At 43.2% G+C, this 60,948-nt stretch overlaps 4 protein-coding genes across 4 annotated transcripts; 3 read left to right on the top strand and 1 right to left on the bottom strand.

Moving 5' to 3' along the window:
• The first annotated feature begins 330 nt into the window (after positions 1–330).
• On the top strand, positions 331–10,209 carry LOC146388010 (mpv17-like protein). The gene is made up of 4 exons (XM_084925090.1): positions 331–1,065; positions 1,545–1,615; positions 2,841–2,870; positions 3,099–10,209. Exons 1-4 carry the CDS (start codon positions 759–761, stop codon positions 3,312–3,314), a joined length of 624 nt encoding a protein of 207 aa, XP_084781216.1. The 5' UTR covers positions 331–758; the 3' UTR covers positions 3,315–10,209.
• Positions 10,210–10,286: 77 nt separating this feature from the next.
• LOC146388009 (nuclear distribution protein nudE homolog 1-B-like) lies at positions 10,287–24,701 on the top strand. Its single transcript, XM_084925087.1, has 9 exons — positions 10,287–10,806; positions 11,463–11,586; positions 12,782–12,935; positions 15,570–15,718; positions 19,103–19,239; positions 19,327–19,593; positions 20,289–20,374; positions 20,745–20,890; positions 21,209–24,701. Exons 2-9 carry the CDS (start codon positions 11,501–11,503, stop codon positions 21,255–21,257), a joined length of 1,074 nt encoding a protein of 357 aa, XP_084781213.1. The 5' UTR covers positions 10,287–10,806; positions 11,463–11,500; the 3' UTR covers positions 21,258–24,701.
• A 13-nt stretch (positions 24,702–24,714) lies between these two features.
• On the bottom strand, positions 24,715–53,073 carry LOC146388008 (uncharacterized). Its single transcript, XM_084925091.1, has 42 exons — positions 52,816–53,073; positions 52,007–52,177; positions 50,356–50,512; positions 47,840–47,867; positions 46,608–46,707; positions 46,080–46,106; positions 45,848–45,940; positions 45,695–45,758; positions 45,517–45,615; positions 44,357–44,500; positions 43,938–44,033; positions 43,730–43,848; positions 43,491–43,643; positions 42,131–42,304; positions 40,445–40,618; positions 40,009–40,123; positions 39,729–39,922; positions 39,518–39,639; positions 37,870–37,939; positions 37,607–37,767; positions 37,012–37,120; positions 36,745–36,876; positions 36,455–36,661; positions 36,088–36,225; positions 35,876–35,999; positions 35,321–35,492; positions 34,679–34,891; positions 34,059–34,203; positions 33,695–33,901; positions 32,674–32,778; positions 32,438–32,590; positions 32,073–32,321; positions 31,654–31,866; positions 31,352–31,564; positions 30,773–30,934; positions 30,421–30,549; positions 29,981–30,069; positions 29,596–29,719; positions 29,259–29,467; positions 29,058–29,166; positions 28,801–28,973; positions 24,715–27,139 (listed from the first exon to the last, which is right to left on the bottom strand). Exons 1-42 carry the CDS (start codon positions 52,969–52,971, stop codon positions 26,914–26,916), a joined length of 6,018 nt encoding a protein of 2,005 aa, XP_084781217.1. The 5' UTR covers positions 52,972–53,073; the 3' UTR covers positions 24,715–26,913.
• Positions 53,074–57,369: 4,296 nt separating this feature from the next.
• Positions 57,370–58,950, top strand: hoatz (HOATZ cilia and flagella associated protein). The gene is made up of 2 exons (XM_084925086.1): positions 57,370–57,957; positions 58,394–58,950. Exon 1 carries the CDS (start codon positions 57,461–57,463, stop codon positions 57,926–57,928), a length of 468 nt encoding a protein of 155 aa, XP_084781212.1. The 5' UTR covers positions 57,370–57,460; the 3' UTR covers positions 57,929–57,957; positions 58,394–58,950.
• Positions 58,951–60,948: the final 1,998 nt, after the last annotated feature.

Here is a 60,948-nt window from a genome sequence, read left to right as displayed (position 1 = left end):
TTAAAATATCCTTTTTCAAGTGATATGTTATATTTCTTCTGCATTCTTGGCCTGATCTCTCTTGAAAAATACATTTTTAATGTCAGTGAGAGTTTTGCATTCATAAATAAAGGATATATAAAAGTCGCTTTGCCAAAAACTGATTGCAACTTCACACCTGTTTCTGACTGAAAATGGTTTGATACCATTCACGACAGATAGGTTTGTTTTATTATACGTTTCACAGACGATAGCCCAACAAGTCATTTAAACCAGTTAAATATCGACAATCCTTTTTTTTTTCCTTTTTGGTAAATTACCGTAAATCACTTTTTGACAGGTGCCTCAGCGCAGAGCTGCTGCTGTGTTGGTGACGCAGTTGGACGGGATGTACGCCCGAGCAGATTAGCGCTTGACCTGCAGGATTTGTTGCTGGAGACGCACCTGATTCACGGGAAGTAGAAAGAATGATCTGGATTTAAATTTACCGTGACCAAAGCGAAGCCATGGCAGGTTTTATGCATTGTATTTTTCGGGGAGTTTTTTGGGCATTTCTCATCTGAGATCTGATGATGTGCGATATTCCTGCTGCCAGCGGAAACGTGTAATCCCTCCCAGATTACGGCGCACTGATGGATTGCGTCCTGTCGTCCAGTCGGCTGGCACTAGGGCCTAGCCAAACGAATCCAACCGGTATGCCTGCATCCTGACTGCTGAGGTGAAACCACTCAGGGCAGGTCATTCTGTAGGCACCTGCGTCCCCATCGTTGCCAAAGACGATGAGGAGAGCTGTACTCAAAGAAGCCGCCAAGCGATTCCCCTGGCTGGCTAATGTCACCTTGTACGGATGCTTATTCGCCGGTGGTGACCTAGTGCACCAGCTCATCGCTCAGAAGGAGCACATGGACTGGAAACACACTCGCAATGTCGCCATCGTGGCAATCAGCTTCCAGGGAAACTTTAACTACTTCTGGCTACGCGCCCTGGAGAGGCGCTTCCCTGGAAAGTCCGCCGGGATGGTTTTCCGCAAACTGCTGCTGGACCAAAGCTTCGCGTCGCCTTTGGCCACCAGTGTCTTCTACACCGGTAAGATGGGCAGCTTTCATTTTATCCACGTTAAGAGTTACAGAACTGAGAGTTTGCTTCATGTTAAAGCAAAGCGCGTGAGTACACCCCCCCCCCCCCCCCCCCCCTCAATGCGCTTTTGTTTGAAGCCAGCACATATTATCTTTGGTTGGAACATCAAATATGAGAGTTATTGATTATTTTTCCAACTATAAATGTCAACGAGCCATCGGAGCCAGAGCGCAGACGCAGATGACGCTGATAATGAGTGATCATTGGACAATCGGGACAAACCATTACTATAAAATCTAAAGAGTGTCAGTTTGTCAATGAGACTCTAACATCTTAAATGAGTGTGAAGGTGAAGTGGTTTCCGGTCAAGGTTGTCTCTCAGTCAAATACTAAAGTGTTCAAGGTGAGGTCTTGTTCCATAGTTTTTAAATTTGTGCGTAAAGACGCACGTCCCAAGCCGTGCCGTAAACCTGCTCTCTGTTTCGCAGGGGTGAGCTTCTTGGAGGGAAAGGAGGACGTCTTTGAGGACTGGAGGGAGAAGTTCTTCAACACCTGGAAGGTGAGAAGCGCTTCAGCAGGAAAGTCGCCTTTCTTTCACACACGGTAGCTTCTGCCGCTGCCAGCTCACAACCGGATTAACCTAGATTACGCCACCGGCACTTCTGCTTTTGCGCAGTGGGCTCGGCGCCCGGAGGAGAGCACGCGGGGTAATTCAGCCAGAGGATAAAAATGTCAGTGGGTTTCAGGACGTTCAGGAGCTGACGTCCTGCCAAGTGTGACTCATAGTGTCATGTTGCTGTGATTACAGTAAAACAGCTTCGGGTTGCTTTATTTGTACTTGCAGTCGTGAGTCATCCATCCTGACATGCAGACAACAGTTATGCATAATACAATATCTTGAAAAACAGTGACTAAACACACACACACGCACGCACACACACACACACACACACACACACACACACACACACACACACACACACACTAAACAACAAAAGTGAGCACCATTAGAAATCAGTCCATCAGAGGGACAGCTCAGAGTTCGAGAGGCTGAGGTGGTCTGAGTATGTGCAAAGGTGGGAGGGTGGATCTACTGGACAAAGTATGATGGAGCTGCCAGGCAGGAGGAGAAGAGGAAGACCTCAGAGGAGGTTGATGGATCTAGGGAAGGAGGAGATGCAGAGGATCAGTGTGACAGAGGAGGATGCTGCTGCTGCACTTCCCCATCTGTTAACTTGTAACCCACACCTAAACCTAACTTCTCTTTCATGTAATGTTTTCTAACCCCAGTCTTTTAGCTTCAGTGCTGAGCTCTAACCATGTTTGGTGGCCATGCTTTACTGTTTTTCTCAGATTGGCGTGGCTCCCTTCTATCTCTGTCTTATTCAGATCTTTTCTGCTTTATCACCTTTGTGTAAATTATACTCTAAGGAGTATAATAATTTGCACACACTAATTGAAGTGCAGTTGTGCAGGCATTGCTGCTGACTCTCCATTTCAAGCTGCGTTAAGTGAGTGGATTGAAACTGCGAGTGAGATATGTCCTCTTTTCTAACCTTAGAAGGATCCACAGTGACCTGATAGAGATTAATGTTTTAAATAGTGAAGCAACAGATGTTGCTGCGTGCAGTTTGGCAGCTCTGTGTGCGATGTTTTAATGAACGGAAGTATCCCAATCACAGTACCTTCACCTCAGTTCTACACTCATCCCTGACCTCTCCCTGGGATCCTCTCAGGTGTGCATGGAGATGGAAACTGTGATTGTGTCTTGTTTTCTCTTTCAGACTGGACTCATGTACTGGCCATTCATGCAGGTGAGCCTGTTTTCATTTTTATTTGTTTAAAGTCAGAAAAAATAAAAATCTCAAAAGAGTGAAACTAAAAATCAGAGATTTTGCTGCTGTGCTGTCTGATATTATTTACTGGTAAATGTTCACATGAAGTGTGTAGATTCAGAATCACAGTGTGCACCCCAGTGACAGGAAAACCTCTCAGAAGACCCTTTTCCATGATGGTCCTCTTCTCTGCTTCTACTTTTCTAGTTCCTCAACTTCGTCCTGATGCCGTTGTACATGCGGACTGCCTTCATGGGCTGCTGCGCCTTCCTCTGGGCCACCTTCCTGTGCTTCTCTCGGCAGAACGGCGATGGCACGGCCGGTGTGGCTTTCGCGTTCATCATGGACCCACGTAAAACTCTGGAGGAGATGCGTGAGGCCCGGCTGGCCCGGAAGAAGCAAAAGACCCAACGGGAAAACTAAAGCGAGGAGGAAGGAGTGGAAGAGGATGCCGCTTCAGTCATTCAGGTTGTTGAGCTGTGGAGGAAAGACCGAGAGTTCATTACCTCCACTTAAACCAGCACGATGAGAGCTGAGGAGCGAATGAAAGCAAAATCACTGAATACTCTCACTGTCTGTCACAAGGTTTGACTGATGTGGATTTTGAAGGCGAGTTTTTAAATTAAGGGCATTGATTGACAGGCAGGAGTCTGTCAAGGAAGTTTATGAGTCCAGCATGTTTTATTGATTCTTTTTATGGCGATGAACGTTTTTAGGATTTATGAAAATATGATGTTGTTTGCGTACCAATTTAAAGGCTGTCACAGCTACAGGAGAATCTTCTAAAGCTACACATTAATGCAGTACTCCAGCTGGTACCCAGAACTCTTTAGTCAGTTTTGGTTAGATCAATCTGGTAACATCCACAAGGGTCAGCCTCAGGGTTCAGTAAACGTCCGTCCTTTTTCATGCATTTTTAATCTTTTTGGAGCAACCAAAGGTAAAAGTCCTGCAGTTCTGCTCACTTTTCTTCAAACCCTCTCCCTTATTTTGCATCTTTATATAAAGCAATGGTAAATCATACGATTTAACTGTGCACAAGCGACAACATGAAGCTTGTCCTTCATTTCTCGTTGCAAAGGTTCATTCGGCGTGAAAACTTGTTATTATATTTACTTCGAGTACACTGTGAGTCAAGGTCAAGGTCATTAAACTGGTTCCTGCTCAGGGAAGCATGAAGGCTCATTTAAACTCATTAGATCAGGTTATTTAATGTGTAGCTGAGACTTTTTTGGGGTCAAATGAGGCTGCTGGTCGTCACCATTCAACCTCAGGGAGCTTAGAAATACACCAAGAAGCTGCTGAGATGCACTATATTGCCAAAAGTATTTGCTCTTCTTCCTTCCTTTGAACATTCATCCACAAGCACCTTTGTGAGGTCAGACACTGATGTTGGATGAGAAGGCCTGGCTCACAGACTCGGCTCTAAGTCACCCTAAATGTCTCTTATCAGGTTGAGGTCAGGACTCTGCAGGCCAGTCAAGTTCTTCCACACCAAACTGACTCATTCACGTCTTTATGGACCCTGCTTTGTGCACTGGTGTGCAGTCATGTTGGAACAGGAAGGAGCCATCCCCAAACTGTTCCCACAACATTGGGAACATGAAAATGTCCAAAATGTCTTGGTATGCTGAAGCATGAAGAATTCCTTCCATTGGAACTGAGGGCCAAGCTCAGCTCCTGAAAACAACCCCACACCATAATCCCCGCTCCACCAAACTTTACACTTGGCACAATACAGTGAGAGAAGTACTGTTGTCCTGGCAACCACCAAACCCAGACTCGTCCATCAGATTGCCAGATGGAGAAGTTTGATTCATCACTTCAGAGAACACATCTCTGCTGCTCTAGATGCTTTACACGCTGCATCTGACCCTTTGCATTGCACTTGGTGATGTAAGGCTTGGTTGCCATGGAAACCTATTCTCTCGACACTGTTCTTGAGTTAATCTAAAGGTCACATGAAGTTTGGAGGTCTACAGCGATCAACCTCTGCTCACTATGCACCTCTGCATCCGCTGACCTGTGATTTCAGGTCGGTCTACCTCTTTGTAGGTGAGTCGCTGTCTTTCTCACTCACTTCCACGTTTTATTTTTTTTTTATAAAACCACTAACAGCTGACTGTGGAATATTTAGTAGCGAGGATATTTCATGCCTGGTCTTGTTGCACAGGTGGCATCCTATCACGGTACCACGGTGAAATTCACCGAGCTCCTGAGAGCGACTCATCCTCTCACTAATGCTTGTAGAAGCAGTCTGCATGTCTAGGTGCTTGGCTGTACACACCTGTGCTCATGGAAGTGATGGAAAGCCTGAATTCAATGATTTGGATGGGTGAGTGAACACTTTTGGCAATATAGTCTATTTTTGCTCTGGACCAAAGTGAAGCAAACAGCGATGAATCAGCACTAAAGCAGCTGCAGGGCTAAAGCTGAACAGCAGATGTTTGCAGCTGTGGTGACGTCTCGACTTCAAACATCGCAGGTTTCACTTGAAATAAACGGGGACGTTTTATCTGACATATCGAGCCACGGCTACTGGTTCCTGATCTGATCTGAGCCTGCAGCGCAGCGGAGCTCCTGAGATCAGTTTCAAGGGCTGATATTTCTGCTTTATACCAGTCGTGCCTTTTTCTGTTGACAACAAGTCTGCAGATGTGTTTGGCTGACTGGTGACTGCCATCAGTTACAATCAATACTACGAAAGATGTGTGTTGCTGTATATTTATGTGTGTATGTACAATTAAAAACATAGTTGCGCTGGGATGCACTGACGTATCTGCAGGATAAAAACTCAGAGAGGTTCACTCTGTGTGATTGTGCTCAGTAAATGTCAAAGTAATCAAAGTTGAGAATTTAAAAGAATACCCGTTAATGCCTCTAGATAAGTAGTATTAAAAATAAATATACATGAAGGATCAAGCAGGCAGGTGAGCAGTTAGACAGTTAAGATAGATGACTGTCAGTTACTTGCATCGGGTGGCTTAGAAATGTGGTGGGGACCATTTTAAAGGAGGCAGTTGAGATGGTTTGGGCATCCAGGTAGAATGTGTCCTGGGCACCTCCTTTTGGCCGATTTCAGGACACACCCAACTGGGATGAGACCCTGGCCTAGACCTAGACCTTCTTGGAGAGATTATATAGCTCATTTGGCCTAAGAACACCTGGCCTGGGCAGCCTGCTGCTAGTTGGACACAACTTTGGATTGGTGGGAGATCATAAATGGATTGATGCACAAGTAGAATTACAGATGTTTCCTCCTTACCTCCTCCCTTCCTGCCCCTACAAACGTGCAAACGTAACCTAAACCTCACGTTTATGTGGAGAAGAAGCGACTGACCTGATGTCCTGTTTCCTGAGATGCGGTGTTACCAGAAAACATTGCACAGCTGGACACGTATCAATACAGATACACAAGAAGAAGAGTTAGACCATTACTAGAAGGTTACTTTACTTTACTGAAGGCCTGGAGGGAACCCAGAGGGCTCATTATAGGTTATTAGAGCAGGATACGTATCAGTGCATCCCACTTCTTCTGTGTTTGGTAGTTTGACATGTGACGTTACAACATTTGAATCCTGTTCTGTTACTTGAACCATCCAATACAGGTGAGTGACAAATTAAAGGAAAAGTAAAGTGCTGAACCAAAATGTCCCACCTGTGGTCAGCTGGGTTGAGATCATGTGACTGTGACGGCCAGTGCTTGTGATGAATGTCATCTTCATCCCAACGCCCTGCTAGGCCCTGAAACAGCAGAGGGAAGTGTTCCTTCACAGGATGAAGCAGGAGGCAGCGAGCCTTCCCTCGCAGGTTTCACTGGTTTTTATTTAATTTGTCACTGTTCTGTATTTTGCCATCAGCCCAGAAACCTTACTGTGTTCACATCACTTACCTGAGTTACACGAGTTTAGATTTACTGATTCTGAAAGACTTTTGGTTTGGTGTTATCAGATGAGATCGTGTATCAAATGAAAAACAGCCCTTCAGTGGATAAACCTAGAAATCCTGTTTTCCATGTTTAGAACATTAAACCTCAACAAATGTTCATTTATTTTGCAAAGTGGTTTATAAAAGTTATCACTACGATCTTACAGCGACTAGTTTACAGCCAGCTATGATGACCTCAGCTGTTCTGTTGTTCCATCACTTTAATATTTTCACAACGAGGCCACGTCTTTGTGCGTCCTTTTGACACGTGTTCACAGAGTAAACCTGACACCAATAAACCGGTCAAACAGCTCTCTCCTGTTGTCTCGAGTGGACGGGATTATTGTCCTGATTCGAATGAGATGCGATGGGAAAATTGTGTCCCAGTTAAGCCATGAACAGTGAGGCTGTTGGACTGTTGAGCATTAAACAGGTTCCCGGAGCAGATAAAGATCACAGTTAGTGGCACTGTCACAGGGGTGGAGTAAATGTTGTTTCCACCCTCCTGAGACCCAGCCTGTTCACTTATGTCCTGTGTAATGGACATTTCTTTTTGGTCTCTATCTTTTGAGTTATTTGAGCTACCCCACTAAGTACTGATGTGCTAAAAAAGAGGACATTGTGGCCTTTCCAGTGATATTTCATGTGTTTTGGTGATCTTGTTTAGCTCCAAAAAGGCAGGAAATCACAAAAAAGTTAATCTGGAAGATACTTTTTTCCTCAGCGACTAGAATCTCACGAGGTTCTCACGAGGTTATGCACCAATTCTTCTAGAATTTATCGTCCAATAAGAGGTTTTACTTTTTATATAAGTTAAATGAAAAACAGTTAATACATTCTGATGAATTTTTCTGTGTTAGTCTCAGAATCATCCCACAGTTAACAGTTAAATATAGGAATCTTAAAGAGTCCCTGTCCATTTATACTGCAGCACCATGAGGAGGTGTTTCAGGCCAGTTTCTGGAATCTGATGCTCAAAGTCTTTTCCCAGCAGTGCTCAAAAATGAAAACTAAAATGATTAAATAAACACTTTAACTTAGTCTAAGTATTCTCTAAGATTTGACTCTTAAGTACATCACTCTAAGTTTATGTTTTTGTTTTGTTTTCCAATTTCTGGCAACTCGTTTGTCTAACCAGATCGAGCTATCCTGTAAAAATCGACAGACTGGCTTTAATTAAAACCTTTAATACAAACTCTTAAAAAGAGTCTTAAAACATTAGCTAACCTTAAATTAGGATTGATGCATTGTTTTGTTTTTAGTGTGCATAACAGGATAAGTCACTTAATGTACCGGTAAACAAGAGTGGAAGAGCTAAATATTATTTTAGCTAAATTATAGTGAAGAAATTCATGCTGACGTAAGAAAGCGTCATTATAAATGGGCTGGATATTTACTTTATAGCATGCACACAATATTTACGATTCAGAGACAGGGTTCTCTGTTTTACTCAAATTTCTGTGACCCATACACTGCAGAGACAACAGGAAAGCTGGATTTATTAAAGTTACTGATCACTGCAGAAGTCTCAAACGTGCTCGTCTAAACACATCATGGTGAAGTGAAGACTAAATCAAAGATCTGAGGTGAAACATCAACAGCCCAGTGAGTCTTTGTTCTCACCACAGAGGAAGTATTCTTAATTAAAAACAGTAAAATACAAATTATTACCTTTAAATGAGTTTAGTCAACTCTACTGCTCAGCACAGACAACTAATACTAATATAAGTAAGTAAACTCCAAAAACAAGTATGAATAAAATTAAAGTTAGATTTTACCAACACACAGTACTGACATCAGTCTTTTAATAGATTTCATTCTAAAAGCAAATAAAAATATTTCTTAAAACAGAGATGTATCAGTTTAACCAGACTGCCGCTAATGTCAGTGAAGGTCACATGTTCATGTTTATAATCTGCTGTCAGTGTGTGGACTCAAAACATGCAGCACAGATATGAAGCAAGGGTACAGTGTGTGTGTGTGTGTGTGTGTGTGTGTGTGTGTATAAAAGCTTTATGCTCCAGTGATGTGCGGGTGGATTAACCAGGATCAGATAGGCCTCCTTAATCCCTTTGCAAAAGGACAGAGTTGACCCAGTCATTCCGACCTCTGACCCCATCAACAGGAAGTGAAATTGTTACCCAATCAGAGTGAAGGACGCTGCTAAGTGCCCTTCTTTTCTAACCCTGGGAAACATAAGCGACAGACTGTGAGGGGGCGGCTGCAGAGGACTTAAATTTAAGCACAGATTTAGTAACTGATACGAAAAACACACAACGGTTAATATAAATAACCATTAATGATGTCATCTCAGTAAAAAAGTGATCACATGATGCAGCTTCTGTTGCCACCCAGTGTTGGAAAGTGATTTTGGTTTTTATAAAATTGTTTAAAAAAGCTGAAACTCACATTTGGGTTGGCAGAAATAAAAGTAACTTGAAGTAAGCAGACAAAGAAGTTGAATATTTAATATGCTTCTTGATCTCTTTTTAAATCACACATCCACACAGTTTCAGCTTTATCACACAGCTCCTTGTCTGGTTATGTGAAAACAACAAGTGGTTTATTTCCACTGAGAAACCCTGAGGTTTCTTTTGAGCAAGTACTTGGTGACAACACTCGTCCTGTGGTCTAATTGGCCACAGAGCCAGGGATGCCTGCAGACAGATGAAGGGAGACAGAAGCTGCAAAGGCAACTGTGGAGGACCAGCACTGCCAAAATAATGAGGTCATAAATAAATGAATGGCTCTTCTAAAAAACAAAACAAAAAAACATGCACATATACATTTGCAAAAAAGTATAAGAATGAACGAATCTTCCTTTAGCTGTCTGGCTTCTGTCTCACCCTGTTACTACCATCCTGTTCTGTCACACCAGCCCTTTGTTTTACAGATTCTGAGCTGAGCTACATTTGTGACCTCACTAGTATCCTCGTCATTATTGGTAGTGACTGAAAGAATAAGAACCAAGATACCAGTAGCAGAAATAAGCATCTTCTAAAAGTGACAGCTGCACCCTTCAGTATTGGCTCAACATCTGACCAGAATGCCTTGGACAAATGCTGGATGGATGGGTACATTATCATCTTCTCCAAACAATATTATTTCTTATGAATGTACTTTTTTCTTTAACATTAAGAAAACTTAAGGTGCACTCCAAGAGAATACAAAAATAATTTAAATGCCATCTTTTAACAATATGCAATACAAACACAGGACTGTCGTGAGCAGGGGCTCTTTAAAGTAGAACGCACACACAAAATAAACAACAAGTAAATTAAAAAAAAGCTTTCCTGAACTTTTTTGCAAAAATAATTTACCACCCTTTCAAAAAACAAACAAAATTTGATCTATCTAAATTTATCACTTTTCTTTATGGCTGGCAGCTATTTATGAAACAAAAAAATGTATTAAATAAATATAAACATAAATTTATTTATATATATTTTTATTTTGTAATTAAAAATAATAATGGTCTTGTTAATAACTTTTACATGCCTATATTCTAGAACTTCTTTTTAATATTTGTTTTTTCGACACATTTCCAACAGCACTTGAAGGCAGCATCCTCTGGTAATCCATCAAAAACGTCTAGACTCTTGGGACTGTTAAGATCCCTTTTGGTAGATTCCCCCATTCTACATTGACATCATTACTGTGATTGGACAATAATTATAAACCCCGCCTGCCAGTCCTTGATTGACAGACAGTTCACCAATAGCAAGAGGCAACGAGGCTCCCTTGTAACTTCTGATTGGTGGATTGGTCTGGACAATATGAATGGCAAAATGTATTGTTCGACGTCTTCCCAAAGAGCAGCAACTTTGCGGTTCTCCAACTTAAGGCGAGTCCGTTAAATTGGTTTGTTTGAACAATTTTGCTTGAAATTTCATCGCCAAAAGCGCCACAAGTTAAAGAAGACATGGAGAAGATTTAGAGAAGTGTTCAATCTGGTTAATTTGTCGTCGAACGGAGACAACTGTTGAGCGTAAGTAGCCTGAAGTCATATGTTAGTCTCAGCGGGGATTTAAATGGTTAAACTCCGTTAGCCCAACTAGCTGGCTAGCGGTGGTTTGTTTGCAGTCATTTAAATTTGTTGTATACGAGTTAAAAACCAATACGACTCTAAAGGAATGTGTTACTAGTATTAAAAAAAGATAAACTAAGTTCTAGGTTTTGATGCAAGTCTTACGGTAACGCATGCTCATTAAGTTCCCTTTTTTTGGTCTCGCTCACAGTGTGACCAGACTCCGTGTAAGTTTTTCATTTAAAATCGTTTACATTACTTCAATTGCTTACAATATTTGTGGAAGTTGGAAATATTATTACGTTCTTGGATGCAACACGATATGCTCCTTAATTCGGCATACACTCAGGTGTTCGATAAACTGCACTTAAAACTGAATGATGTTCTCCAAGCACGCCGTTACACCACGGATAGCTGCGACGAGCAAACTCTAAAAGTTCAGATTTATTTTGTATAAATTCTGCTTCTTTTCGTGCCGGATTATTGCGAAAACTCACAAGAATCATCTCAATTTTTTTCCTACATCAGGTCCTGTTTTTTCACAAGCCTGTGTAACAATGAAGATAAACTGGCCGCTTTCAAACAGTAGTTCAGCTCTTTATTGAAATTGCCCACAGACTAGTGTTGGTGTGTGAGAGAAGAGCCTGCCCTGGAGATGGGGGACCGGGAGCCTCCAGTGTTTGGGTCCCTGGAGGAAGAGCTGGAGTACTGGAAGGAGCAGGCTGCCAAGCACCAACAGAGGTATGGCCCCTGGTGATCTTCTTATAATTTTATTAATTTATAAACCCTAAGCTGTATATAGAATGAAGCGGATGTGTATCTTAATCTCACGTTAAATTCAACGCTGGTGGCGTGTTTAAAAGTAGTTGGGAGTGAGACATGTTTATCACTGTGTTGCATCACCTTCTTCTTTTATCAGCGCTCGGAGTGTTTAGGAAACCAAATGTTTCTCCGTTCTCAGTGGATATTGGATTTCAGCACTTCCAGCTGTCGTAGGTTTTTGTTTCATAATGTGCCAAATGTTTTCGACAGGTGATCGGTCAGGGGCCGCTAAAGCACGTTTAACATACCCGGGATATTTTTTCCTTATCTGGCCCTAACCCCTAACCCTAACCCAGAAGGAAAGCTGACTAAAAGCATGACTGTACAAGTTAACAGTCTTCTGTGAATCTCACAGTGTTTTTATTTTTTATTGTTTCTCCTCCATCGTTAGGAGTTTTTAACACTCTGAGAGCAAAGAACACAAAAGCAAAATTCAAATTTGGGTGATCAATAAGTAAGAACGCCGTTTGAAGTTTACATGTTTAGGCTCATAGAACAATAAAATGGTTTTTAAATCGTACCTAACGGAACCAAAAGCAGCAGTGAAGTTGCTTCAGAGGATCTTTGTTTGTTACTGGTGCTCTTATAAACTTCAGACGCTCTTACTATCTGGGTGCTGAGGCCTAGTTTGTCTTCAAGCAATGCTGATGCAAATTTCCAGAGAGCTGATTGGCCAGTAGAAAGTGATTTCATACCTGTTGATTTGTGTTCCCGCTCCTGAGCAGGTTAGGTCTGGAGCGTAAGTTACCATGGTGATGAACCGCATGTGTAATACTGCTCCACGTCCCTGGGTCCTAAAGCTGCCTGCTAGTACGAGCTTGCAGACTGCAGGCGGGATGGTTTAGCACCCGGGCTGTTTTAATCTGGAGCTGTGTGTTGGAGTCTGAGCAACACACAAATAATAACAGATTGTATGTTTCTCTACAGCCTGAGTTAAGGTTCGGGGCATATGTCGTTCAGCACTGATGCTCCGCCAGACCAGATGCAGGTCTTCTTGCAGTTTACTGATACATGACACATGTTGCTGTAATCAAATGAAAAGTGAAAATAGATTTGTCGAAGACTAAACATTTATTTGTATTTAGGGAGGTTTGCATGTTCTGTGTGTTTTCAGTGCAGAGGAAGCTCAGGAGGAATTGCAGGAGTTCCAGCAGATGAGTCGGGACTACGAGGTGGAGCTGGAGACGGAGCTGAAGCAGTATGAGACGCGAAACCGCGAGCTTCTGGCTGCCAACAACCGGCTGCGCATGGAACTGGAAAACTATAAGGTACGCGAGACGCAAGGAGTTCTCAGTATTTTGCATCTCAGCTCTCCAAGCTAACTCAAGACTCTGAAAACAGAGACTCCACCAATGGAGAAATGAAACTTTCCAGCATTCAGCAGCAGAGACGACCTCCAACAGAGCCCTGATTTTCAAGATACTCCCTTTGGTTCTCTAAAGCTACAGTCACAGTGGGGGAAATGGTGGTGGGAGACCACAGCATGACCAAAATTATTGCAACTGTGTGCAATGAACTTGAGCACAGGAACCAGGTCTGCGACCACCTGCAGACATTTACAATCTTCAAAGTGACTTTGGTGCGTAACAGTAGCAACAAGACAGTCAGTCTGCTACCAGCGTGCAACTGAATGAGATGGAAAATCAGCAGAAAGTGCAAATCTGTTGGAGCCGTGTACACTGAAATTCACATTAACAACTAGCTGTCAGAGTCCTTTATGCCCGATTCAGTGACGTAGTTGCTGCAGGATAATTTGCTTATTTTCCAGACATGCACATCATGTTTTAGTCAAAGTGAATATGTTAATGTGCTGAGGAAATGCAGCGCTTCAAACACAGAAAAATAATGGGCAGATTTCAAATATGAGAATCTTTGACGAAGCAAAATGAAGAGAAATCTCCACCTAATCAAATACCTGCACCACCTCACCTGGCTCATTTTGATGTGGAATAGCAGCAGCTTTACTCTGAGCTGTCATGCTATGGGAGTCAGTTTCATAATTTATAAAGAAAAAGTAGTGAAAACCACAAATGAGACAGTTCTGTTCAATTTACTGTCTTTCCTCAGTTTTCTGTTTACTTTATTCACACAAAGTAAATGTTGAACGGGTTATTGCACTGGTGACCGAACCTGTATTAGGCTTGGATATATGGCTAATTTTTCACAGTGTTTGATGTTTAAAAAGCATAAATTTTGTCTTTTAAGATCCTGCAAAAACTCTGAAAGGAGCTTCTGTGATGCAAGTCTGTATCTAAACTTGAACTAAAGTGTTCAGCCGTCTTTGAATTTGCATTCAGTCGACTGACCGTTGAAGCGGCTTTGATGAGGATTTTCATATCGCTCAGCTGATTGCGAGTCGGGTTTTCTGGCTCCAGTTTGCCTGCAGTGAAGAGGAGCCGCTGCTCAGCGTAAGCAGCGCGCTCTTCGCTCTCACAGAGGATCGATTCAGGCCAGAAAGAGGCAGCTGACGCCTCCTGCGCTCCATCTGTGTCTGGAGGGGATGGCAGTACCTCCAGAAGATCCTTTACAAATCTCATTAGTTTGTCCCGCTGCTGTGCACAGAGCCGGGTGTGCGCCGGCATTTTGAGGAGCTCGGTTAAAAAGCAAAAAGGGGACAATGGCACAGAGTTTGTTCATGGTGGGTGCTGCGCCCCCGGTGCCAGGCACAGTGAAAATGACGTCATGGCATTGTTTTATGGTGAACTGTCCCCACATGCTGCAGTGATAAGACGGTTTACCAGCTGTATCTGCTGTTGCTCTCACTGCTCAGAGCCAACATCAACCCTGACGCTTGCTTGTAATGATGACGGTGCCGTTTTTCCCTCGTCATACAGAACGCAGCAGCCTGACGCTGGATCCAGACTTCTGTGGAGCGTCTGTGCAGACGGCTCCGGCATTGCCGCCTGTGTGAGCAGCATCGATGGGGACGGTGGTGTCACCAAAACGTTGGAGAGAGAAATGCAGAATAATTTACTTTTAGATGTTGTTTTTTTATATTAATAATCTAAATATGCAGCACGATTCATGACTAAGGTTTTGAAATAAATGCTGAACACTGGCTGCTCTGTCGTTCACAAGAAATATGAGAAAATTTTGACGTCCTGGAGGCGAACCCTGCCACAAAAAAACATTCTGGGTGTACGAAATAAGAGACAGAGTTCAGATGGTCTCGCAGCACAGAAAAGGCTTCATCTTGGAAGGATTTTTGCTGTGCTAGATGAGAATTTATTTATTTTCTGACAAGGCCAAAATAACTCCAGTAAAGTAAGCGAAGGACCGGATTTTGAAGAACTGAGCTTAAACATGGCGGACACTTTGCTGAATCAAACATTTGAGCCCAAACTTTCAACCTGTCATAAAAGATTCGACTAAAGAAATGTGAACATGTGAAGTGTTTTTGTGACAGACTGGGTGTAACCAAGTGCCTGAAGATACAAATGAAATTTGGTTCTTTGCTAAATTGTTTATATGGAGACACGACTGACTCGTCGCTTTAGCTTTGGAGCCTTTTATGCTTGAATGATTCGTAGGTCGGCGTGAAGCAGCTTGACAAACAAAAGGTTCTGACACAGCTCGGGTCTAAAGGCTGGGTTGAAAACGAGGGAAAAAAGCTCTTAAAGTCTGACATTTGTTTATAAAGGTTGAATATTATGGGTTTCTTCATTTGTGAGGCATTTGAAAGGTTCTCTGGTGAATTTGATTCTTGAAACGGTTTGTTTTTACTAAAAGTTTATTCATTTATTTCTGCTTTTAAAGCTGAAATCAATCCTCTTGAATATTTGTTGAGGTTTAAGCCGAGTTCCTGAAGATCTGCTCCACTCCAGCCGCCGAGGTCTGTCTTTATTTTTCTTCTCATTCTCTCTCTGACTGTATTTTTTCTGTATTTTCGTCTCTCCTGCCAGGATAAGTATGAGACGCAGCACTCTGAGGCCTGTCGGCAGATCTCCAGCCTGGAGGGAGACCTGGCTGAAACCACTGCCGTCCGAGACCAGCTTCACAAATACATCAGAGAGCTGGAGCAGGCCAACGACGACCTGGAGAGGGCCAAGAGGTCAGGAGGAGCATGAGCATGGTTTTATTGAATTTCCATAAATAAATGAAGAAATTAAATTGAGTGGAGGTAAAAGAAACTGGAAACTTGTACATCTGTCCACCAAAACGGGCTCGAAACCAGCAGACGACAAACGTAAAGGAACAACAACAAAAAGCTGCAGGGCTCCAGGTTTACTGATTTATTAAATAAATGACATTTTGAACATGCATGCTCTTAAATCAGATGATGATTGTGGTACCACCTTAAATCACAGCGCCCAATCAGTTGTTTGATATTGTCCAATTAAAATATAAAAATGAGCCTTAAGATATTTTTCAAAAAACAAAATATTAAATATACAGAAAAAAAACATTGATAAAATATGAACAATGTATGTTTTTATAACCTATTAAATAAATTAGAAGAAGAAGAAACAGTGAAAATAATTGAAATAATTGGGGGAGAATAAATAAAAATAAAAAATATATAAATGTAATAAGGAAAAACTCCAAACATTCATAAATGAATTAGTAAAATAAATCCTTTTTTTTTTTTTTTTTTTTTTTTAAACATGCACTAACTAGCTGGTAAAAATTTAATGAAGCAGGCCGAGGAAAAAACAAACAAGCAAAACCCCGTGATCGGTGTCTCAGACCTTTCATAACAGTAAATAAAAGGAGTGCAGAGAAATGCAAAAACAGCTTCTCTGTGATCTTTCATGGATGCTGATGTTCACATTTTGGACCGAGAAGACAGATGGTTTAAAAGAGCAGTGAAAGAAGCGTCTATGTCCACTGTGAACGACCATCTTTGAACAGAGGGCGGGGCTTACGACACCAACTGTCTGCCACCTATAATCCAGTTTTGAGATCCTTCCCAGACGCCCACTTACATCCTGGGCATATTGACCTCAGGAAATCACATGATAGGGTGGGGCTAGGCGTCACAATGGGTTCACCTGAAATCTTGGCTGATTGTGACCCACACCCGTTTTCACACCCCGGCTCATGTGATGTGTGATTAGGTAAAGGCTCAACAGGGTGTCCGTGACCCTCTTGGAGACACTCCCACAGGGCTTAAAATCTGGGACTCTCCACCAATTACTTTTAGAACTGAAGAAGCTTCTCGCATGAAACGACTTGAAGAAACCTAAAGGAGTCCAGAAGCTTCTCTTTCCAAGCTCCTCCTTAGACTACGATGACCTGGATGACTGAGAACCTTCACAGACATACTTCTCTGTGATTAAAATTAAAGTGTTTGAAAGGAGATCAGCAGCTATAATGTCATCATCATCATCATCGTTTATTTGTATAGCACTTTAAGAACACACCAGGCAGACCAAAGTGCTGAACAACACAGATCAAAACAACTAGCAAAATTAAAAATGCAGTGCATGTTCCCATCATGTGACACCAAGTACCTTCTGGTTTACTTGAGTTATAATTTTTTTCTTGCTTTGCTCCCATCTTACTACCGGATTGCAAGATTTCAGACAGTTGCGAGTCATTCAAGTAATCTAAAAGCTGGGTATGTGCAATATTCTCCAAGATCTTGCTTAAAAAAGGGAAGCTTGGAGGTTTAAACCCACTAGGAACTTGACCGGTTAACAGACTAGTGTTGATAATTTTCAGGTTTAAGGTCCAATGGTAGGCCGGGGAGCAAATGTGTATGTTAAAAATCACCAAGCAGGAGGATCTGGTCATACCGTGATGCACAATCAGCAAGGAATTCCAAGAACTCGGATAAGAACTCCTTGTTGTATTTTGGGGGCCGATAAACAATCGCACATAACAACAAAACAGATTGCATTTATATAGCAACAACAATGAAGGCGAGTTGCCCAGTTCACACAAGCAGAGTTCAAAACTGGTGTAGCGAGATGAAGGGAATAGCTGGCTCAAGTCAAAATGAGCCTTAAAAACCGCAGCAAGCCCTCCTCCGCGACCAGAAGCTCTCGGAACATTAAAAAAAGGTTCAGCTGGCACTAGCTCAATGAAGGTGCTTAACTCAGCGGGAGAAATCCAGGTTTCAGTCAGGAAGAGCAAATCCAGAACACAAAAATTCCTTCAATATGAAGGTCTTGTTTGCCACCGACCTGGTATTTATTAGACCCAGCCTGAGAGGAACTGGGTCCAAAACTTCCAAGGCATTAGCAACCAGATCCACCGGTCGAAGGTTTTTTTTTTGCCAACTCCACGCCAGCACAAATGTCGTAGAGGACAGAGAGTTGCAGGACCATTTTCGAGAGACGCAACAACGGGAACCAACCAGGAGTCCACCGGGTCCAAGGCACGCAATGGCACCAAAAGTCGCGGATGGAGCGGAGCTCATAGGGAAAATGAGAAATCCAGGATTTCAGCTTGACAAGACGACTTCCACGGTGACCCCGTCTCCTGCGTCGCTTCCGCAAATCCAGTGACAGTGGTAGGGAACGCCAGTGCGGTGGTATTGGTTCCAGATAGGGAGGCAAAAAGCCTTGGTTGTCATATCCAGGCCGGTCAGACATCCGGATGGATAAACTTATTTCCAGTAATGTCTGGCGATCATAAGACAAAGTAGAACAGACATGTAGCGCAAAGTTAGCAAAAAACAATAAAACAAATAAAGGAGAGCGATAGACGGCGTGCCGAACACATAGGCGCCATCTTCAACCAAATTAACTAAACATTAACATTAAATAAGAAAACAATGATCAGTCCAAATAAAATGGTGTCATTTGCCTCAGAGAAATTTTATTTATTTATTTTTTTTGACTTAAAGACACTTTTAGTACAATTTTACCTTCATAAATGAATCTTTTCTGAGTAACAGGTGGATTTGGATTTTATTCCGTTTTTTTCAGTTTTTTCCTTCATAACTCCAGAAGTTCAGGAGATCATGAAAAACACCTTTCATAGTTTCAACAGCAAAACTGCAGCGGCTCTGGTGTCTGCTTATGTCCATGTCTGCTTTGCTGTCCTCTTTCCTGGTCTCTCTTGTTATAGGACAGACTCGCTGATTTTAATGCACAGACCCTGTAAACCATAGGTGTCAAACTCTGGCCCGCGGGCCAAATTTGGCCCGCGGGCCAAATTTGGCCCGCAGCCTAATTACATTTGGCCCGCGAAGCCACACCAAATTACTATTAGAGCTGGCCTACTGGTATTATACAGCTAATATATATATTGTTTAGTATTAAGCTTTGCTCGTTCCATATTCAGTTTTTCAGCAAAACGTGTTTGAGTCCATAAGAAAAGATTCATTCTTATATCTGGAGGAAGATTTTTTTTTTTTCTCCAATAAATATTAACGTTAGCCCGCGACTTTGTTCCAGTTTTGAATGTTGGCCCACTGTGTATTTGAGTTTGACACCCCTGCTGTAAACGGTCTGTTTTGTGACGTTTCTGGTTCGGTGCCTTTCAGGGCGACGATCATGTCACTGGAGGACTTCGAGCAGAGGATGAATCAGGTCATAGAGAGGAACGCCTTCCTCGAGAGCGAGCTGGACGAGAAGGAGAACCTGTTAGAGTCCGTCCAGAGACTGAAGGACGAAGCCAGAGGTGCAGCGCTGCACGATCTTTTTCTTCGGCAGTTTCGTTCGTGTTTGTTTTTGCTCGCCTTCATCATTTCTTTGTGTGTCTGCACAGACCTGAGGCAGGAGCTCGCCGTGCAGCAAAAACAGCAGGTACAGGAGAGGAAACCGTCCTTCAGCAGTGCAGCCAAAGAGCCTTCTTCATCAGCGTCGTCCTCCTCGGCTGGGCTGCCCACCCCTCCTCTCACCCCGTCAGACAAAAGAACAGAAGACAAACCCGCGTCTTCGTCCTCTAACCAGCCCCTTCCCTCCGCCGCCACGCCGTCCAGACCCCCCGCCTCCACAGAGGCCTTCAGCACCCCGCAGCCCCCCGTCAGCAGAGGTCAGTCTATGTTCTGTGGTGGTGTTAACCTTTTTACCATCCAGCTCTGTTTATGAAGTGTGACTTTCTCAAAATGTGCTTGAAACACATCCTGAGCTCTTCTATAATCAGTCATATCTGAGCCACAGCGAGAACATGCTTTATGCCTGATTCAAGAAGAATCTCCAAAAAGTTTCAGATCCCTACAGCTAAACTCTCTTTAGTGACACTAAAACAACTATAAAAGCTTCTGGCATCATAAAAAACAATGCTGGTCTTTTCTTGCTGCTAATTATGGATTTGCCCGCGATAAGCGCTCAAACTGCTCGGCTGAAATCCAACCAAACTGCCCGTGTTTACTGCTGCTGGGAAAGGATCAGCGGCGATCCTGATTGGTTGGTGAGCTGAGTGAGCTGCCCCGCGGTGGAAACTACACAGAAAATACTGGGGGCTCATTTTGTAGTTGGCAACAGTATCCAGGAAGACAAGAAAATATCATGAAAATATCATGTTTTTTGAACAAAACTGCCAGTGGAAAAGCTGCAGCAGCACTTTTAATATAGAAAATCCCCTTTGGTGTTTATTTTCTGTGGATCCTGAAAGATAAATAGGTCGAGCTCAGTAAAGACCCTTAATGTTCAGCTTTATCGAGTGTAAATCGGTCATCCTGCTCGTCTGTTTTCGTTATCGCTGTGAGCTGCGTGTCTGTTTCTCAGGTGAAAGCCTGTCTGGGACCCCGCTCACCACGTCGGCGAGGATCTCTGCTTTGAACATTGTCGGAGAGCTGCTGAGGAAAGTCGGGGTAAGAAGCTCGGCTCGTGTTTTTCATCATCTGACTTACCGTCATGTGATGCTGCAGGCAGTTTCTCAGAGTCCATTAAACATTACACAGACTTATCTTTGACTTTTGGGAAGAATAACACAGACAGTGATTTTTTTTTCTTTCTGTTTTTAAATCACCGGTACAGAGTGAAGACAGTAACTTGGCATATTTTTAGATAAACAATAGTAAGATGGGAGCAAAGCAAGAAAAGCCTTAAAAATTATACCCCAAGTAAACCAGAAGGTACTTGGTGTCACATGACAGGAACATGTGGTCCGTTATGGCCGGTGGTTTGTGACGCTCATTAAATCAGAGATTTGAACCTTTTTTTTTTTTCTTCTCCGTTCAGAGTCTGGAGTCCAGGCTGGCATCGTGTCGGGAATATGTCCAAGAGCAGGAGGCGAATCGCAGAGCCCACGCTGGTGGACAGGGGGCAGCAGCGGGTCAGAGCAACTCCTCAGAGAGCCATCCAACCAACGGCCTCTACAACAAGGGGTGAGCTTCTGTGCAGCCATGAAAGGCAGAGAGGCCTAAAAATTTGGATGCATGTGTTTGGTCATCTAAACTTTCCACTGTTGCTTTCCTCGCCGGTCAGCATCGAGCGCATTAGTGAGATGAACGACTGATTTTCTTGCTGTAACGTACGATGCTGCAGTCCCGGGTTGTTCTGCAGGACAGATTTACTGATCTTTATTAAAGTCCGTCCTGTGAAGTGGAAATACTCACTCTGTTGTCTGATCAGAGATGACACTGAAAGATGTTCAGAGGTTGTGACTGTTTGCTGAGCTGCTGTGTTGCTTGTTGTGTTTCCAGGCTCGTTAAGAGGTTGGATTTAGGAGCTGGATCCAAGCTGCTGCTGTGAAAGTAAAAATGCTGCTGGGCCCGTCGTCTCCGTCCACCCCGGGTCTCCCGAACGTGACACAGGTATCGCCCTTGTCGCCTCTTCAGGACACAGACTACCGAAGCTCTGAGGACACGTTACTCCAGACACGTCGGGATTTTTTTGTTTGTTCGTTAACAGGACTCTTTTCAGCACTCGCACTTGGCTTTGAACTGATCTACTGAACCCTCTCAGCTCCTTTTGTTTGGATCTTCTTGTTTTCCCCTCTCCCTCTAAAGTTTTGTTCAGATTACACACAAAGTGAGCTTGAGAGACGTCTGATGGCTGAGCACTGGACGGGCACCTTTATGCACACACTGGGGGGTAAAACTGCCTTTAAACCTCCCGACAGTCAAAAAGCTTCCACCGTCAGGAGTGTCTCTGATTTCACACAGAGAGGAGATGATAAGCACACGTGGTGGCCTAGAAAGACGATATGTTTACACATTCTTACAGACTGAGCAGAGACTTTGACCTTACATTACTTAGGGCTGGGCAATGTGTCGATTTGGTAAATACGTCGATATATTTTCAAAAAATCCACATGGTTTACTTCTACGTGTAGCGTGAATAATGACTTGAAATTTAACGGTACATGTTAACTTAATGTTTGTGGTAGCAGAAAACTTGAGGAGAGGGAAATCAGACTTCGTTAACAAAAACACATTTTTACCTCGCAGGAAGCCGGATTTACCCGTCACTTCAGATCCAAACTGACTGCAGGGTTTCTGCCGCTGTGCTACAACCCTGCCCCAAGCTGCTGGGATTAATGGCTTTTCCTAGCAAAACCTCTGTAACCACCTTTATCATAGTAACTAAAGCTAAACTAAAAGGGTGGCGTGGCAAGTCAACTACTAAAGGCCCATCTTGAGCCAGGAAATACCCCAGAGGTGTTTCCCAAACTTCCACACCACCACGTTTATTAGAATATTAATAATAAAAAACTGAAACTAAAAATCCACTGCAGGAACCAACCGAAACTATTGAATGACTAACTCTGCCAGTAACCCAGAACAGCCACCGCCGTGCAGTAACATGAACTAATGATGAGCAGCTTCTGCTCTGGCAGGTAAACTTCCTGTTTTTGTGAATGGAGTCTGGTGGAGCGTTGCAGCTTCTTGTTTTACCACAAAGAGCAACTGTGAAAAGTCTTTGAAACAGAGCTTCCACTTAAACCCACAGTGACTGAACCTCAAACAAGCAGCGTTTATGTTCAACAGCAGAACGAAAGGTGGACGCAGACTGTTGGTGAGCGGTCATGTGACCGCTCAGGATGTAATGTGTATTAATGTTTTTGTCTATATCGCCCAGCTCTAACATGACTGAAGATTTTACTGCTGACTGAGGCAGCAAAGCTCAGAAGAAATAGTGTTGTTACCTTTGACCTTTTATAAGGAAGTCACAGACAGCACGGTCACGGAAAGGTGACGTGCTGTCTGTGACTATTTTTGAAGGATCTTGCGACACCAGGTGACCATTTTGGGATGTATCTGTCAAAGGTGTCTAAATGTGTTTATAATGATTAATTGAATGTGAGAAGTTGGCTCCTCTGCAGCTCCATGTGGCTCTTTGGCCTCGTTCTCTGTGGTTCACTCTTTGCCTTCTGGTTCTCGGGCAGTTCTCCATGAATTTCATTTTAGTTTGTCAAACTCAGACTAAAACCTAGATTGAGGTGGGCAGAACACAGTAAACGGTTTTGTTTGGGTTTATTAGTGTTATTGTCTTAATTATGGAGTTCAGCTCAGTTTGTCATCAATAACCTGATTGTAGAGGAAGGAGGGTTTCTCACAGTTTAAGTTTGTGGCTGTCCGTCCACACATGTGGCGTTCATAATTCTGTCATCTACAATTATTTCACGAAGGCTAACCGATGGACATAATGAGCTGGTCTGACTCCGCCCTCCTGGATTGTAACTGGTAGTCTTTGTTCTCAGTGTAGTGCAGCGTAAACCAGCTCTTCACCACTTTGCTGTTTTTAACTCGCAGTCCGACTGCAGGATGAAACTTTCTGAAGAAGCAGCTGAATGATTTCTTTCAAAATCAGAGCGAAAGCATTGTCCACCTCCGATGGTGCGTTCACACTAAAGAATCGAAGAATCGTCACATGAAAATCCACAATTATTCAATCGTGACAGCCAACGAGACGAGGAAGAGTCCAGCCCACAGCTGGAATAACGTTTCAGTAGCATATTTTCAGAGTTTCACAGGAAGTCTTCCTTTTCTCCATGTTCTCCAAGTTAACTTGAGTAATGCCTCGAGATTCAAACAGCGACGGGTGTCAGGAGAATCTCAGCTGATCGCCTGAAATATTTTTACCTCCATTCATGTCACCAGCTCAAAATTTAGTCTCCTTCTTTGCATAAACTTTGATTCTTTTTTCTGTGAACGCACCATAACGCTCAGATGAAGAAGATGAACCCAATAAAACCGGTTTTATTTCTCTGTGTGGTGGAAACATTAGGAAAGATTAGCCGTGGATATTCATCGTTCCTGGATGATGATTACTAATGATTCTGGAGACTGGAATGATTCTTCCCTTCAGACCAAAGTTCAGTTTTATACTTAAAGTGTCTCACTTAAATCACCAGCTTGACATGAAATTTACAGGTAACATTAATGCCTCTAACAGGGTGAAACTTTATAACTTATTGTAAATTCCTGCATTTAAAAAAAACCAAACAAACTTTAACCTTCCAAAACGAACCAAAGCTACCAACAGAATGTAAATAACTGCTATAAATTTGTGCCCAAATTGTACCAGGATACAGTGCAGCAGGTCTGGGAAAGCAGCTGCAACATCTGGCGAAACACTGCCCCCTGCTGGTTAAAGATTGCAAACGGTAGTTACAAAAAGTACCTCTGGCGACCCTCAGGATATTTCAGATGAGCTTTTATGCTTAGAAAACTATTTGTTCCGTCCAAAAGTTTGATGTTATAGCTAACGTGTAGATGTTAGATGATTCTAATGATGGAGATTTGTGAGATCTGTGTGGCAGACGGGTAGTTTAGGCACTTTTTAGTCTGTGGAGACGTTTGTTAGATCCCTCTGCAGGGCTACTTCTGTCTTTCCAGGAGTGAAATCTGAAACATCTTCTGTTTCTGAGGAGATTCGATTACTTCAGTGAAGGCTACTCGTGTTTTATGTTAAAAAAGTATGTCGTAGTGTTGTCTACTCACTGTAGGGTCACTAAAATGTAGGATGAGGATGTGTAGGTTGGGTTGCTCAAGTCTTGAGGCAGGACCTGTTATAAGTAGCTGCTCAGGGTGGGTGTAAAGCAACAGGCTCTGGTGTTTTTCTTTTGCCTTATGTGACTCTGTAAAATAAAGTGCTTGCATGATTCACATGAAGTGCTGAAGACCTGTTCTGGCCTTTGTTGTTTTTTACCTTCAGCGCTGCTTCTGAAAAAGCAATAAAACTTGAAACGCACAGGATTGTCCTTTTTCATTTTTATTTATCACAGGAAGTGGAAACAGAAAACATTTGTAAGAGTTTGGTTTCAATTTGATATCATTTCTGTGGTTTACAGAGCACAGACTCCTGCTTCACCCTTCGCCAAGTGTGGGGGACTTTGAGCCTTGGCGTTCCCATCTGTGAGATTTAAAACCAAGTGTGTCAGGAATGAATGTGGACCCAGTTGGATACATACAGATTTTCTCTAAATATTCCTGAAACCCTCAAAGAAAGTCCAGAAAGGATCGCCTCAGTTTGTGCGCTGAAGAGTTGCATATGATCTCCCGAATCCTGGCAAAGCCAGAAGGTTGTTTAGACAAAACAAAAGATCTACAGGAAAATCACACTGATGACACAAACCGAGGCGAGCAAGGCCGACTTCTTATATATGAGTTATTTAGCTTAATAACACTCCACAAAACTTGCAGTCCGTGTAACAAAAGCTGAAACGACAAACGTTCATCTAAAGTCTGCAGCCTAAATTCCTCCTGTGTGTTAAAGCAGCGCAGATTGTTAAAGTGTGACGGCAGGACTGGAGCTGGCAGCTCTTCAGCTGTTGTCTGAACCTCGCTTTATTCAGTTTGATATTGTGAAGCCAGGATCCTCCCCACAGGTACAGGGATGGTTTTAAAAACTGTGCTTTCATCCACCTGTTGTACAGTTTAGAACACAGTTTACTGTAAATGAAAATGAAGATATTCCAAAACTCTGCTAGGCTTGGTTTTTGGGTTTGTGCAGTTTCACTGCATCTGATTGGCTGAGTAGACCTTTAATAAAGGGTGATGCTGCCATCTGTTGGTTAGGAATGCTCCTAACAGCACTTTAAAGGAGAACTATTGAGCTAATTTATTCATCTTAAAGCTTCTTTGTTGGTCTAAAAACTGCTGCAGTGTTGCACTGTAGACACATCCTGCTCATGTTTGTCTCCACGTTATGATTCTTAGACTGCACCTGAGGAGCTTTGCATGATTCATGTCCCATTTGTCCACCTTTCTTCTGATTGGCTGCCCATCAGCAGGTGTGTGTGGCTTGTGTGCCTGAGATGAGCAAACTGTGATAAATAGCGTTTAGGGCAGCCTGAAGCCGGAGCTCTGGGCTCACAGGGACTCTTGTACACAATCATCTCATTATTAGAAACCCTATATGAGCGTAGACTGCTGGAACAGTGAGAAGATTTAAATGTTTTCCACCAGTTAATTATTAATAATTCTTCTCCAGCACGTCTAATTCTTTCTCCTGTGGAGCTGCTGTCAGGACAGGGATGAACAGGCTCAGATGCAAAGCTGCAGATATTTGTGGAGCTCTGGAACTGTGGAGTTCATGTTGTTTGTATTTAACTCCAGCATGTGGTGGGAGGTTATTTGGACAGAAGATGCCAATTAAATTTTACCAATTCAATGAAATTCATTTCTATATTTCTATAAACTAGAGCAGCAGTGGATTAGAGGGACTAATGGAGCTGCAGCTTTGGGGGGATAATGGGACCCAAAATCTGAAACTCAATAAAATCAGCTTTAAGAGTTCTTGGCTGAATTTAGGAACCTTACTGTGGTGTTTTACATGTATTTGCAGGGATAAAATGTTTTTTAAAATAATAATTGGAGATATGTGCATATTTATGGAACAACAAAAGAAGGGAAATTCATCCACAAAGAATCATAAATTAATTAAATTGGTCTAAAATCTCACAGATTATTTCCTTTAGAAACAGATTATTATGTATAAAATGTAAAAGCGTAGGCACAGAGGCTTTAAAATGCTCTCAGATGTGACAGTAAAACAAATTCTCACACTGAGGAAGTGAAAGTGGAACATTTTGGAGAGTTTTTGCTCGTAAAATAACATTTTACTGACTTTTAGTGTCAGAAATAATTAAAAATAAATAAATAAATGATCAGACTAACAGGTTGGTAGAATTGTATGGATGAAGTATGAAATACTTGCGCTAATATTTCTAATATCTGGGACATTAAATTGTAGCTTCAGGCTATTAAATGACTTTTTTTTTTCTTGTTTTGTTGGGGATAAATTTGGTCCGTCCACCGTTTGTCCCTCAGTGTGTTTGGAATAACTTAAAAACAAAACTATTTGCTTCAAACATAAATCCATAGTATTGATTAAATATCCAGCTCCTCCTGTGACTCTACGCTTGGTTGTTTCCTAAAACACTTTATCTGCTCCTGGTCGTCTACTCGTTGGGGGAGCAGGTGTAGACCTCGGCACGGGGCTCCAGAGGTGGGGTGCGGGCGGGTGAGGGAGGCTCTTCCTCGTGCAGCTCCACCGAGTTCTCTTTGATGTTGCTCCTCCGGTTGATGCTCCCTCCAAGCCCCAAACTCCTCATGCTGCCGCCACCACTGCTGCGAGGAGTGGAGCTGCTGTACAACATCTCCCCACCAGCACCGCTGCCGCCACGCCTGGGAACACCCGACACATCGGGAGGAAGAGGAGGGTCAGAAAGAGAGGAAAGGCGGCAGAGGAAGAGGAAAATGGCTTTCTGCAAAGCAAAATAATTAAGAGGTAGGGCCTGAAATCCTGAAGCAGGAGTAAACCTGGAGGCAGAGCAGTGAGGAAGATGAGATTTAAAAAAAAAAAAAAAAAAAAAAAAAAGCCCGCTGAGGAAGAGGAGAACATTCCCAGAAGGCTTTGAGTTTGCAGATCAGAGGCGCCTGAAGACGAGCGTGAAACAAGAGCAGCGAGACATGAAAGGAGGAAAAGGAAATTTAAAATCACAAGTGAGCTCGTCTTGGACGCTCAGCCGCTACAAACACGAGAGCGTTCGATACATTCAACAACAAAACACTTTGATGTGTGGATACTGTCACTGAGGCTCATTTATGAGGGAAGTGTCCTGTTAAAGCTGAGCTCTGATTGGTTACTGAGAGGGAGCCGATGCTTCCAGCCTGTCAGAGCGCAGGATTAACCAAAGATCCCCACCTTAACACCCGGAGGACACACATCTGTTTGGGGCATCCAGTGAAAAAACTAGTTGGCGTACCTGCTGTGGTGACTCGATCAGTGTTTTAAAGCAGAGTTATTAACTTACCAAATCTAACCAACTAGTTTCCAGCATTTAATTTAGTCAAGTAACTTTTGGCATCTCCACCTAAACAGGAAGATTTTAATGACAACACCTCGACAGGTAGTTTTTCTGCTAGAGTAGCTAATGCGTCCAAATTTGTCTGTTACGGACTCTCCTCCACCTTTCTTCTGATTGGCTGTCTATCTTAAAGACGAGGTTTAACCAGAAGGTAGGCGGGGCTTCTGTGCCGTGTGACCATATTAGCGAGATCCTCTCTCTGTGACGACATTCAGATTCAAGAGAGGACAAAACAGTAACTGAGGGATTACTGTTCATACACGGATCAGGCACAACGCTATGACCACACACAGGTGAGAGGAGTAACACTGATTCTCTTCATGGCGCCAGCTGTTAGTGGGCGGGATATATCAGAGAGCAGGTGAACATTTTGTCCTTTTTACAGAGCTGCAGACCAGAACATGGAGCCCTAGCATCCGCGTGGATGTTACACCTACTGAAGCATCGTTGCAGACCATGTACAGCCTTTCATGGAAGCGATACTCCCTGAGGGCTGTGGTCTCTCTCAGCAGGCTAAAGCTGCAGAAATGGTTCAGGAATGGTTTGAGGTGTTGACCTGGCCATCGAATTCCCCAGATCTCAATCCAATCGAGTTTGTGGGATGTGCTGGACAAAGACGTCTGCTCCATGAAGGCCCCGCCTCAGAGCTTACAGGACTGTGTTGTTGGTGCAGCTACCACAGCACAGCCTCAGGGCTGTTTTGGCAGGAAAAGGCGACCAACGCAATATCAAACAGGTGTTTATGATGTCACGCCTGATTGGTGTGTACTCATCGCACGATAAGAAAATGCGGCAATGCTTACTATGCCCGCCCACTGTGGAACAGCAGATACGAGAGGAAACAATTGTCATTTATCTTGTTTCAAACTTCAGAGCAGAAACGGCGCTGAGGTGACCTTTGCTCACATTGTTCTAGTTTTGCTTCGCGGTGGGTGTGACGTATTTATCGAACGTCTCTGTGCTCGAGACCTTCGTTACCTGAGTTTGCTCCTGAGCGAAGCCACCTCTCTGTTCAGGGCGTCGTTGGACTCTGTCGCCTCTTCCAGCTCCCTCTGCAGCTTCCTGCGGGCTGCCGCCACGCGCTGCGCCTCCTCCTCCGCTTCCTCCAGCTGATGCTTCAGCTGCTTCACCCGCACGTTGCTCTTCTCCACCTGCAGGGGGCAGACACGGTTTTATTTACAGTTTGTAAATGACCAAAACTCTAAACTGTCATTCATCCTTTGATCTTGCGTCACCTGATCTTTGTACTGCTGCGCCTGCTTCCTCTCGTCCTCCATCTGGATCGTTAAATCTTTCAGTTTCTTCTCTTTCTGGCGCAGATTCTTAGCGTTGGCCTGCCGCTCTCTGCACAACAAAGTGGCACAAAATCATCTCCTCAGTGCTCGTCACATGTTGAGTTTGGGATCGACACTCCTCTTCCCACCGTGCACCCTCACCTGCTCTCCACCTCCAGCTGCTCCTCGGCCTCTCGGAGTTTGGCCTCCAGAGCAGTGATGCAGGACTTGAGTTTGGAGCGGCCCTGGTCCTCCAGCTCCTGCAGCTTGGCCTTCAGCTCTCGGTTCTGCCTCTCCAGCTGCTGCCTGGATCCCTCCCTGCTCTGAGCAGAAGACCTCTCCGTGGCCAGCTCTGCTCCGAGCTGATCCACCTGTAGGAAAATCAGTTTCAGTGAGCCTCCAGTGACTGTTAGAGGAACTAAACTTGAGCATCAGCTTCATTGGTCAGGCCTGAAGCTGCTGTAATGAAATGAGAGATTGGAGACGATCATGAACCTACCAGCTGCTGGCTCTTCCTCAGCCGGTCGTTGAGGCCCTCCATGTTGGCCTGCTCCTCCTCCAGCTCCTCCTCCAACTGGCTGATCTTTGTCTCCAGACGACGTTTTTCATCGGACAGCAGTGACCTGAGCGAGGACATTCAAGTCAGAGTTTGATTTCGCCATCAGAAGACTAGAGATATAAATTACTCAGATATTTAACTAAATCTAAAAACATGATCAGTGTACTTGCCGATTCCTGATTAATTCATTTACATTCAGAAATGTTTTCATTTCTCTTGGTTTTTCCCGTCCCAAAGTAAAGACTGAAATTCCAGGAAGTGAAGTTGAAGCTTGATGAGACTCGTGCTCCTCATTTTAAATGCATCAATAATATAAGACACCTACTTTCCAGATGAGTTACTGGCCAGTTCCTCGGACAGCTCGTCTCTCTCCGTCTCCGCCTGCTTACGAGCTCTCTCAGCAGCTGCCAACGCCTGGACGGATGGAGACAGCAGTGTAAGAAACGATTTCCAGAGGACAACCAGTGTAATGCTGGTGAAGCTTGAAACCTTTATCGTTCCAAAAAGTGCTAAAAAACACTTGGAAGAAACGGATTCTGTGGACTGGTGTGATTAATCGCGTAACGATAATGAGTATCTGCGTTTGGTTGATTGAACTTGCTGTATAAAATCAGTTTTAGCTCTCCAGGCACGCCCTTTAAACCACATTTCTTCTGACTGCCCCTCCTCAGGTGGCCATATTGGGTCGATCCACCTCTCTGTGATTTCATACAAACTAAAGACTAAAAATTCAACGTTTAGAGCAGGCAGCTCCTACGGCCTTACCTCATTCAGATGTATGATGTCGGCCTCCATGGCCTTGGACTTGCGCTCAGACTCTCTGGCTGAGGCAAGGACCCCCTTCTGGGCTGCACGGGAGTCCTCCAGCTCCCTCTGGAGATCTTTCATCTGGCCCTGTGAGGAAACCAAGGAGGCTCATGCGGGGTTTTGAACTGGTTTCTAAATACTTCAGCTCTTATAGTTACCCAAACCTGCTCAGGCAAAATGTGAAAATACATCAAACGTGGTTATGTTTAGGACTTTTTAATTATTCCTTTAGCTGATGATTCGATATCCAACTCAGCTTCAGAAACGACGAGTTCAGAGAAATAAGAAGTCAATAAAAGAGTTTGCTGACCTGGATTTTGCGGAGCTGTTTGAGCGCCTCGTCACGCCCCCTGCTGCTGGCCTCCAGCTGATCCTCCATGTCCTTCAGCTCCCCCTCCAGCTTCTTCTTCCCGGCTGAAGCCTGACTTCGCTGCTTCCTCTCCTCCTCCAGCTCTGACTCCAGCTCTCGGACCTGACGGACGCAGAGAGGAAAACATTAGCTGTCTGAAAACTCGCGCTTTTTTCCTGACATGTGCTTAGAAATGTTCTCAGTAAGTGCACTGGCCAGTTTTGTTCTTACTGTTACATCAATGATAGCGAATCAGAATCTTTCTAAACCACTATCTGCAGTCTCCATCCCACCAGGTCTATTTCTCCAGATAAGGAAACAGATTAACCTCACAGTATTCGGGAGAGAGAAGTCTGCCCCACTAAAGCAAAAAGCAGGAAGACCTCAAAGTGGAGAAACATCATCGAGTTTAAGGAGTTTGTTTCTTAATTTCAATCTTAAAGGACCTAAATTATGATGATAAATTCTAAAACTGTGACGAGGTGCGAGTGTTTACAAAATGAGATGAAGTAAAAACCAGCGGTGGCGAGGTTTCCCGACCTGTTTCAGGAGCTGCTTCCTCTTCTCCTCTCCCAGCTCGTCGCGGGCCTGCAGCTCCCTCTCGTGCTGAGCTTTCAGAGCCTGACTGTTGACCTCCAGACGCAGCTTGGCATCCTCGGCCACCTGCAGCTCGTCCTCCAGCTCTTCCATCTGCGTCCTCATCTCCTCCACGATGGCCTCCAGGCCGCGCTTCGCCTTCTCCAGGTCATGCACCTGAAATATAACCAGAAACACATCCACCTTCATCGGAAATACTGACCACGGATAATAGGAGTCGCTCGTGTTCAGGTTCAGTGTTTTACATTCTTTCCCACGTCGTCCTTGGAGCTGATGAGGTCTTCCATCTCGGCTCGGAGCGCCTTCACCGTCTTCTCCGCCTCCTCCAGAGCCTCGTGGCTTTCTTCCAGCCCTCGGGTAAGAGCCAGCACCTTTGTCTCCTTGTCCCGTACCTCTGCCTCCGCTCGATCCCGCTCCTCCGCATACTTACAGGACACAGTGCGCTCCTCGGCCAGCATCTGATGGACATGGAGGACATTAGAGATCACAGATCATTGCAGGCTCAAAAAAGCACTGAGAGAAGCTTTTGTGATGGGTTTAAAACAAACATCTGGGACAAAATCTCTCTAAAAGCCCGTCTTTAATGTGGAAACAAAACTGGAAAATCTGAAAAACTGAGATCGGTGGGTAGGTAACTGAAGCAGTCATTGTGGAGCTGCCAGACCTGATCGAACTTCTTCTGCTTCTTCTCCAGGTTGGAGACGAGCTGCCGCTGGCTGTCCAGGTCCATGAGGACGTCCTCCAGCTCCTGCTGCAGCCGGCTCCGGCTCTTCTCCAGCTTGTCGTAAGCGGAGGCCTTCTCCTCGTACTCTGTGTTGGTCGCCTCCAGCTCACGCTGCAGACGCTTCTTCCCTTCTTCCAGCAGCTCCACCGTCCCCGACATCTCGTCCAGCTTCTTCTTGTAGTCGGACAGCTGAGAAAAGTCAGAAGAATGAGAACTTCAGTGTGAGAGAGGATGAGCTTAAACATTAGGAAAAAGCCCAGTTGGCCTTTGAAATGATTGCTTCAGAGACCCGGAGCAGAGCTGACCTGCATGTTGAGGCTGGACACCTGCCTCTCCACGGCCCGTTTGACCTCAGTCTCCTCCTCCAGCTGCTCCATGAGGCTGTTCCTGTCGTCCTCCATCTGACGCAGACGCCCAGACAGATTCAGCTTCTGACGCGTCTCCTCTGACAGCAGCTCCTGAAAGAGTTGGGGGGAGGAGGACACTGTTTAGAAACCTGGCTTCATGCATCACAGCATTTAGCAGTCACGGTGCTCCTCACCTGTGCGTCGTGCAGCTGAGAGGACAGGCTGGAGACGTCTTTACCCAGCTTGATGTTCTTTCCCTCGGCCTCGTTCAGCAGACCCGTCACGCTGTCCAGCTCCAACTAACAGAGAAGAAGAGACGAGAACTGTAAACACAAAGGCTAAAGTCAAGCGCAGATTGCAACAAATACATGTCTCTTTAAATCTGAGTGTGACTTTTCATGAAGTTGCCAATCCATTTGTTCTCTTTAAGTAGAAGAAGCAGAAAGTTTAAAGTTAACTGAGAAAGCTTACAGCTACTGCTGCCAACCTCTTTATCTCTGATTGGAGTTTAGGTCTTGTTGAACCAGCTAACACAGACACAGCCTGGATATTTAAAACTCTGTTCACAGTACTGTCCTCCTGATGAGCGTTTATCCTTTATCTCCTTTAAACCCAGAGACATGTTGGTAACTCAGATTATAATTTATTTTTACCTCAAAATATTCTTTGACTTCTAAATATGTTTGTTTACAATGCTTCATCTTTGCTTTAATAACCAGTTTATAAATCAATATTTGTTGATTTGTGCATTTTAGATGTACTAGTTTCTCATTTATCTATAATTAGGATCTAAAACATTTCCAATTAGTTATTTAATCAAATTTAAAGAGGAACTATTATGATCTAGGTAAATATTTGAATTATGTTTCAGGCACTTTTAGTTCAGTTTGCCACTGATTTCCTTATATGGTCATAAGAAACACCCAAAGTCACTCCTCATAGGAGGCGGAGCTTCCCATTTATTGACTGCGTTTGTGTAAGTAAAGCAAACTGGTAGCTATTTAGAGGACAGTGGCCTTTAAAGGAAGGTGACGAGCTTGTTTCAGAGGACAGACTCGGGGACTTGTACTCTCAGTCATTCAAAGCTAATTTGGAGAAATCTCAGAATTAAAATATGAAGATGGAAAAGAGTAGAAAAAAGCCAACTTGTAATTATAAATAGCCGACTGATATCTTCCTATCTGACTCGCTTCTGCCATTGTTTGTATGGCTCACCGTCATCTTAGAGACTCGCTCCGACAGCTCGTTCTTCTGCCGCTCGCTCTCATTGAAGCGAGAATTTAGATCATTCAACTGACCCTCCAACTTCTTCTTTTTGTGCTCAACGTCCTGTTTGGCGCTGGTGAGGGAACGCAGGTCAGCACTCAGGTCTGCTGACTCCTTCTCCAGACCTTGCTTGGCTTTCTCAAGACCAGCTCTCACCTGGACAGAAGGAACAGATGCTGAATGAGTGAAAATATCCATCTCTGTCTCACTGTTCTTATAAGGACGTACCAGTCCATTAGTTATATGTACCTAATATTAAACAAACATATCTGCACCTCGGATGAATGAAAGTGTCTGATTTTGGTGAACTGACCCGCTTGGCCTGCTCCAGGTGCTCATTCAGCTCCTCCACAGCCTGACTGTGTTTCTGTCTCAGTTCCTGGATTTGGGCCTCATGGCTCTGCCCCTCTTCCTCCATGGCTCTCTTCAACATGGCCACTTCCTGTTCACGTTTCGCCCTGCCAACCATAAACACAAAACATCCGGTAAGATCGTGCAGAGGTCTGATTAAAACAACTTACAAAGCTGCTCTTCTATGCAGATGATACTCTTATTTACTGCAACGTTTCAGATTTGTGTCCCATTAACTGTTATGGATGTTTAATCGATGCCTGTGCAGAAACACCTGCTCTGAAGCTCATTCTTATGTAACTGGAAAAAAATTTAAGCATTTTTTTTAAACACCGGACCAATTTCTTTTCTCATCTTTGGGTATCTTTCTTTGGATGATCTAATTCCAGGGATGAAGAATTGCTGTATATATATTTTCGCAGACACAGGTTAGGGCTAGTCTCATGCTAAAAGTAAAATTAAATGAAAAACATTCAATTTGTGATTCATTAATTTTGTCCTACAGAATATGAATAATGGAAAAATGAGCTTGCTTATCAAATTATGTGGTTCATTTCGAGGATGTATATGGACGATACAGACCGTAATTCCTGCTGGGCAGCAGTCGTGTCCAGACTGTCCTCCAGCTCGGTACGTAGAGCATTAAGCTCCTCCCCGAGGTCCCGTCGTGCTGCCTCAGCCTTCCCTCTCGCCGCCCTTTCAGCCTCTAAGTCTTCCTGCAGCTCTGAGAGCAAAGCCTCCAACTCCCGAATGCGTTTCACCGCCGCCCCACGCTGACTGCTCTCCTCCTCCAGGCTGTGGACACAAAATTGTTGGAAAGGAAATCATGAAGGTTGGAGAAATGTTACAGTTTTATATGGTTTCATTCACACTGTTCAAATAGGAGAGAATTTAAACAACTCTGTATCTGCATCTCTTGGGCGTGGTGTGCCACAGGGATCATTTTTGAGACCCATTTGATTTCCTTTATATGTGCTTAGCCACATAATTCATGATGTCTCTTTTCATGTTTATGCTAATAAAACAAACACTTCCCCTTTAGATCATCTGACCTGGTACGATTAAGTTCTCTAAACAGCTACATTCATAAAGTTCAAAACTGGATGCACTGGTTCCCTCCTGGATCATATCAAGCCATGTTTGATGGCTTCGCTTCAAGCTTCGAGCTGTCAGGACATCTTCAGCATTCATAATGCATCGTCTGTTCATGTTAGTCCTTCTCACCGCTCCTGTGTGGCCTGCAGCTCCTCCTCCTTGGCAGCGAGCTGGGCCTGCAGCTCAGCTAACTGCGCCTGCAGGTCGGCGTGCTGCTCGTGCAGTTCAGCAAGCTCCGCCTCCACCTTCCTCTTCGCCTTTTCCACATCTTGGCGACTCTTCTCTTCCTTCTTCAGATGCACTGGACACAAAAAAAACAAATTTCTTTAGATGTTACAGACACGAGTTACTCCATACTAAAGCAGCAGAATGAAATACTTGATATTCGGGTGTGTCATATTATTTTAATCTTGAGATGAAATATGATATAATGCAATAAAGAGACATTTGCTCTCTATACTGACTGTAAGGTCAGTTATAACTCCTGAAATAACTCCAACTTCACACTGTGAGTTGAAATTTACTGTAACAGCTGAAATCTTCCCCCAGGTTTAAAGCTTTAAACATTTCCTCGGTCCAACATGTGATTGGTGAAACGTCTGCACCGTGCTGTAAACTGAACATGCACCACAGATTTGCATTCAGCTCATGAGCCAAACAAACAAAGACAAAGTGCTGACTGACCTTCGAGGTCAGAGATCATGGACTCGTGCTTGGCCTTGAGTTTGGTTAGATTCTTAGACTTCTCCTCCTCCTCGGCCAGGTTGGAGCTCATGTCAGCCATCCTCTCCTCCAGCAGCTTTCGCTCCTAAAAACAGACGCACGTGAGCGCGTGCGGTGCAGCGTTCACGCTGAACGAAGCGCTCTCTTAGAGCAGAGCGTGAAGCTCTTCATACCTTCTGCAGCTTGTTGTTCTGGTCCTCCATCAGCAGAATGTCCTCCTCCAGCTTCTTCACCTTTCCCTCCACAGCCGCTTTCTCCAGCTGCAGCTTCTGCTTGGCGTCTTCTTCCTGTGCTATGTGGGCCTCCATCAGCTGCAGGAAAAGACGAGGCAAAGTTAACGGACAGAAAATATAAGGATGCAGTAGGAGGACAAGCTTTCAGTGTAAGACCAGAGTTATTATCCATCATTGAGTAAGTTTATACCTGTAATCTCTTCTTATTTGCTGGACTTCTGTTCAGTCTTATATGATTTACACTCACTGCATTGGCGATACAGAAAAGCGTTGCATGTCTTGTTTTTGTAATGATAACGAGACAAACCTGTAGCTGCTGCTCCATCTCCTTCTTCTCCTGCTGCAGGGCGTTACTACGGTCCTCCTCTTCCTCCAGCCGGGCCTCCATCTCGTGCAGCACCTCCTCCAGCTCCTGCTTCTTGGCCTCCAGTCGCACCCTTATCTCCTCTGCCTCAGCGCACAGCTCCGTCTCCGCCTGAAGCTTCAACTCCAGCTGCGCCCGCTCCTCCATCAGCTAAAAACACCACAGCGAGAACATTTACTCAAAATGACTTAACTCTCAGATAAAACCCAGATTAAAACCCGAGTTTGTGTCACCTGGGTGTGCTTCTGGGTAATGTCCTTCAGTTCAGCCTCAGTTTTGGCCGCCACCTCTCTGGCGGCCTTCAGCTCCTCCTCTTTCTGACCCATCTCCTCCTCTTGTCTGGTCACCTGCAGCAGCGGCTTGACCTGAACCAGACAGATGAAGCAAAGTTTGTTCATCTGACCGAAATAAAAATGTATTTGAGAGACATTTAAGAACAAATATGGCCTCTGGTTGGATGGTGGTGTGAACATGACTGTTTGAATCTGTGTGTGTTTGACCTTAGTGAAAAGTCTCCACCACTGCCAGTTCTTGAGCTTGAGGTAGCAGGCGCAGTTCCTCTGGATGACCTTCATGGCGGTGAGCTGCTGCTGACGTTTGCTGAAAGCCCTGAAAACACATGAAGAAGAATCAGACCTGCGGAGATCACAGACTGTAAAGAAATGATGCATAACAGAAGACAAAGTGGAAGCAGCCTACACAAGTATTCTTTCTAATGGCCAGCAGGGGGCACTGCCTTTCAAAGTCAACTGAATAGAAGTCTATGGGCTAATGACCCTACTGCTCACTGGATTTATGACTTTCCTGATGAGTTTATGATCTTAATCACTAGTTTAGAGTCTTCTTTAATATGACATAAGGTTTCTTAAAAAAAATTCTGGTCCCATTTAGAGTCAAATAAATTATAAAACTGGTCATGCTTTAGGGCATGGAGCCTTCTGTTGTTTAAAGCAAACAAAGATTGTGGCAAAACATCAAACTTGAAGCTTCCAACAGGACTTCTCTGTTATTTCCTGATTACTGCGTCTATCATGGGCCCCAAAAAGGCAACGAAAAGTAGAGGAAATGACTTCTGGGTCTTAATGCTCCACCTACTTGCGGCCCAGGAAGCCTCTTGCTTGCGCCTGGAAGGCGATGATGACGACAGTCAGTTTGAGGTCTCGCTCCTCTTCCAGCTGAGCCAAAACTCCCGTCCTGAAGAACATTTTGCTTTGACCGATACGATACAAGTTAGGGTCCAGATCCAGGTGCTTTACCTGGAGACGAGCAGAGGAATGAAGCCTGCTTCTTTCACAGTAAATTAATATTCAAATAGCATAAATTTGTAAGCATTAAACGTTTTACTCCATCGAGCTCACCATTAAACTGCAGGCCTGTTTTCCATCCATGAAGCCTTTAGGGATGGCGTTGGCAGCCAGGATCTCGTACCTGCAAACAGCACATTACCTGTGAGACCAAACCTACTACTACATGAAGTACTCGTTCCTTAAATGGGTTATCAATCGAAGTATAATTGCAAAGCGGTCAAAGAATATTCTAAATTGGAAGATATAAGGTCCTAATTCACTCTAATCTCAAACACAATCTGCTTGAAACTTTATTCCCGTACCAAGCTTTATTCATTTCCTTTCTCGTGGGTAAGGGGCAAACCCATTAAAATTTAGTTTAGATGCAGATCACCTTCACGTAACCGCAAAATATAGCAATAAGCTAGCAATGAAGAAAAACAAAATAAGATAAAGAAATAGAAAAAACTCTTGTGTTTTAAACTCATCCAATTTTTGATCTGAAGGAACTTTTTTAAAAGAGGAAGAAGCATCCGCCTTCAGTCCAGAGTGAGGAACAACCAACGAAACCTGATCACAGGGCCTCAGACTGTGGGCAGGTGTCCACGGACTTCTTTGAATATTTAGTAATAGCCATAGGTACATGCAGGTAGATGTGGGTTTGTGAGATGTGTGTCTGCTGTGGGCTCTCACTGCAGCTACATGAGTAACTTTTTTTATGCAGGAATTCTTATGCTGACTTTTGACATGCCAACTTTACACAGCAGCTAATAATATTCCACAGCTGAGAAGTATTTTTAAGTTATTTTAGCGTCACAAATGTGTTTCATTTGATGTAACACACTAACATGACAGACAGTAACAGTGGACTTATGCATGTGCCTGACCTGAAACTACAAATACATTTAGAGCCGCACATAATTGACTTATTCCGTGTGTAGATTCCCAAAGATATCATTAAGTAGACATTCATGGGCCTTTGAGACCAAACAGCTTACACTGATTTATAAACGTTATTTACTAATTAGGGGAAGTGTCTGTGAAGGTTCTCAGTCATCCAGGTCATCGTAGTCAAAGGAGTTTGCAAAGAAAAGCGTCTGGACTTCTTTAAGTTGCTTGAAGACGTTTCACCTCTCATCCGAGAAGCTTCTTCAGTTCTAAGGTCAAATGGCGGAGAGTCCCAGATTTAAACCCAGTGGGAGTTTTCCCCCCAAAGAGGGACAAAGGACCCCACACCTTGGCGCATGTGATTAGAGGATCATCAGGGGGTCCTTTGTCCCTCTGTGGGGGGGAAACTCCCACTGGGTTTAAATCTGGGACTCTCGGCCATTTGACCTTAGAACTGAAGAAGCTTCTCGGATGAGAAGTGAAACGTCTTCAAGCAACTTAAAGAAGTCCAGACGCTTTTCTTTGCAAACTCCTTTGACTAATTAGGGGAAGTTAATCAGTAACGCAAAAAAGGAACAAACAAAAGCATTTACATGACAATTAAGGCTCAAAGTTAAAAATTACAGTTGGTAGCATCTCCCATCAAACTTTTACAGAAATAAAAACATTTTGAAGAAACAATGTTTCAGTCTCAAGTGAGATACAGAATTGAACATCATCTGCATACAGTGGAAGCAAAAACCTTTAAAGTCGTTAGTATTCAAACTTAGTATTATTATAAAGGAACTATGATACTGTTATCAGTATAAATGATCTCAGACATCCCCCTCACCTCTGCCTGAACTCCTGGAAAACAATCCGGTTTGGAAATCCCTGCCTGCAGATTCGAATCCCCTCCAACACTCCATTACACCTCAGCTGCTCCAGCACCAGGTTGGAATCCATCTTTCCAGCCTGCACCACAGCAAAAAGCCAACAACTCCTCAATGAATTAACAGACTCTGTCTTTTATCTCGGGGTCAGAGTCAGCTATAATAACCTACCCGCTTCTCGTGGTTTGGAATGATGCAGCGGACGAAGTTGGGCTGGGTGTTGTGTAACGTGGTCATCAGTTTGCCCAAAGACTCTTTGTACAGCTGACCCACAGTGCGAAACATGCCCTTCTTGGATTTGGTGGAACTGGGCGCTGAGCTCTCAGACATCTTGGTCATGGTCTCCAGACCTACAACTCGATCCACTGACATGGAGAATAAAACAGGAAAGATTTATGACAACTTTTAATGCCCTGCTTTATGTTATTGCTCTACTGTGATGACGACTCACCGTCTTTCCACAGATCCTGAATAAAGGCACTGGAGGAGTTGTTGAGCAGAGCTGTTACGTTGTCATTCAGAGGGTCCATGTTCTTTGTCAACCAGTTGGCGGCATTATAGTCAACCTGGAGTCATAATTTTTAAAAGAAGTCTCAAAATATTTAAATCACCGTACCCAAAATCATGGAGTCCATTGGTTTCCACTCAGCATTTATCATACACCTCACAAAGATACACAGTACTTCCCTGGATCTAGACCATTGAATTGGTTGTTGTTTGCAGAAAAATTGCATGAGAGAAATTAAAATCACATCATAGTCAAGAGCAACAGAACCAAACAGACCCACTCTGTTTCACTGCGAGTCGTTTTTTTCTTAAGTGTTTAAATATCTTTCACAAATGCAAAGTTTTACAGATGACTGTCCGTCTCGGGAAGCTGTCCTCACCTTTCCAGCGTAGTGCAGGACAGTGAACATCAGTTTGTCTTTGTGCTGTTTGGGTTTGGAGAATTTAACGTGACCAGTGTGGGTGTTCAGCAGCTTATCCACGAAAGAAATATCAGTGGCTTTGGGGAACCAGCACTCCTCGTCCAGCAGGGCCAGGATACCCGGAGGGTTGTTCTGGAAGAGAGTGTCGGATCCACGGCTCAGTTTAAGAGAACATTTTTACAGTTACTTAGACTAGTTACTAGTCATTCCTATACAGGCAAACATCCTTTAAAGTAGGGCTGCTCAATTAATCGAATTTTAATCACGATTACGATCTGGGCTTTCAACGATCATTAAAAATGACTGAGCCGATTATTAGCCCCTCCCTCGTGCTTTACTCTCGCGCTGCTCCGTGTGGCAAATCGAGCGCACCTCTCTGCATTTCGAACACGTGTCACAACAATTAAGAGCAGCGGTCCCCAACCTTTTCTGCGCCACGGACCAGTTTATGCCCGATAATATTTTCATGGACCGGCCTTTAAGGTGTCGCGGATAAATACAACAAAATAAAACTAGTACCGGTACCGAAAAAAAGAAAATTTATTCATAACACACGTGAAAAGACCCAGGAAAACCGAGTAAACGATAAAAACGATAACAAAATAACGCTGAAAACCGATAAAAACCCTGAAAACTATACATTTCACACCTGAGCCTCAACTCTCGTGGCCCGGTACCAAACGACTCACGGACCGGTACCGGTCCGAGGCCCGGGGGTTGGGGACCGCTGATTAAGAGGACCGAGGGAAGCTCGGAAAGCTAAGCAGAAGTTATTTGGAGAGGAGAGTGACTGCCGTTGGTTGAAAAGAGAGGTAAAAAAACTTCAGTGGTGTGGAAACATTGTGGGTTCGCGGAGTCAGATAATTGATCAAGTAGACACAGTGTGTAAACTTTGCTACGGTGTCGTAGCTGCACCACAGAGCAACACTGCAAAGTTCACTAAACATAGATGTTTACATTTTTCATTTATTTTTTATATTGCAAACATTTGCACTGTTATCAGTATTTGCACTATTTTATATTATTTTTTGACAATCTTTAAAGTCATTATTCAATACATTGTTATTGTTAAATAAATATCGTCAAATAATCGAGATCTCAATTTCAGTGAAAATAATCGTGATTATCATTTTTGCCATAATCGGGCAGCCCTACTTTAAAGCAGTCCCGATAGGAGCAAAGAGAACGCAGTCCCTTCCTCAAAGACCTCGAAAAATTAACCTAAAATTATTATTGTTGGATGTTTGGGAATAACATGATGGGAAAAATATTTTAAGGGCATTTAAAACACATACTTTCTTGGTCCAAATCTTCTCTTATCATTTCACTGTTTTATCTGTCCAGAATAATCTTAATTAGATAATCTTATTAAATTTAAACCTTCTTTAAATTGATCTGTTAACAATCTTACAGAAAGATCTCTTTGCTCACTCTTCATTTGTTAAAGACCGTGAATGTTATCTTAATTCATCAAATTGCTTTTGTCCTGTTCATAAAATAAAGTCAAACTTTGAGTTATCTTTCAATTAATCCTTCGTTAACTTAGATGCCATATTTTCTTCTTTTGCATTTATCAATTGTGCAACAGCGGCGTAGACTTTATTGTTCTACATGTTAAGTTGCTTGTGTGTGTAGCTGTCTGACCGGCCTCTCGATGAGCTCGATGCAGGGCTGCAGGTCGAGGCCGAAGTCGATGAAGTTCCACTCGATGCCCTCCCTCTTGTACTCCTCCTGCTCCAGGATGAACATGGTGTGGTTGAAGAGCTGCTGCAAACGTTCGTTGGTGTAGTTGATGCAGAGCTGCTCGAATGAGTTGTCCTGTGGGATCGAAATTCATGATTAAAAACTGACAGAAACACAATTAAACTTTCATACATCCATTTCCCAACTTATCCAGGTCACAAAGGCTTCAGTCTAAGGAGAGACTCCCTCAGGTGCTTCTGGGGGCCGCCCCAAGTAAACCGGCATAATGTCAGATGCCTGAACCATCTCAACTGTCTTCTTTCAATACGGAGGATGATTTTCGAGAACGATGATGATGACACAATGATTCTTTTTTTTTTTGCAAACGCCCTGTCGACTCCAGAAAGTTCTATCAGAAAAACTAGTCACCCTCAGCCCTCGATTTTCTAGAACAGACCAGTGAGTCTGCACAACGATCCAGGTAACTGGGGAAAAAAGACCCCAAGACTCTGAAGCTCATTCCCAACCAGTGTGGTCGAGCCACCATTTTCCAGTTAAGAACCAGCAATAGAAATGCTATATCTCATTTTGGCCACTACAAAGGAGGCTGCTTGGAGCTTGAAGCCAGAAGAACCAGAGACCAACCAACCCTCTTCTCTTCGTCTTTCATTATGAAGAGGACACGTGACAGGGTGGGGCCCTGGTGAAGTCCAACACCAACCAGGAATGACTTATTGCCACAGTCAGACTCATTCCTCATTATGGTTGTGCACACACTAACATGCCCATAGAACAGCCCAAGGGGACACGGGACTTCTCCAAGTCTATAAAACACGACTAAATTTCCCCGAGAAGATAAAGAGCTGGACCGGCGTTCCACAGAACGAAAATCTCATTGTTTCTCCTTAGTCCTCCACCAGGAGTGGGCTCTCCACCCTTATCTGGCTAAGACCCACAGACAGAGGTCTTAATTCTCATTTCCACCACTTCTCAGTTGACTGAAAACCAGCTAAATGAAACAGTGACTTCCAGCTTACATTACTCCGAAAAACGTATCAACAGGTCGTACAGGGACTGAGGTGCTCTCGGCAATGGACCTCGAGGGATGCACTTGAATGCCTTTTCCCACATACCCTCAAATATCCTCAACAGGATAAAGAGCCGGTCCACTTTTACGCAACTGCAAACCTGGTTGTTCTTCTTGAATGATTAGTTCGACTGACTCATAGGAATGACATGAAACAGTGAACAGTGAAACATTTCACTGTTTCATGTCATTCCTATGACACACACTAAAAGTTAGTTTTTAGGAATCAGTTACCTCAAAAATCTCAAAGCCGGCGATGTCCAGGATGCCGAGGAAGGATGACGCCTGCCTCTTACTCTTGTCCAGAGTCTTGTTGACTCTGGCGAGGATCCAGCGAAACAGACGCTCGTACATGGCTTTAGCCAGAGCCTCGATCGCAAAATCAGCCTAGGAAGGGAGATTGAAAGGACATGAGATTGAAGGCTGCCGTCTTCTGTGTTTAATTAACGAGGTTTGGTTTGCTTCTCGGGTACCTGCTGCTTGGTCTGAGCCTTCTGCACCACCTCCCTGCCCACTTTGATCCTGGGCGTGAGGATGGCGCGGGTGAAGTCGGTCACATTGATGCCCTGCAGGTGACACACCTTCTGGGCAGCTGTGAGTTGAGGCAGAGAGGAGGTCAGAGAGGTGAAGATGCTCATTTACAGAACTGGTGATGGTGCTTTTTTTTTTTTTTAAAGTTACCGGTGTTGTCGGGCATCGTCGCCTGCTCGTTGTTCCTCTCCTTCTCAAACTTGATGTTACCCAGCTGGAGCACACTGGACACCACCTTCAACATGCCTGCAGACAGGAAAAGAAAGAGCAGGAGCATCAAACTGATTCAGATCAAATATAACTTCTTATGTTTCACTTATTCTTTGATGAGTAGGGTACTTCTTTAACTAAAAAGGGGCATCAGAAGCATGAACCTGGGTTGCCCCAACACCTCAGAATTAAATTTGGAGGGGATTTCTGTCTACTTTCTTATAAAAATACCCCCAAACCCCAACTTTTCCTCATTTAAAAATATCCTAAAGTATAATTTCAGTCCTTTTATTTTGTAGGCTTGAATAGGAAGTCTTGCATAAATCGTTGGGAATCTTGTCATTACGTGGTCTCTGTACCTAATCGCTCCTCCTCAGTGAAACCCATGATGTCCATGGCCTCCAGAGTTTCATCAAACATCTCGTGGTCCTCCTGCCCGGGGATCTCCACGTGACCCTCTATCAGGAAACGATAGCTGCTGAAGTCCTCCAGCAGCAGCTCCTCTACAAACAGAGAGAGAAGACGTTACGCTGACTGAGACTCGTTTCCAGTTTAATCCGTGCAGTCGCTACAGAGGAAGCAGCTGGTTTCCAGCATCATTCACATAATTTCATATCGACGCTGACATCAATAGGGCTGAAAATGAAGCAAAAACTGCTGTTCCATGTTAAAATGTTCATCTTTACAGCAGAAATAAACACGTTTACATCCTAATATAAAAACAGTTTTGGCCTCTATGGATAGTTTCCTCTTTTATAACATCTCCAGGAGTATATATTTTTAAATAACTTATCCATCTGGATTTTACTGAGGCCTAAAGTTTGGGGTGTGGCTGCTTTAATGGCCAACTGTGCAGACACAGGGTCCAAACATGGTTAAAACTGTGACATCACATCTGCCTGTCGTCATGCTATGATGGGTAAAAACTGCAGAGTGGACAAAGATGGTCCAGCTACAACATTTGATTGCTGATGATATTATTGACTGAAGGAAATGAATGAAGGCAGCTAACTTTGTTGTGAACACACTGTCCACCTACACAGATTCATTTATGTTCATCTGCATACAAACTCTGTCTCAGTCGTTGGATAGTAAACTTGAAACATAATAGGATGTTTTCACAGTCTAGTCTTTCAGAGATGATCAAGTATCTGAATCATACAGTCTGTAGATCTACTCTGCACTCTTGCTGCTTGTAGCTCCTGAAAAGCAGCACCGAACTTCACCCTTCAAAACACCAAAAGCTGATGGATGATGTCACGGTGGCCATCATTTATACACAGACTCATTTGACTGAGACATGACTCGCAATTTAACAAAAACATCTGTTATGACTTTCTCAGTCAGGCTCTGATCTGCAGCATCTGTTTTGCAGCATGATGAGCTTAAAATTCATATTTACCAATAAATTATAGTTATTACTATGTTATGACAGCTCCCATCTGACCCCAGGATGGTTTAAAAATGTCAGCTTGTCCCTTTAAATGAAGGATTTTTTCCTGTGGTTTGAGCTGCTCACCTCTCATCTTGTCTTTGGCTCCAGCCACCATGTAGTAGAAGATGTGAAAGGCTCTCTCGGTGTGTGCCTGTCGAATACAGCGAGACTTCTCCAGCAGGTCTGACCAGGATTAAGAAGAATGACCCACTTATTTAATGCTTACATTAAAAAAGGAAAATTTTAACTCAAAGTAGGATACAGGTGTCGATATTCGCCCCGACGATGTAGCCGGTCACATCAAAGTTGAGTTTGATGAACTTTCCCTGCGAGCAGAGAGGACGACAGCAGCTTTAACTTTATATCACAGGTATTTTTTCCATCTCGGTGTTGACAGACTGAATGAAGTTCTTACAAATCGTGAAGAGTTGTCGTTCTTGATGGTTTTGGCGTTTCCAAAGGCCTCCAGGATTGGGTTCGCCTGCAGCAGCTGCTTTTCCAGCTCCCCCTGCAGCAAAAATGAGGTTAAACAGCTAAAAACATCTCTGCTTTTAAACAGAACAGAGGCCATGATGTAAGGCTCACAAAGCTTTTCTGTTACATTAATACTGAAGTAAAAACAAGTCTTTATGAGATTTTATACTCACGTAGGCCAAAGATCCTGCCTGCTGCTGCTGCAAGAAAAACACGCTGGTTAGAAATCGAAAAATATTTGTATTTTCCCCAAAATTGGCCTGAAACGCAGCAGCGGAGCAGCAGGGGTCAGAGGTCAAGCACTGATAAATCCTGACTAAACAAACGGAGCGAAGAGCAGATGTAACGTTCAGGTTCGTTATGGAGGATCGTGAGAAACATGGAGACTTTTCTTTGATTTTCCTTTTAAATCGTCAAAGATAAAGAATTAAAAGCCCCGCCCCCAGCAGCAAACAGCAGTAATCTGTCCTCACCTTGGCCACGGCGCCAGCGACTGAATCCTGTCGTACACAGCAGAGTTTTCACTTTAACATTTTATAGCAGTTTTTTCAAACTTAAAGCTCATTCTGATTTCATAATGTCTGAACTTTCAGTCTGGATCCTGAAACCTTATAAAACTTTTAGCTTTTGTCTAATTATTTGGCTGCTTTGGGCTTTATTTTCTTTAAAAGAGTCAGAAAGCTTGAGGCGCTGGTACTCACAGGGTTGATGGGGTTCTTGCCCTTGTGCGAGGAGGCGATGACGGCGAGGTACTGAATCACCTTCTTGGTGTTTTCTGTCTTCCCGGCTCCAGACTCACCTCTGGGTGACGCAGCAGAGACTGATTAACCTCCTAACACCCAGCTGCTAGTTTTAGTGTTCGCCTGCTAGTCAGCTGTAACGCTTCTTTAAAGAGAACCGTTTTCAGCTGCAGCTCTTTTAAAATGATAAACTTGGATTAAGTAACACAATATTTGAACACTAGCGATAATCAATTAAAGATTATAAAAGATTTATGATGAATATTCCCATCGGTCGTGTTATTATTTACATTTAAAATAAAAAAGTGCTTCTCTTTTAAAAGCAGGCACCAAAGTGGACACATTTTTTGGAGTAAATGAAACTAAGTCGATTAATAGCAGGGATCGTAAAATAAAAGTTCTGTGAAGGTTCTTAGATATCCAGGTCATCGTAGTCTAAGGAGCTTGGAAAGAAAAGCATCTGGATGTCTTTAGGTTACTTGAAGATGTTTCACCTTTCGTCCGAGAAGCTTCTTCAGTTCTAAGAGCGATTGGTGGAGAGTCACAGACTTTAAGCCCGATGGGAGTGCTCTCAGAGTATGTCTAAAGACATCCAGATGCTTTTCTTTCCAAGCTCCTTAGACTCCCCATTTTTATGTTTTTACATTGTTTTACAGCAAAAGATCCCATTTTTGACCAGAACCACCCTCTCAGATGTAAATACTTGTTGTTTTCTTTGTCTTTTGTGTAAATAAATGACATTTTGAAACTCCTATTCTGATAATGTTTTATGGGCCCCCAAAATTAAAACGGTAAACAAGAAAATAGTGAGAATATTAAACAGGACAAAGTCGTTTGATTTGTTTTTCTTAGTGTAAAGTGGACCTTTATGTCATCCCTAAAACGGCCATCTCTGGCACAGAGGCCCCGCCCACCTGCCGTTTAAACTTTGCTTGCGAGGGGCAGCCAATCAGGAGAAAAGATAAGAAGCTTAAACAGCTTGTTTCAGACAGAAGATCTGATCTGACAGCATCACTGTGGCCCAGTGTAAGAATAATTAAGCTTATTTTGAACTCTGAGTCATGCAAAGCTGCTCTGGTCTAAATAGATGTAGCTGGAAATGAGGTGAACTGGTCCAGTTAAAGGTTTGGGTAACAAACTGGTGGTATGTGTCTGTGATGGAAAAAGGTCAAGTGCTGTCTGTTTTGACTCACGTGCAGAGAATAGACTGATCCTCGCGGTCTGTGGAGAGAGAGAGAGAGAGAGAGACATAATGTGACACTGAACTCGTCAAACTCCAAACACTCGGACACGAGAGCGAAAGAGATCTCGCTCACTGGGAGATTAGCCTCCATCACTCATATCCTCTAAAAATAGCAGGTGGATGCAGGACTCCGTCACTGTAATCTCGTCTCACTGCTCCATGTATGGCCATCCTGGAGCTCAGTGGAAAGTATGGAGCTGCTCTGAGGTCACCGGCGGACCAAACGGAGGCCAGACGGCACGCTCCGAGGCTTCAGTCGAGGTTGCTCAACGCCATCGCTCACCTCTGAGAAAGAGCTGTGATGTGACTGTTTGTGGCTGCTTCATGTTTTGTACAGCAGCGTCAGAAGCAGCAGGACTTATGGGACTGAATGTGTTTTCATATTTGTGGAGAGAGATGGGGGCATCTGAGGGGACAGGATGAGTGTTTGTGTTTTCATCTGATACACACCAGCCTCATGTGTCTTGAAAACTTAAACACTCTTACATCAAAAGTCATAAAACACATGATAAATGCAGCATTTAGTGGAGAGAGTATGTCATTAGAGAAAAGGGTGGCCATGCAAAATCCTGTGAGAGGTCTGCCCGGGAGTCAAACGTCCGACCTAGTGGTTTAAACGCAAGCTACCAGCGGCGTGCTGCGATTTAAAAGTCAGTTTGTGTGTTGGCTGATGATGCAGAAGTGGATGAGCAGGACTTTTCCGCTTATCCAGCTCGGGGTCATGGGGGTGGGATGGTGCCTATCCCAGGTGCCACAGGGTAAAAGGTGTTGTACATCCCAGATGTGAAACCAACCACACACTCTTACATTTACACCCAATCAAAAGTCACGTCTCTGGACACAGAGAGGCCCACAGGCTCAAACCAGCACGCTTCTGAATCTGACAAGTGTTTCAAAGAAAGCATGTTAGCATGATCCAGCTCCTCTGACTTCCCTGGTCCAGGTGAAGCCAGGTGGGCTTTCTCAGTGCTGCTGACTCCCAGTGCTTCAGACTGGGGGTGCGAAACATGCAGAACCACAGAGTCCAATCCAACCCACACTGGAGGGTTGAAAGTGTGGAAATTTTACAACAGTCATTATTCTGAGGGTAACGTTTCTACACAGGAATGAAAACACAAAGAAAGTGAAAAGTTCTTTGCACATGAAGGTTTTGTGCCTTTATAGATGCTGTAAACTGTACGGGAACGCTAGGTTCAATGAAGGTGGGAAAACAGAGACACCTTGTTTCTCCCCAAAGGGAGGAAGTATGCAACCGCTCCATTTGTCTGGTTGTTAGCAGTCTAGATGTAACTGTCATATTCCATGTGATGGTATCGACCAATAACAGCTCGAGTGGATTTAATTTAGGTGAAAATCTGGTCAAAGTCACACCAAATGTGAAAAATCAGTAATTATTTCACATCTTCCAACTTTACAACAACATACTGGAGCTTGGGGGACATGAGTACCTAGAGTGGCTGAGCATTTGACCTTGACTTTCACTGTTAGCTCCCAAGGTCAAAGTTGACCTTGTAAAAAATTTCAAGAAATCTTATCAAGTAATATATCATATGAGAGAGCATGGACAGAGCTCTATAACACACCGTTTATCAGTGCGATGCACAGGTAAACAGGGGGAGTGCCATCCACACGTTATCTGCAGGTCCCCAACTTCCTCACACTCTTCTGGTCACATGCCCAAAACACCTCATCTGATTCCTTTGCAAGTGCTGCTTACATCTTATATCTGTGATCTCATTCTTTTAGTCACTACACAGAGGTCCTGCTCACAGGTGAAGGCAAGAAGATGGATCCTCAGCTTTACTTTCACCCTCATCTCTCTCTTTGCTTACAGTTTCCATGCCTCCTAAAGTCCCGTGGCACACCTGGACTTGGCTCAAAATATGTGCTTTGGACTCACTGGTGCACCTGTTCAGGTCACCAGCAGTGAAACACCTTCCAGGTTTGAAGTGGCTCAGGTTAACGGTTGTTGGGACAGGTGAAGAACAGTTGGATGGATAAAAATGTTTTTGTTATCGTCACAGAGCCTCTAAGGAGATCTGTATCTTTATATTTACTATAAAACTGGTCACTTATGTGCTAAAATATTGAAATATTCATAATTCAGCATCTTATTTTCAAATTTTAAAGGTAATTTTGGTTAAAAAAAGTTTTCTACGATGTGAAATATTGTCATTTATTTACCTGAGTGCATTTCCCACCTGTCGTTTACTTCTCGATGGTCTAACTTTAATCCGTCTGTACATATAAACTTGACTAAGTTCTTTGATTTTCAGTCATCTGGGAACATCTTTGATATTTCCAGTGATGCTGATGGACATGTTTGTTGGTTTGAGATAAAAAAGTATTTAAATACTTTCTGTATCAAACACAAAGTGTGTAGCTGCTTTTCTTGGACTCTTGATAAGAACAACAGTCGTGTGCGTTTTACCGTGTGATCTGTTTTCTGTGCATGCAGGCAGTTACCCTGCATCATGTTCCTGTAGGCGTTGTCCGTGATGGAGTAGATGTGCGGTGGAACCTCGTGGCGTTTCTTGCCCTTGTACATCTCGATGATCTTCTCAGAGTAGATGGGCAGCATCTTGTAGGGGTTCACCACGACGCAGAAGAGGCCCGAGTACGTCTGTGGAGGGACGAAACATCACTTTATCACCACATTGGAGCTGCCAGCTCATTCTGACGTCTGTTTTCTACTCGAGTTTTTAAAATGTTAAGACATCGCCCAGTAAACTGGTGCTTTGATATCTGATTACTCATGCACAGCAGGAATAAGGAAGGTTATCTTATGCTGTACATGCAGATTTTAGTACTCCTGTAATAGTTCATGAACAGGTGTGTGCTCCTAATAATGGGAGTCATCGTGTTTGACAGGTCACACTTCCAAAGTAAAAGTGTTGCTTCAGCTGTGGCTCAGTTTCAGGTGTGTTCTGCTTCCTTCTTCCAGCTCCTGTCTGATTGTTTGACTCCTCCCACCTTCTTAAGGGACTGGCCACACCTCACCGGGGGTGCATTCAAGATCAAAACAGTGTGAACTGTTGAACTGGCGCCTCGCTCTTTTCATGCACGAGCAGGTTCATGTGCTTCATTAACCTGTGAATATAAGAGCTTCCACCTCGTTCACATGTTTAAAAGTCAAGACTATAAATTAATTTTCATTATAAACTGTTTCCTAACTGCTTCTTGTTGCTGCTTCGTCTTCTATAACAATAAAGTTTCATTCAGTTTGTTTTACAGCAAGTATAGACAAAATAATAAAGCAGCCTTAGAGTTAAATGATTAATTATACTGATACATGGTAAGAATGAATGTAATCTGTGTGAATCAATGCCCTGTTTTGTCTAATCTGATGGCTTTAATGATTAAAACAAGATTATTTTGCTTCTGAATATATTTAAACCTAATCACAGGTGTACGTCACCCTTCACACGCTTCCTTTCTAACCACAACATTATAGAGAAAACTTCACATTGCTGCATTAATTCAAACTGCACAGGCCCTGCAGCTCGTTCTCTTAATAATCCAACTTTAGGTTGAACAATAGCAGTGGATCGAGTTAACGTCAGAGATGGTTTTAGCTGCTCTGAAGTCCTCTGCTCATATAAGGACTGGAGGAACTGGACCTCCTAACTCTCGGGGATCTGCACGGTGGTCTGTGTGAGATGCATGAGCTCGGATTTAAATTTTTACATGCAGTACCTTATTAGTCTTTGAAAGACTGACTAAAATAATACAAACATAAGCTGCTGATCTTTCCAGTACCTCGGTCCTTAAACGAGGACTTTCCACCTGAACGTTAAGTCTCTTCAGCCTCTGAGTTTATAAGGGGCCCTCAGCTCTCCCGTCTCCTGCTGACTTTGTCTTTACTGCAGTTTTCTTTACGTAAAACCTTACAGCACATTCAGGTTAACACCTGATTCTTTCAATTTGTCTTCAACATATGGGGGCAGAGTTTTCACTTTAATTCTATAAACACAGACCTGTGTGTTTTTTATAGAACAAACTTCCTTTTTAATGTAATTTAAATACAGTTTATAACAAAGAGACTTAAAATCATGGGTGCAAGTTTGACTTGAGCACCAGATAAATCAGGTGCCAGGTGATTGAGTGTTTTTCTCACATAGATCAGGCTGGAGAAGTATCTCTCGCGCAGGTTGTGCAGGACGGAGGCTTCGTTGAGGAAGGTGAGGGCGGCCATGTCCTCCACCTTGCTGAATTTGGGCGGGTTCATCTTCTGGATGTCGTCTTTGGTCACCGTCACCTTCTGACCGTTGGAGAGCTCCACCAGCACCTGCAGAGCAGCAGCAGGTATTCAGCACAAAAATTCAAACATCAAAACGCCTGACAAACCAAACAACCGTGTTGGTGTCCTGCACATCTGTGTCATTCAGAGGAAACAGGTTTACCATCCAGAACCCCGTGAGAGAAAACTAAAAAAGACAATGAAGAGAAGAAAATCTCACAAGAAAATTAAAAATGTTGAAATTCTACATTTCATTTATCTCAAGTTTATTTTTTAATCTTTAAAAAGTAATTTCTGAAGTTTTACACGCGAGGAAGAAATGTCTGTAACCGCTGTGTCTCATGTTCGCCCATAACAAAACAATTCCCATAGAGTATTCTGAAAAATATGGAAGCTTTTCCATTTGTTCTTGTGTTTACTCAGCGGTCCTGGTACTGAGGTGCCAGGTTAAATTTAATTAAAGAGTTTAAGGGGTAAAATTCTGTTAAAAGACCAGAATCACTGTTACTCTCTTCATCAAGTAACAAAGTAACAAAGACAAACAGTTGGTGTAAATGTTTGTCTGCAAGCTGCTTTGCAACCCCACTCTGCTTCAGCTCCTTCTTTTCACGCTGTTTCTGACTTCATCAACATCATATTTGTGTTTCCTGATGGCTCCTGTCAATCATTCTTGTTCCCATGCATACCTGGTCACCCTTCTCCTCCTTGATGCTCGCCGGCTCGAAGCCCTCCCTCTCTGACGGCACCCACACCATCTTTTTAGCTGCCCAGTCGGCCTGGGCCACGCCGCTGTTGCGGAAGTCGTTTTCCAGGAAGAGGTACTTGTCGTCGGTGTCGGCCATGTTGGCGGTCGGATCGACCTGCGGGTCAGCAGCGGCGGGATCGGAGTCTAACGCTGGTGGTTCGGAGGCAGTGACGCTGACGTTTGAATCGTCGATTGGGACCAGCTCAGCCTCTGATATGTGAGTTGATTTGACCTCTGACCTGCTGACAAATCAAAAATGTGAATTAAAAAAGACACTTTTTCTTTCTCTGCTTTTTTATATTCACTGCAGTTTTAATTTTGCCTTATTGTACTCATAAACCTGCCATTTATCTATTTTTATGCTGCTACAGGTTCAGGCTGCTGGATGATTTCCCATGATGCACTGAGGACCTCTTTTCACTCCCCACGTGTTCACATTTTTATATCTATTAACTTATGTCTTTGCTCCCATAATTGTTTCTGTGTCTCTCTGTTCCTCTTCTCAGACCCCTCCCTGAGCCTGGTTCTGCTGGAAGTGTCTTCCTGTTAAAAAGGAGTTCTTCTTTCCCGCAGTTGCCAAGTGCTGCTCATCAGGGGTTGATCTAATTGCTGGAGTTTTCTCTGTAATATTACATGGTTACCTTACAGCACATGCTTCATATCATTGGCCTTTTGCAAATTTTATTCCATCCAGCACTTTGCTTACAGGATCGTACCTGTGCTCACCTGCATGCCAACAAGCTATCTAATGCATTACAGAAAAAAAGGAAAAGCTGATGCTGAAAACAGTTTCAGTAGAGTTCTGTGTATCCATCCACCCATAACTGAGATTGTCTTCAATCGAGCCCAAAGTCAGTGTTACGACACTCTAACGGAAAGCTTTTATCGGCATCCAGTTTCATCCCAGAAGGTTAGACAGTTTAGTACATGTAAATTACAACATTTATTTTATTTCCCTGAAACTTCCTACACACCCCCTGAGCTCATTATTTTTCTTTTTATATCAGGATGTTCTTGGTTTTTATTACATCAGATGATGAGTAGCTGTCATATACAGGCTTGTGTGGAATCTTATAAAACTGTAATTAGAGTGAATTATTTTGCATATAGAGGCCAATATGGTGGTTTTGTTGAGCCCAGTGCATCCCACTAACAGCCCAGAGTCATAGCATAAAGCGCCAAGAACTGGTGCTCTATAAAAGAAAAATGAGTTTCAAACTTCCAAATTTAAAAACAGCAGCTCACAACTTAAAAAATAAATAAATCCATCTCCTGGTTACTCCATAGTTTTCCACCTGCCAGCACCAGGACTCACAGCAGTGTGTGCGTTGCAGATAATTATGTTTCCAACACAAGATTCATATTTTATATTTTGGGAGTAAAAAAGACCAATTTTAAAAGAAAAAGACCTTGTTGGAGGCATTTTTTTTCCATACGGACTAGTGTTGATGTGTTTTGGTGTTTTTTTGTGCTTAATAACTATTTCATGCCTTTACTGAACAGGACAAATACATAACTTGTTCAGTTTTCTGAAGGAAAAAACTACGCCTACGCCTTCAGCACAACTTGATTTAAAGACCAAACTATTTCGTAGCACAGTCTCACACAGCATCAAGCAGAGGAGGACAAATAAAAGCATCTTTCTCACAGACTTCTGAAACCTTTCAGGGGCCTGTGCAGCACATAAAGGCTAAGAAGTGATGAAGACACGCCAGCATCAATAAAACTGACTCATTAGCTCATTTTTCTGCCTCATGCTTCCTCCATCTGTGCTTCCAACTGCTGCCTTTGCATCTCACAGCTCATTTACATCCACTTTCAGTGAACTGTCTCACAGATTACATCTGATAAATAAATGCCATATTTCCCTAAAGTTTGCATACAGCTACTTACTCACTTATCCTCGTCTGTGCCTCTGCGTGCAGGTCACAAGGCTGCTTTGACCTCCCATTGAACAGCAGGCAATAAAACATGAAAAGCAGCACACAGATAACCCCGAGTATCAAACAAGTGAGCTGCCATGCTGGAATGCCCATGTTTGGCTAACCCTTTGCTCCTGGTAGCTTGGTAGCCCAAAGAGGGATGCTATGGACTTAGCAGGCATACTACCTTATAAGGTGCAGCTCATGTGTCCAGCCAAGCTTACCGTTTACACCAAAATGGTGACATGTCAGGGGGAGCATCCATGTGTGGCTACTGGCACACGGGCTATGCAGAGCAGGTGAAATCAGCATCCTGCATCATTTCTGACACTTTTCACAGTTTAAACTGAGAACAGGTCAGCCTGGAATTATTGTTAATGACGAATAACAGATTCAGGCTAATGCAGAAGGCCATTAGTTCCTAATTACACCTCATAAAATAGAACATTTCTTTTGTCTTGACACAAAATAGCCACCTGTTGGAGATTCATCTACTGAACATTACACATTTCTGCAAGTTTAGATGCATCCACACAGGCTGTAACTCACTGAGCAAGGCAGCAGCTGTAGGTTGGCATCAAAACTGTGGGAGTATTAAAATTAAAATTAAAGCGCCGTACTCACCGTTCAGGGCTTCAGTCCTCAGTGCAGGATGCAGGCTGAGCTCCAGGGAAATGAGACTCTCATGTCAGGTAAATGAAGTGATGGTGATGATGAAGATGATGATGATGTCCTTCCTCCTCCCCTGGCATTTAAATCAGCCGCGATACCTGGGGGTGGAGCCGTTGGGCTCCTGCCTACCTCCTATCCAAAGTTAGCAGCAGGTCTTCATTCAGCCAATCAAACGAGGTTCAGTCAGTCTGCCTTCAAATTAAGAGCCCACGGTTGTTCTGGCTCAGCTTGATGACATGTATCTGCTAAAGTGGTAACAAAATTGACTGGGTTATTAGACAGAGGTGCTGGAAAGTGCCTACATTTCAGGATTTTTCAGCACTTCCTTGTTTTGTGCCGACAACACACTGGGAATCCATAAATTAAGCTGTTAAAACTAACAATATAGAAAGTATAGAAACTTGGCTTCACATTAGTATGTTGCACACATGACCAATAACCAGTGTTATTAAATGATCCTCAAACTCTGCTCTTCTACCTGCATTTTCTTGTACCTGACAGGCTTCTTTTACACTGACTGTACATAAAAGATGGACATGGTCTCTATGACGCCTGGGTTGTTTTTTCAGAAGCCCGGGTGTGTCAAATGTCTGCCTCCGCCTCCGCTTCACCCATTGGTTTTGAACTCCTTCATGTCACAGATAGGCCACGCCCCCAATAATACAAACTTTAAACCTTCATGCAATTTAAGCAGGTGAGTTATACAAACATTCTTCCTTGTATATCGGTTATTATAGAGACCAAAATTGTTTTATTTCAGGCTGTAAACATTTTTATTTCTGCTGTAAAGTTTCAACACATGAGTCTGCAGGAACTCAGGAGTCTCCAGTGGACATTAGAGGAACTGCAGGTTTCGTCTTCTTAAAAAAACATAATGTTTTCATCCCACTCTTTTTGTCAGAAACTCCGAGATTAAGCTTTTATGAGAATCACAAATTTAAAAACACCTTATTAGATCAAACTGAATAAAAGTCCATAAAATATTTTAAACTGGCTCCACACCTGAAACCCTTCTCTGTGTAAACTTAGGTCATTCACACAGTTTAAAATCATGCAAATCATTAAGTTTTATTGACGTTTTAAACAGTGTCTCAAATTTAAATAGCAGACACATCTGGGCTAGTTTTAGCACTGATGGCTCAGTTACATGTAGTCCAGACAAGTGTCAAAGGTCACGAGGAGAGAAAAACTACGGATTACAGCGATCGTAGTGTGAGCCGGACGTGCAGACATAAAAAACAAGTCTCCTTCTTTGTTCTTAAAACAAAACAACTAAAATAAAAAGATTATTGTGTCCGAATCTGTTTCTCAATAATGCCATCATTTTACTTTTCTTTGCTTTTTCTTTGCTTCATGAAAGTCCAAATTCAATCCTTGCCAGACTATTTCAGTTCTTATTCATTTATTTAGATCATTTATTTTCATTATGATCATAGTTTAAGGAAATCCACTTTATGAAAAAGACAAATTCCTGGATTTTTCCTGGATATCCATCCTTTGGCAAGCCCTATTTTTAACCAGTTTTATTAACTGGGGTTTCATTTAATTAAGCTTAATTGACATTTTTGTTTATCAGATGGTCAGAAACATTAAGAATGGCTCAAAAGAGAGCGCCAAAACATAATAATAATTAGGCTACTGTATGTGATCAGGAAGGTTTATGTGCACAGTCAACTCTGGTCTGCAGCACAGACTGAAACGGTTTTGTGAACTTTACTCAATCACAGCTTAAATCTATGAGATTAAGTGATGGGCTGTCACTGTATCACGTATTTTCCTCTTCTAAAAATTGGCACTGACAGACAAAAGCGACTGAAATGATTACATTAATCCTGCTTTTGCATTTATTTTGAAAGGCTTACGCGCGTCAAGAAAATCTTGACTCCTGCTGGCTTGCCGTAGTCTATTTCCATGGTGACAACAGTAAACAAGAGCGCCGTTATCTGTTTAAATTAAAAGTTTCTCTGGGCTGTTTCTGGCCCGAAGGCACAAATGTCCGTTCAGGCGGATCCTCCGGAGCAGGAGGAGACTGATCTGCTCTTCATCGTGTTTGAAGGATCCTCCCCGGAGGATGTGTCCCACGCCAGGCAGCTGTGGAGCTCCCTGTCCCTGCTGCCGCCGCTGGAGTCGCGGCTGGTGTCGGCGGATATCCGCCAGAGGCTGCCGGTGTCTCGGCCGCAGCGCAGCGGCAGCATCGCCGCCGCCGGTCCCGCTCCGGAGCCGCAAAGAGTCCCCGATCCCCGGCAGAGGCAGGAGGAGAGGCAGCGGTACGCGGCCATGGGGGACCAGAGGAAGGAGATCCTGGCTCTGCTGAGGAGGCAGAGGGAGCGGAGGATCCAGAAGGAGCTGCTCTCTGTGGCCTTCAAGCCCAAAGGGAAGGTCGGCAGAGAAAACAAAGGAAAAGAAAAGCCTGAGGAGGACTCTGAGGAGGACAGGGAGCTGGTCAGGCAGCTTCAGTAGGAGGAAACTGGGAGTGTAGAGAGGAGCAGGTGTGTTTGAGATAAATGCAGGATTAGTTTAAAGTGTTCAGACAACAAAACGTCTCTCACACACTGCCTTAATATATCAAAACCAGTTTATCCATATGACTGCTAGCGTCTTCAGTATGGGCACACTGTGGGAAAAACAGATATGTAAAGCAGTGTAAAAAAAAAAGTATTATAAAGGGGAGCCAAACAGCTCTGGTGGCGACTAAATAATATTTTAAATACTGATCTTCTGACGATCCTGTAGAACAACCGGAAGTCACAAAAAATGGGACTAAAGTGGTTAAAAATTAAATGAGGGAGACCAGTTTCCTGTTTCTTTTTCTAAAGAATGCACTTCTGTAAATATACTTATATAATATTAAATAACATTACATTATGCAATAAAAGCCGCTATCCTAATTAAATGGTTCAGGTCATGTCTTCTGTTCTATTACAGGTGTTCCTCAGGGATCCATTCTGGGACCTCTTTAATTCACTGGGCTGATAACATTCAAAGCCGGTGATTTTAAAGTATATCTGGTCATTAAAATGTTTCATTTTTGTTTAACTGAAAAAATGAACCACATTACATTTATATGCAAAGAAGATGCTTTATAGGCCAAAATATTTTTGAGTAGTCACCAGCAGCCCATCTAAGTTTAGGGGGTGAGTGTTCGATTAACATTCACTGCTGTTTGAAGAATTCTGTAAGGGGGGAACATGTATGTTTTTATCCACATAATTGTATAGATTTTTCCACCCAACAGCATCACTTTCATTGAAGAGACATGTCACATCACACACTTTTACAAGTTTTATAAGCTTGTATGATGTAAGTCTTACCAGGTTTTATTTAAAATTTAAAATGCACTCTTTATTGGAAAGGTAACAACCTCTGCTTTCTAAAAATATTCCTAAATGTCATGGACAAAAATAAAACCCATTTATTCTGCTGATGAGCTGCTGGGTCATAAGAAACTATATCTGCTAATTAGCTTCACACAGAGAACAGATGAGGCGTGTTTTGTAGTTTTAATCAGATTTTTTTATGTAAATAAGAATAATCTGATTGTGTTTGGAGTGTTAGACTGATGCTGGTGTCAGACACAGGGTACACAGCAGTTTGCTTCAAACAGCATTACATAATGTGATGTGAAGCCTGTGTGGATATTCAAATTCCAAATGTCCAGTGGAGAAGGGCCAACCATAATAGGATAAGAAGAGTCCTGCTGACTGTTGACTTGAGCTAATTTGGTTAAAGTTTTCAAAGCGCACAGAAGCCCATCGCCTACAAACACTCTTTAACCTCTCAAACCCAGATTGTGAGAGTAAGTCACTCTTAAGTGACTCTAAAGTGATCCTCCACTCAAAATCCAAGTATCCGAGTATCAATAATGCCCTTCAGCGCTGGCTATAATAAGAACGTCACTAGTACCTCTCCTAATGATCATTTCTTTTATGGCATTGTTGAAACTTTAATGTTGGATGTTGTGGAGATCCTAATGCGACCCAATCTTACCATAACCTTTGACAGAAGTTCAGTAAGGGCTTTATTGCTTTATTACTTCTTCTTATGTCCTATTATTGGATTGTCAGTCATCTGTGAAGTACTTTGAAGTTCACCAACCTGCTTGAAAGGTGCTTACAAGTATGATTCATTATTTCTCAAAGAGACCATTATGAACATCAACAGGCTTGGCTCTATAATAGCTCACACAGAGTTTATATTAGATACACTTCTCCTCTTATAGTGTGCTGTAAATTGAGAGAACCAATCCCATTTGGATTATGAGTAATAATGCCGTGACCATCCAATCAGACCTACTTTGGGCTGCGACACTGTGAACGGTCCGACATCTTCCTCCTTGAGATTTGGACAGCCTTAATTTGGAACACCTGCCAGTTTGTCCCGTTCAGCCGCGGCCTTTCTGAGAGCGCAGTTATGTCAGTAATTGCACTCAGATCTGTCTCTTGTCATCATCGTGGTCTGAAAACATTGTGATACTCAACTGGAGGTTCAAAATAGAACTTCTCCAAACCCGTGCTTGATGTCATAGTGGCTGTGTACATCTTTTATGTACAGTCTATAACATGGGTGGGGGAACTCTTGGGCTTGAGGGCCGGTGTCCTGCAGGTTTTAGATGTGTCCTTGATCCAACACAGCTAGTTTAAATGGCTAAATGACCTCGTCAACATGTCCTGAGGTTCTCCAGAGGCCTGCTAATGAACTAATCATTTGATTCAGGTGTGTTGACCCAGGGTGAGATCTAAAACCAGCAGGACACCGGCCCTTGAGGCCTTGAGTTCCCCACCCCTGGTCTATAAGACTACCTTTTTGAAGCCTTTGTTATCGTCATCTTGGTATTTGAATAAAAGCTTAGAGCTGTCGAGTTATCAGCTCATGCTAGAAGTGGTTATCTCGGTGGATCTCTGTCTCCTGCCCGGTCTCATGACAAAGCATGAAACAGTCGCGTAAAAGTAATGTGTGCATAAACTGACATGTTTTACTTTGGTTTTTAACCTTCAGTATTGCACGAGTCTGCAGCACGTCTGTTTCCAAACCACCTCAGAGCTTTAAAAAACAAGGCAGCTGCTGCTGTAGGTGTTTGTAGCTGAATGATTAGAATATGTTGACGGTTTAAGTATTTATACACGTTTATGTGTTTTGATTAGGTTATTTTTATTTAGCTTGTTATTTAGTCTTATTTTTCTTTTGGTTGTTTAGTTGTTTTTGAGAAGGTAGAGATGTACAGGACCAGCATGCACTAACGAATCCATTTTTTTAGCAGTACAAAGGATGAAATAAACCATAAATTCCACTGATTTTATTTGAGTTCTTTTTCCTGCATACATTATTTGCTCATCGTGCATCAGTGTCCTTTTAAATGGTGGTTTTTCAGTTTGAATGTGAGCAATAGCCACTACAGTTGCAGTTGAACAGTGTTGGTGCCAAACATTGAATGAAAATTAAATAAATCTGTGAACGAGAATCATAAACTGCGAAAGTAAGTG

Source organism: Perissodus microlepis, chromosome 4, assembly GCF_051167445.1.
Source record: "Perissodus microlepis isolate ML-2025 ecotype Zambia chromosome 4, ASM5116744v1, whole genome shotgun sequence".
NCBI classification, from domain to species: domain Eukaryota; kingdom Metazoa; phylum Chordata; class Actinopteri; order Cichliformes; family Cichlidae; genus Perissodus; species Perissodus microlepis.
The sequence above is the reverse complement of the archived record's forward strand: the minus strand, read 5'-3'. Positions and strand labels throughout refer to the sequence as shown.

What these genes read in the sequence shown, in the direction of transcription:
- hoatz (XM_084925086.1), top strand. Translation starts at nt 57,461, where the DNA reads ATGTCCGTTCAGGCGGATCCTCCGGAGCAGGAGGAGACTGATCTGCTC.
- LOC146388008 (XM_084925091.1), bottom strand. Translation starts at nt 52,971, where the DNA reads ATGGCCGACACCGACGACAAGTACCTCTTCCTGGAAAACGACTTCCGC. An exon ending in AGAACAACAAGCTGCAGAAG is followed by an intron (nt 36,000 to 36,087) that starts GTATGAAGAGCT and finishes GTCTGTTTTTAG; the next exon opens with GAGCGAAAGCTGCTGGAGGA. An exon ending in ACATCATACATCTGAATGAG is followed by an intron (nt 30,070 to 30,420) that starts GTAAGGCCGTAG and finishes CCATCCGTCCAG; the next exon opens with GCGTTGGCAGCTGCTGAGAG.
- LOC146388010 (XM_084925090.1), top strand. Translation starts at nt 759, where the DNA reads ATGAGGAGAGCTGTACTCAAAGAAGCCGCCAAGCGATTCCCCTGGCTG. An exon ending in CACCAGTGTCTTCTACACCG is followed by an intron (nt 1,066 to 1,544) that starts GTAAGATGGGCA and finishes TCTGTTTCGCAG; the next exon opens with GGGTGAGCTTCTTGGAGGGA. An exon ending in AGTTCTTCAACACCTGGAAG is followed by an intron (nt 1,616 to 2,840) that starts GTGAGAAGCGCT and finishes TTTCTCTTTCAG; the next exon opens with ACTGGACTCATGTACTGGCC.
- LOC146388009 (XM_084925087.1), top strand. Translation starts at nt 11,501, where the DNA reads ATGGGGGACCGGGAGCCTCCAGTGTTTGGGTCCCTGGAGGAAGAGCTG. An exon ending in GCTGCCAAGCACCAACAGAG is followed by an intron (nt 11,587 to 12,781) that starts GTATGGCCCCTG and finishes GTGTGTTTTCAG; the next exon opens with TGCAGAGGAAGCTCAGGAGG. An exon ending in ACTGAAGGACGAAGCCAGAG is followed by an intron (nt 19,240 to 19,326) that starts GTGCAGCGCTGC and finishes GTGTCTGCACAG; the next exon opens with ACCTGAGGCAGGAGCTCGCC.